The sequence below is a fragment of the Rhinopithecus roxellana genome, chromosome 8, assembly GCF_007565055.1.
Source record: "Rhinopithecus roxellana isolate Shanxi Qingling chromosome 8, ASM756505v1, whole genome shotgun sequence".
NCBI classification, from domain to species: Eukaryota; Metazoa; Chordata; class Mammalia; order Primates; family Cercopithecidae; genus Rhinopithecus; species Rhinopithecus roxellana.
Window position 1 is genome coordinate 17,822,952 of NC_044556.1, and position 60,948 is coordinate 17,883,899.

A 60,948-nucleotide genomic window follows, 5' to 3' on the forward strand; every position below is an offset into this window, starting at 1 on the left:
GCAGTTCCCCCAACAAGTTCAATACAGGGTTACTCTGTGACCCAGTAATTCCATTGCTCAGTATAGAGCCAAGTGAAATGAAAACAGGTGTTCAAACAAAAACGTGTACACCGACTTTTACAGCGGTATTCTTCATCAAGGCGAAACTACAGTACAAATATTGTAAGATTCCATTTCTGTGAAATGTTCAGAATAGGTACATCTATAAAGGCAGAAATTAGGCCAGGTGCAGAGGCTCACGCCTGTAATCCCAGCACTTTGGGAAGCTGAGGTGACAGGATCGCTGGAGGTTAGGAGTTGAAGACCAGCCTGAGCAACATAGTAAGATCCCATCTTTACAAAATTTTTTAAAAATTAGCAAGGCACTGGCCGGGCGCAGTGGCTCACGCCTATAATCCTAGCACTTTGGGAGGCCGAGGCGGGAGGATCACCTGAGGTCAGCAGTTCGAGATCAGCCTGGGCAACACAGTGAAAACCCGTCTCTACTAAAAATTCGAAAATTAGTCGGGCGTGGTGGTGCACGCCTGTAATCCCAGCTACTTGGGAGGCTAAGGCAGGAGAATCGCTTGAACCCGGGAGGTGGAGATTGCAGTGAGTCAAGATCGTGCCATTGCACTCCAACCTGGGCAACAAGAGTAAATCTCCATCTCACCAAAAAAAAAAAAAAAAAAAAAAAAATTAGCAAGGCAGGGTGGCATCACTCTGGGGTGGGAAGATCACTTGAGCCCAGCCATTCGGGACCAACCTGTGCAAAACAGTGAGATCCCATTCTACAAAATAGTAAAAGCAGGCCATGGTGGCACATGCCTATAGTCCCAGCTACTCGGGTGGGTGAGGTGGCAGGAGGATCGCTTGAGCCAAGGAGGTCAAGGCTGCAGTGACCTATGATTGTGCCACTGTACTCCAGCCTGGGCTACACTGCAAGACCCTGTCTAAAAAGAAACAAAGCAAGCGGGACACAGGGGCTCACGCCTGTAATCCCAGCACTTTGGGAGGCTGAGGTGGGCGCATCACCTGAGGTCAGGAGCTCAGAACCAGTCTGGCCAACATGGTGAAATCCCTTCTCTAACAAAAATACAAAAATTAGTCAGGCGTGGTGGCACACGCCTGTAATCCCAGCTACTCAGGAAGCTGAGGCAGGAGAATCACTTTAACCCGGGAGGTGGAAGTTGCAGTGAGCCAAGATTGCACCAGTGCACTCCAGCCTGGGCAACACAGAGAGACTCTGTCTCAAAAGAAAAAAAAAAAAGAGATGGGGTCTTGGGGTCTCACTATGTTGCCCAGGCTGGTCTCCAACTCCTGGCCACAAGCAATCCTCCTGCTTTGGCCTCCCAAAGTGCTGGGATTACATGCCTGAGCCACGGCGTTCAGCCAGGGTGTCCCTTTTCTGAGACGCATTCTTCCCACCTTGGGGGTACTGCAGGAGAACCGTAGGTCCCATGCTGTGCTGGTGAAACTCTCATCTCATGCTGGCCTGTTAGGGTGGCCATATCCTCTCATTTCAGAAGCTCTGAGGGAGATGAAACAGGCTCAGGGGCTGGCTGCTTGGGTCTCTAATCCCAGCCTTGCTGTCTTCTGGCTGTGTGGCCATGACAAGCCCACCTCTCTGGCCTCAGTTTGTCATCTGTGAAATGGACATAATCTCTCCACCACATCAGGCTGCATAAAGATTAGGCCAGGTACCTCATGCCTGTAATCCAGCACTTTGGGAGGCTGAGGCAGGCAGATCACCTGAGGTCAGGAGTTCGAGACCAACCTGGCCAACACGGTAAAACCCTGTCTCTAATAAAAATACAAAAATTAGCTGGGCATGGTGGTATGCACCTGTAATCCCAGCTACCCAGGAGGCTGAGGCAGGAGAATTGCTGGAACCCGGAGGCAGAGGCTGCAGTGAGCCGAGATTGCACCACTGTACTCCAGCCTGGGTGACAGAGCGAGAATCCGTCTCAGAAAAAAAAAAAAAAAAGATATGTCCAAGTCCTAATGCTCAGTATCTGCAACCTTATTTGGAAAAAAAGGTCTTTGCAAATGTAATTTAAACTAAGGATCTTGTACTGAGATAATCCTGAATTAAGAATGAACCCGTGACTGGGCACAGTGGCTCACGCCTGTAATCCCAGCACTTGGGGAGGCTGAGGTGGGCGGATCACCTGAGGTCAGGAGTTGAAGACCAGCCTGGCCAACACAGCGAAACCCTGTCTCTACTAAAAATACAAAAGTAATTAGCCGGGCATTGTGGTGCACACCTGTAATTTCAGCTACTTGGGAGGCTGAGGCAGGAGAATCACTTGAACCTGGGAGGCTGCAGTGAGCCGAGATTACACCACTGCATTCCAGCCTGGGCAACAAGAATAAAACTCTGTCTCGAAAATAAAAAAATAAAAAGAGTGAACCCATAGCTGGGCACAGTGGCTCATGCTTATAATCCCAACTTTGGGAGGCCAAGACGGAAGGATCGTTTGAACTCAGTCGTTTTGAGACCAGCCTGGGCAACATAGTGAGACCCCCGTCTCTAAATACTAACAAAAACAGAAAACAAAAAGAACCTGGACTGGCTGCGGAACCCCCTAGATGGCACAGGCACATCCTGTCCTTCGAGGACAGTCACCAGCATGAGACAGCATTTCTCCCTGTCCTCGGGGCCTGTAGGAAGTTTTTAAATAATCCGCTTTTGTGCCTCTTCCAAATCTCCTGCTATGACTGTGTTTACCTTACATTACAAGAAACCATCAATAAAAGTGGGTTCGTGCTCTTGCGTGCCGTTGTGTTTGACAAAGGTGTCGATAGCTGACATCAGGTATCAGCAGTCAGCCGGGGGAGGTTTTGGGAGACTGTGGCCCTGCCAGGTGGAGGGACTGGCCTGACCTCCAGCCCCTGCGCTCTGTTTACTTCCATCCCGGCTCCACCTCTGGGACCCATGGAAGCTGTCCCAGAGGAACAAAGGATCCGACCTGCTCATCTCTGGCCACCTGCCCACATCTGCCCCATCTCTCCTCTTAGCTTGGCCACGAGGCTGACTATGATGAGGTCATTGGTTAAAAATTTGGGGAAGCAGAGCCAGGCAAGTGGCCGGATGCTGTGACTCATGCCATCACAGGATCCCAGCACTGTGAGAGGCCAAGGAAGGAGGATGCTTGAGCTCAGGAGTTCGAGACCAGCTTGTACAACATAGCAAGACCCCCATCTCTACAAAAAATAAAATTAGCCAGTTGTGGTGGCACGCGCCTCTGGTCCCAGCTACTCGGGAGGCTAAGGTGACAGGACCCCTTGAGCCCAGGAGGTCGAGGCTGCAGTGACTGGGCAACGGAGCCAAACCCAGTCTCTAAAACCAACAAAAACAGAAACAAAAAGTACACTACTTACTGTCCTACTTCTCAACATTCCAGCCTGGAGTCCTTTTTTTTTGAGACAGGGTCTCACTCAGTTGCTCAGGCTGGAGTGCAGAGGCATACTCACAGCTCACTGCAGCCTTGATCTCCAAAAAGACTACCAGCTTGGCTGAGTGTGGGGGCTCATGCTTATAATCCCAGCTCTTTGGGAGGCAGAGGCAACGGGTTTCCTTGAGCCAAGGTGTTCGAGACCAGCCTGGGCAACACAGTGAGACCCTATCTCTAAAAAACTTTTTTTTTGAGATGGCGTTTAGCTCTTGTTGCCCAGGCTGGAGTGCAATGGTGTAATCTCGGCTCACCGCAACCTCTGCCTCCCGGGTTCAAACAATTCTCCTGCCTCAGCCTCCCGAGTAGCTGGGATTACAGGCATGTGCCACCACGCCTGGCTAATTTTGCGTTTTTAGAAGAGACGGGGTTTCTCCATGTTGGTCAGGCTGGACTCGATCTCCCGACCTCAGGTGATCTGCTCACCTTGGCCTCCCAAAGTGCGGGGAATTACACCCGGCCTAAAAATTTTTTTGTAAAAATAGCCAAGTGTGGTGGCACATGCCTATAGTCCCAGCTACTTGGGAGGCTGAGGTGGGAGGATTGCTTGAGTCCGGGAGCTCAAGGCTGCAGTGAGCCAAGATTGCACCACTGCACTCCAGCCTGGGCAACTGAGCGAGACCCTGTCTCAAAAAAAAAAGAAAAAAAAAAAGTACTACCAGGCTGCAATGGTGTCCTTATTCCTTATTTCTTTTTTCTTTTTTTTTTTTTTTTTTTTTTGAGACAGAGTCTCACTCTGTCACCCAGGCTGGAGTGCAGTGGCGCGATTTCGGCTCACTACAAGCTCCGCCTCTCAGGTCCATGCCATTCTCCTGCCTCAGTCTCCCAAGTAGCTGGGATTACAGGCACCCATCACCATGCCCAGCTAATTTTTTTGTATTTTTAGTAGAGGTGGGGTTTCACCGTGTTAGCCAGGATGGTCTCGATCTCCTGACCTCGTCATCCGTCCACCTCGGCCTCCCAAAGTGCTGAGATTCAGGCGTGAGACGCCGCACCCGGCCTGGTGTCCTTATTTCTTGGGAAAGGATACAGAGGGTCAGAGAGGCACCCTCCTGTGTTCTTCTGCAAGAATGCATTCCTGAGACCTGGCCTGGCCGTGGTCACTGGAGTGTTTACTCTGCTTGCAGGGTCTGGGTAGTAGGGGACAGCTGGGTAGAAACGTGCAGGCTATAAAGCCAGACCCAAAGTGTCAGTGCGGTTCAGAAAGCAACTAGCACAGCCATACCCAGGCCAGGACCCGTGACCCAGCGTTGCTCTCAGATGCTGCTGATATTACAGATGTTGTCGGGGGCACCCTGGGGGGGCGCCCTGACTCTGCCCAGTGAGAACCTTCTGGGGTTCCTAGGACCCTTGGACAAGCACTCTGATCTGGATGACTCCAGGTTCCAGGAGTTGCAGAAATGCTACCAGGACCTTCAGAGCACAAGTTAGACAAGGAGAGCCAGGAGGACCCAGACCCCAGCCTTGTCCAAAAGCACAGGGGAGCTCTCAGAGACCTCCACCCCCAGGACAGCCCCTACGTCTCTTTTCTTTCTCTTTGAAGATGTTCTTAGTTTGGGACCGGGCACGGTGGCTAATGCCTGTGATCCCAGCACTTTGGGAGGCCAAGGCAGGTGGATAACGAGGTCAGGAGTTCGAGACCAGATTGGTCAACATGACAGGGTGAAACCCCATCTCTACATCAAATACAAAAATTACCCGGGCATGGTGGCACGCACCTGTAATCCCGGCACTTTGGGACACTGAGGCGGGTGGACCATCTGAGGTCAGCAGTTCAAGATCTGCCTGGCCAACAAGGTGAAACCCCATCTCTACTAAAAATGCAAAAATCAGCCAGGCGTGATGGTGCGCACCTGTAATCCCAGCTACTCGAGAGGCTGAGGCAGGAGAATCAATTGAACCCGGGAGATGGAGGTTGCAGTGAGTCAAGATCATGACACTGCACTCCAGCCTGAGCGACAGAGCTAGAGACTGTCTCGGGGAAAAAAAAAAAAAAAAAAAGGGGGGGCTGGGTGCAGTGGCTCATGCCTATAATCCCCACACTTTGGGAGACAGAGGCTGACAGATGACTTGAGGTCAAGAGTTCGAGACCAGCCAGGCCAACATGGTGAATCGTTGTCTCTACTAAAAATACAAAAATTAGCCAGGTGTGGTGACGCACGACTGTAATCCCAACTACTCGCGAGGCCTATATATTTTTTAAGATGGAGTCAGCCGGACGTGGTGGCTCACACCTGTAATCCCAGCACTTTGGGAGGCCGAGGCGGGTGGATCACAAGGTCAGGAGATTGAGACCATCCTGGCTAACACAGTGAAACCCCATCTCTACTAAAAATACAAAAAAAAAAAAAAAAAAAAGCTGGCCTGGTGGCAAGCACCTGTAGTCCCAGCTACTTAGGAGGCTGAGGCAGGAGAATGGCATGAACCCAGGAGGTGGAGCTTGCAGTGAGCCGAGATCGTGCCACTGCACTCCAGCTTGGGCGACAGAGTGAGACTCCATCTCGAAAATAAATAAATAAATAAATAAATAAAAAGATGGAGTCTTGCTCTATCTCCCAGGCTGGAGTGCAATGGCGAGATTGCAGCTCACTGCAACCTCCGCCTCCTAAGTTCAAACGATTCTCCTGCCTCAGCCTCCCAAACAGCTGGGATTACAGGCATGTGCCACCACGACCGGTTAATTTCTGAATTTTTTTTAGTAGAGACAGGGTTTCATCGTGTTGGTCAGGCTGGTCTCGAACTCCTGACCTCAGGTGATCCATCCACCTTGGCCTCCCAAAGTGCTGGGATTACAGGCGTGAGCCACTGCACCCGGCCTGGGGCTAGAGTTTTAGTTTTTAAGGGTTTTGGAGTGGGCTGAAGTGTGGAGGTCATTGCTTGGTGAGAGAGTGCAGGAGGTGAATTCATAGACAGTAAGAAACTATTCTCATGTGAATTCCATTCCTCTGCGGGGTCTTCACACTGGTGGGTGTCAGCAGTTAAGCTGGCATTCAGGATTTCAAAAACATCTTAAGTAATTATTTTAAAAAGTCTTATGATTCTAAGGTCGGAAATCCCATCTATGGCAAACAGTCAGTATCAGGTGCTGCAAGCAACTTGCAGTCACAAGGAAGGGGGTCAAAGTGCAGCCTGATTAATGCTTAATTATAACTAAATTTCTGTCCGGATTTTTTTTTTTTTTTTTTTGAGACAGAGTTTTGCTCTTGTTGCCCAGGCTGAAGTGCAATGGTGAGAACTCGGCTCACCGCAACTTCTGCCTCCCGGGTTCAAGCGATTCTCTTGCCTCAGCCTCCCGACTAACTAGGATTACAGGCATGTGCCACCAAGCCCGGCTAATTTTGTATATTTAGTAGAGACGGGGTTTCTCCATGTTGGTCAGGCTAGTCTAGAGCTCCTGACCTCAGGTGATTCGCGTGCCTCAGCCACCCAAAGTGCCAGGATTACAGGTGTGAGCCACCATGCCTGGTGCAGAATTCTTTTTTTTAGAGACGAGGTATTGCCGTCTTGCCCAGACTTGCCTCGAACTCCTGGGTTCAAGCAATCCACCCACCTCGGCCTCCCAAAGTGCTGAGATTATTGACATAAGCCACCATGCCTGGCCCCCAGAATTATGAATCCTGTGAGGATGGCTTCAAGGTGAGCGCTAAGCCAGACAAAAGGATAGTGTTTGGGAGCACCCTGCTTAGCTTGGAAAGATAATGTTGGAGAAGACTTCTTGGAAGAGGGGCTTTTTGCACAGAGTTTTGAAGAATGAGTAGGAGTTCTCCAGATGAGAATGAATAACTGCAATAACCAGTTTATCAAGCGCTTCCTATGTGTCTGGCCCTGTGCTTTACCCCTCATTTGACTACCTCTCCAGTGAGAGTCTCAGTCCCTTTCTTCCTGGTGAGGAAACAAGCATGACAGAGAGGAATAACACATCAAGTTTGCCCTTCCTGGCTCCATCTATCCCATTTTCCTCTGCTTCCTTTGTTTTTCACCGTCTTTAGCCTTTGACCCCAACCAAAAAGAGAAGAGAGGAAATCCCATGGGCACAGACAGACACTTCTTAAATTCCTGTCTGGAATTTTTCACATAGTAACAGTGTCTTTTTTCCTTCAGAAAGACTCCCAGGCTGGAATGGTGTCCTCATACTGAGGCCCAGAAACGTGCCCTAGCTTTACTAGGAGCGCCCCCACCTAAAGATCCTCCCCCTAAATACACCCCCAGACCCCGCCCAGCTGTGGTCACTGGAGTGTTTACTCTGCAGGCAGGGGGAAGAGGGCGGGACTGAGCAAGCAGAGACCGACAAAGTCCGGGGACTATAAAGGCCGGTCAGGCAGCATCTGGTCAGTCCCAGCTCAGAGCCGCAACCAGCACAGCCATGCCCGGGCAAGAACTCAAGACACTGAATGGCTCTCAGATGCTCTTGGTGTTGCTTGTGCTCTTATGGCCGCCGCATGGGGGCGCCCTGTCTCTGGCCGAGCCGAGCCGCACAAGTTTCCCGGGACCCTCAGACTTGCACTCCCAAGACTCCAGATTCCGAGAGTTGCGAAAACGCTACGAGGACCTGCTGACCAGGCTGCGGGCCAACCAGAGCTGGGAAGATTCGAACACCGACCTCATCCAGGCCCCTGAGGTCCGGATACTCACACCCGAAGGTAAGTGAAATCTTGGAGATCCCCTTCCACCCCCAAGCAGCCCCCATATCTAACCAGGAATTCCTCTTGTCTTGAAAAGCCCAGACCTACCTTTGAGCCTCAGTTGCCCCGTCTGTGCCCTGGGTAGAAACATCCTGGACCCCCTTGGGTCTGATGGGGTAGCTGATGCCTGATTTGCACCCACAACGTGGGAAGTTATAACCCGTTCCCAAATTGTAAATGGGGAAACTGAGGCACAGGGATGCCAGGGACCCTCCTGAATGTGCACAGCACCTGGGAAACCTGGGGACAGGGTCGGGTGTGGGGTGTGGGCATGGTCCCTGACCTGGGCTGGGGCCAGGATCCAAGAGAAAGGATGGGGGTGTGGTGCATGGATAGAGGTTTGTGATGGGCAGAACCAGTTGGAGCTGGTCTGAATCTGATGCAATCGCTTGTCAAGGCACTGCTAAAGTCACATGCAACAAGTGACTTGTTAGGGGAGGAGAGTATTTTCTCCATCTCTGTGCCCTCCATGGGTAAATGCACTGAGGCTCCAGGGGTGCAGGGCACCGGATGAAGTTTGGGCTGCAGTGGGACCCAGGAGGGGGCAGGCAGAGGGGCACACTCTTAGCCTGCCCTGACCCATCTGTGCTGTGTGACTCCAGGAAAACCTCTCACCCTTGCTGAGCCTGGCAACTAGGCCAAGACACCCTCAAACCCCAGTCTCCCTAACACTTGTACCAGCCTGAGGCGCTGTGATTCCTAGAGGCTCAGTAGTCTGGAATGTGATGGGTTTGGCACTCTTCATTTATTGGGATTACACCTGTAATCCCAGTACTTTGGGAGGTTGAAGTGGGAGCATCACTTGAGGCCAGAACATTGCAGCCTGGGCAATATAGCGAGACCCCATCTCTACCAAAAAAGTGTGTTTTTTTTTTTTTTTTTTTTTTTTTGGAGACAGAGTCTCGCTCTGTCGCCCAGGCTGGAGTTGGAGTGCAGTGGCCAGATCTCAGCTCACTTCAAGCTCTGCCTCCCAGGTTTTACGCCATTCTCCTGCCTCAGCCTCCGGAGTAGCTGGGACTACAGGCATCCGCCACCACGCCCGGCTAATTTTTTGTATTTTTTAGTAGAGACGGGGTTTCACCGGGTTGGCCAGGATGGTCTCGATCTCCTGACCTCGTGATACACCCATCTCGGCCTCCCAAAGTGCTGGGATTACAGGCTTGTGCCACCGCGTCCCGCACCAAAAAAGTTTTTTAAAAAATTAGCCAGACATGATAGTGCGTGCCTGTAGTCTCAGTTATTCAGGAGGCTGAGGCGGGAGGATCACTTGAACCCAGGAGACTGAGGCTGCACTGAGCCATGCACTCCAGCCTGGGTAACAGCAAGACCATAATAAATAAATAAGTGAAGCAAGTAAGTTTTTGACTGCCAGAAGAAAAGCAGAGCCATGGTAGGAATCTTAGTCTGTCTGAATATCAGATATACATTAATTCCTTCAGGTATTTACTAAGCACCTATTGTGTGTCAGGCACAGTGTCAGCCAAGCTGAGATTCTAAGCAGGGAATATGAATGACACACAAGGAAATAAAATAGGGTGCTTCCTATTTTAGGCAGGCTGGAAGGAGCCAGCCATGCTGAGATTCAGGGGAGAAATGCTCCTTTTTTTTTTTTTTTTTTTTTTTTTTAGAGGGAATCTTCCTCTGTTACCCAGGCTGGAGTGCAGTGGTGCGATCTTGGCTCACTGCAACCTCCACCGCTCCGATTCAAGCAATTCTCCTGCCTCAGCCTCCCGAGTAGCTGGAATCACAGGCGCCAGCCACCACGCCCGGCTAATTTTTTGGTATTTTTAGTAGAAGTGGGCGTTTCACCATATTGGCCAGGCTGGTCCTGAACTCCTGACCTCAAGTGATCGGCCCGCATCGGCCTCCCAAAGTGTTGAGATTACAGTCGTGAGCCACAGCGCCCGGCCGGAGAAATGCTCTTGGTAGGGGAATAAACTTGTGCAAAGGCGCCAGCGCCGTGGTGAGATCCAGCTTGGCGTGTTAGGGGAAATGGGCACCCCCGTTCCTGGAAAACGGTAGGCCTGTGGGTGACCAGCTTCCTTATCTGTCTTCCCACAGTGCGGCTGGGATCTGGCGGCCACCTGCACCTGCGTATCTCCCAGGCCGTCCTGCCCGAGGGGCTCCCCGAGGCCTCCCGCATTCACCGGGCTCTGTTCCGGCTGTCCCCGACGGCGTCAAGGTCGCGGGACGTGACACGACCGCTGCGGCGTCAGCTCAGGCTTGCAAGACCCCAGGCGCCGGCGCTACACCTGCGACTGTCGCCGCCGCCGTCGCAGTCGGACCAACTGCTGGTAAAGTCTTCGTCCGCACGGCCCCAGCTGGAGTTGCACTTACGGCCGCGAGCCGCCAGGGGGCGCCGCAGAGCGCGTGCGCGCAACGGGGACCACTGTCCGCTCGGGCCCGGGCGCTGCTGCCGTCTGCACACTGTCCGCGCATCGCTGGAAGACCTGGGCTGGGCCGATTGGGTGCTGTCGCCATGGGAGGTGCAACTGACCATGTGCATCGGCGCGTGTCCGAGCCAGTTCCGGGAGGCCAACATGCACGCGCAGATCAAGACGAGCCTGCACCGCCTGAAGCCCGACACGGTGCCAGCGCCCTGCTGCGTGCCCGCCAGCTATAATCCTATGGTGCTCATTCAAAAGACCGACACCGGGGTGTCACTCCAGACCTATGACGACTTGTTAGCCAAAGACTGCCACTGCGTATGAGCAGCCCTGGTCCTTAGACTGTGCACCTGCGCAGGGGATGCGACCTCAGTTGTCCTGGCCTGTGGAATGGGCTCAAGGGTCCTGAGACACCCGATTCCTGCCCAAACGGCTGTATTTATGTATCTGTTATTTATTATTAATTTATTGGGTTGACCTTTCTGGGAACTGGGGGGCTGGCCTGATGGAACTGTGTATTTATTTAAAACTCTGGTGAATAAAATAAAGCTGTCTGAAGCGCTCCCTGTGGTGTCCAGGATAAGGGAAGGTGACCTTGAGAAGATCCTCCTCTCCGTGGCTTCAGTTTCTCCGGGAGACCTTGGAGGGGGGAGTGGAAAGGCTCAAAGAACGAGTAGCAAGGTGTATTTGGAGACGCGAGGCCACTGGAAGGTGCTTACGACCCCTGTGGGCTCCAAGGGCAGCCTCGGCCATTCCTGACTCTGTCTCCATTTCTCTATTTCCCTGTTTCTGTTTCCCTTTATTTTTACTTTTTCGAGATGGGGTCTCATTCTGTTGCCCAGGCCAGAGTGCAGTGGCACAGTCACAGCTCACTGCAGCCTCAACCACACGGGCTCAATTGATCCTCCCACCTCAGCCACCTGAGTAGCTAGGACTACAGGCGCATGCCACTACACCCAGCTAATTTTTGTATTTTTGTAGAGACTGAGTTTCACCAGGTTGCCCAGGCTGGTGTTTCTGTTTCAGAAACAGCTGAGACCTCATACCCTTTTAAGTCTCAGCTTCCCTCCATCTTGCCTCATTCCTCAGAACTTCTCTCTTTGGGGGCTGAGGCAGAGGTCTCTGTCTCTGTCTCTATCACCATTCTGTTTTCTCTCCCAAGTTGGGAGTCACCTTTCCAAACACAGGCAGCTCAGAGGCAAGTCTATCTGCCACCAAGCGCTTTGTTTTGTGGCACTGTCCTCAACCTGAGTGGTGAATCCCATCACCCCTCCTGTTTGTGGCACTTCCATGTTAGTGACACCTCATTCTTTCATATATAAAGAGCAGGGAGGAACAAATAAGTTGTGAAGAATATTTTCATGCACACCAAATCTCCCAGGTTATATATAATTCCTGTTTAGGATCTTGGAATTCTGAGGTGTGCTGAGTCCAGCCCCCTCCCCACACCAAACTGCCTGCCCACCCTGAATCTCTGAAAGGAATGGCGATGGGTGTCTTCCGGGACACAGTACCCACTTCCAGCAGTGAAGTGTATCTGCTGGGAATGCCACCACCCACAGGCCAACCTGAATGACTGCAGGTTCCCCTTAACGTATTCAGTGAGTGCCCACTTTATGCCAGGCCCGGGACACAGCAGTAAGAAGACACACAAGAATCACCCCACTTTGTGGAGCTCGGTTGAGTGAAGGGGACAAATGAGTAAATCCTAAGAAAGTAGTTGATTGCAGTAAGATTTGTGCTGGGGATTCAATCCATCAGCTCATTAGTGAATGGAGGCAGAGGTGATCTAGATAGTTGGATGGGGAGGCCTCCCTGGGGAGGTCCCATTTGAGCTGAAACCTGGAGGAAGAAAAGCAGTCAGGGAGCGAGTAGTTGAGGGTGGACATTGAAGGTAAATGCAAACAGCAAGTGCAAAGACCCTGCGACGGGAGCAGGCTCACTTCAGTCACAGCAAAGCTGGTGAAAATGGGCGCCTAGGAGGCTTCAAAATTAAACTCGATACCAAAAGAAGCAGATGGCATCACTGAGTCTTTCCCCAAATAACAGCTGTTGGCTTTGCAAGGTACAGTGCTGGGCCTGTGCCTTCTCTGTGCCTCTCCAGGCTCTTGCAGAAGTTGGTCCACCCACCCAGCATGCCCTTTCCTCTCCAATTCTCAAACTCCTATGCATCCTTCAAAACCCACTGCAGATTCCCCTCTTATATGCAGCCTTATTCAAACTCGTTCAATTGTCTCCGTGTGGGGACTGTGCCCCCATTCTTCCCTTTGGCCCAGGCTTGATCTCCTAGGACTGAGGGTACTTGTCTCTAGTTCTATCTCCTCCAGATTGGAGGATTGGGCAGGGACCAGCTGATAGGAAACCCAGCTGAGTCATGAGCCTGAAAAAACTCTTGAAATACAGATGTCTGTGAGTCATTAACTCTGCCTGAGAAGAAACCATGGACAGCTTCTCAGAGGAGGCGGCATTGCATCAGGGTCTTGAAGGATTTTCTCAGAATATTAGAGCTAAAGCAATATATATACATTTTTATTTTGGGGTGGTGTGGGCTGCACTGGGGGCCGAACCTGGAGATGAGGAACCTGGGAAGGGGCCCTGAGAGGGGCAGAAGGGAGGAATGTGGTTGGGCACGGTGGCCACGCCTGTAATCCCAGCACTTCGGGAGGCCGAGGTGAGCAGATCACTTGAGGTCAGGAGTTCGAGACCAGCCTAGCCAACATGGCGAAACCCTGTCTCTATTAAAAATACAAAAATTAGCTGGGCATTGTGGCAGTTGCCTGTAATCCCAGTTACTTGGGAGGCTGAGGCAGGAGAATCACTTGAACCCGGGAGGCGGAGGTTGCAGTGAGCCGAGATCACACCACTGCACTCCAGCCTGGGTGACAGAGTGAGATTCGGTCTCAAAAACAAACTAACAAACAAAACAACAACAAAACAAAACAAAACAGGGATGGGAGGTGGGGAGCAATTTGGGAGTCTCAGATGGAGACTTGGTCTTAGAACTCAGAAATCCCCACCTTGAGGAACCTACTCACCCTGAGCCTCATTAGCCTCAAAGCATTTATTGAGCACTGCCTGTACATCCACAGGAGGGTGACGACAGGATTCACACAGTGACTCTCCTGTCTCCTTGTTGGGGGTCTCTCCTCTTCTCCCTCTAGGAGCCGAGCGGGCTGAGGAGCAGCATAGGAGACAGGGAGGGGGCGGCAGAGCTTCCTGGGGCCTCAAGGATCCTTTCCTGTCCCCATTCTTCAGATGGGGAAACTGAGGCCCGGGAGGAGTTAGGATGCCCTGAGTCACCCAGCAGGGACTGAAGGGGGTCTGGGTGGAGGTTGGGACATCTTAGGCTCAGCGCCCAGGGATCACGTACTCCTCTTCATCCATCGGGGCCTGGCCCAGTGTCTGCAGGTTACAGTAGACAGGCTGGGAGGCCAGGTCGATGCCCTTGTAGTTCATGTAAAAGTCATTGTCCTCTGAAGGGTGAGCCCTGGGGGGACACACAGACCAGGGGTAAGTGAGGGAGTGGGAGGACTCACGGGACAGGCACATGAGCTTTGAGAAAGTTCCAAGTGGGCTAGGTACTCTGGCTCACGCCTGTAATCCAGCACTTTGGGAGGCTGAGGCGGGTAGATCACCAGAGGTCAGGAGTTCAAGACCAGCCTGGGCAACATGATGAAACTTCGTCTCTACTAAAAATACAAAAATCAGCCAGGCATGGTGGCACATGCCTGTAGTCCTAGCTACTTGGGAGGCTGAGGCAGGAGAATCGCTTGAACCCAGGAGGTAAAGGTTGCAGTGAGCTGAGATCGTGCCATTGCATTCCAGCCTGGGAGACACAGCGAGACTCTGTCTCAGAAGATTAAAAAAAAAAAAAAGAAAGCTTCAGCGTGGCTCAATCCACCCCAAATATTTACATATGGGAAAACTGTGGCACAGGGTAGTTCTGATTCCCAGCCAGCCCCACCTCTCTCTGAGGAGTGGGAGGGGAGTGATTTAGGGAAGGTCCTGTGGGTGGAACGCTGTGGTCTGAGGACCCTGAACCCTTTCTCCTTCCTTAAAAATGAGATAGCGGCCAGGCATGGTGACTCACGCCTGTAATCCCAGCACTTTGGGAGGCCAAGGCAGAAGATCTGCCTGAGGTCAGCAGTTTGATCTGCTTGAGGCCAGGGCCACTGGGCCATCCTGGGCAGCATGGTGAGATCCCATCTCTACAAAAAATAAAAAAATTATTCGGGTGTGGTGACATGCGCCTGGAGGCCCAGCTACTCGGGAGGCCGAGGTGGGAGGATCGCTTGAGCCTGGGAGGTCGAGACTGCAGTGAGCTGTGACCAGGCCACTGTACTGCAGCCTGGGTGACAGAGGGAGACCCTGTCTCAAAAAAACAAAAATTGAGGTAGCTGTTCATTATTACATTAAAATCTAAATTTTTGTTTCCTCTTGAAAAATCGGAAGCTCTGGCCACATCAGTCACATGCACACAAGTGGCTGCACCCACACTGTCTCCTCCTTTCGATGGGAAATATTTTCCCCACCGAAGCAACTGACTTTGTGGCCCTCATATATAAAAGCAAGTCTCTGAGCCTCAGTTTCTGCATCTATAGAATTGACCAAGGAGCAGGGAGCTACTTAGGAATATTTGTTAAGGCCAGCAAGACCCCCAGAGAACTTTCCTGCCTCCTGAACATTCTAATTCCAACCCAGCTCCTCCTGTAAAAAGGGCCACTGGGCCAGGTGTGGTGGCTCACGCCTATAATCCAAGCACTTTGGGAGGCCAAGATGGGCAGATCACCTGAGGTCAGGAGTTCGAGACCAGCCTGGCCAACATGGCAAAACCCCGTCTCTACTAAAATTAGAAGGGCACAGTGGCGGGCGGCTGTAATCCCAGCTACTCAGGAGGCTGAGATAGGGTGCAGGAGAATTGCTTGAACCCGGGAGGTGAAGGTTGCAGTGAGCCAAGATCGTGCCATTGCACTCTAGTCTGGGCAACAGAGCGAAAAAGAAAAGAAAAGAAAAAAAAAAGGCAAAAGGGCCACTTTGAGTATATAGCATCTATCAGTCAATTATACTCTAGTATGAATTGCCCGCCAACACCTAAGGGGTTGTGGGGGAACGAACAGGACTGGGACGCAGGGTTTCTGTCCTGCCTTTTTTGACTGGCTATGTGATCTTGGACAAGTCATTTCCCTGCCTCCCAGAGCCTCCATGTCTGTAACTGTAAGATGCAGGGTAGAAATGACACAGTCAATTCTAAACACAGTGTTTCTGGAGGCCAGGTACATAAAGGAGGCTAATCCGGAAGCCTCGGGGATAGGGAGGCCACGGTGAATATCAGAGCACAAGCTGCTTTTGTGAGTCCAGTGTCTTCAACACCCTGCCTCAGATCATTTCTTCTTTTGAGCCATGTTTACATCTGCTTTGCATATTTTCTTCTTTCTCACCGACAGTCTTCCGATAGCCTCCCCACCTCCTGGCACGGACTCTGCTGCCCAAACAGCTGTGGCTGTGGCCCCTTCCTGCCTGGTCCTCCCTGTTCCCCTCAGGCCTCAGCTTTCAAGTCATCCCTTCTCAAAAACCATTCACAGCAAATTCTCTGTTCTTTCCCGCCTCTGGGTCTCTGCCCCTGAGGGTCCCGCCCCTTGAAATTCCCTCCACTCCCTTTTCCAACCTAGAAAAGTTTTTCTTTTCTTCTTCTTTTTTTTTTTTTTTTGAGATGGAGTCTCACTCTGTCACCCAGGCTGGAGTATTATAGTGCAATCTGGGCTCACTGCAACTTCCACCTCCTGGGTTCAAGTGATTCTTACTGCCTCAGCCTCCCAAGTAGCTGGGATTACAGGTACCCATCACCACGCCCGGCTAATTTTTGTATTTTTAGTAGAGACAGGGTTTCACCATATTGGCCAGGCTGGTCTCGAACTCCTGACCTCGTGATCCTCCCGCCTCGGCTTCCCAAAATGCTGGGGTTACAGGCATGAGCCACCGTGCCCAGCCTAATTTTTGTATTTTTTAGTAGAGACAGGGTTTCACCATGTTGGTCAGGCTGGTCTTGAGGTCCTGACCACTGACCACCTGGGCCTCAAAAAGTGCTGGGGTTACAGGCGTGAGCCACCGCGCCCTACCCCAACCTAGAAAAGTTCAACTCATTTGTCTAAGCCCAGCAACATCATCTAGAAGCTGGCAGCAGTGGCTCACACCCATAATCCCAGCACTTTGGGAGGCTGAGACATGAGGATCACTTGAGGCCAAGAGTTTGAGACCAGCCTGAGAAACATAGCAAGACCCCCATCTCTATGAAAAATACACAAATTATTTGGGTGTGATGGCAGGTGACTGTGGTCCCAGCTACTCTGGAGACTGAGGCAGGAGGATCACTTGAGGCCAGGAGTTTGAGGCTGCACTGATCTGTGATCGCACCACTGCATTCCAGTCTGGGCAACAGAATGAGACCATCTCAAAAAAAAAAAAAAAAAGGTCATCTAGTGGTGATGGGACTTTGTAGGGCACCTCCTTAGCATCTCATGTGTGTCGTGGGGAAAAGGAGGGCTGTCCCCATTCTATGGAGACAGAAATGGAGGTTCAGAGACAGCCTTGGGTCACATGGGACCTGGGCCTATGCTGCTGACCGCCACCGCAGAGCCCCAACTCCACTGAAGCAGTTGCCTCCTGTCTCCCCATCCTTGGCCGCCAGAAACTGGGTTTACAGGTCATGAGGGGGAAGCTTGTCCCATATATGGGAACTCACTTAATTCTTACCCCCAACACACTGTGATGGGGACTGTAGTTCTCCCTCGTTTTACTTTATTTTACTGATTTTATTTTTGAGATTGAGTCTCACTCTGTCACCCAGGCTGAAGTGCAATGGCACGAACTCGGCTCACTGCAACCTCTGATTCCCAGGTCCAAGCGATTCTCTTGCCTCAGCCTCCTGAGTAGCTGGGACCACAGGCGCCTGCCACCATACCCGGCTAATTTTTGTATTTTTAGTACAGACGAGGTTTCACCGTGTTGGCCGGGCTGGTCTTGAACTCCTGACTTCAAGTGATCCGCCTGCCTTGGCCTCCCAAAGTGCTAGGGTTACAGGTGTGAGCCACCACGTCCAGTCTTCTACCCATTTTATAGGTGAGGAGACTGAGTCTCAGAGAAGTAAAGCTACTCACCTAAGATCCCACAGCCTGCAAGCAGCAGAGCTGGGATTTGAACACCGGCCATCTGGGTGTGGAGCCTTACTATTCACCACTTTGACAGGTGTCTCTATGGGTTACTTACCCTTGTTCAGTCCACTGGTGCTCGGCTGCTGGCTGGCCCACAAACATGTTCTCATAGTCAGGAGTGGAGGGGCGGGGTGGCGTGGCCACTTGGGGCTTGGGGGTGCTCCGGCTGCCATACCGTGGTTGCAAGCCTAAACTGGGCTTGGGCCTATCCTGAGCAGGCCAGGGCTTGTCCAGGTCCCGGCTCCTGGCTCCTCGGCATCGCCAGAGTCTCCAGGCCAGCACGGGGCCAGCGATGGCAAGTCCGAGAAGTAGGCACCCACTGACTGCCACTGCCCCAATGGTTGCAGGGGCCAGGCCGGGGGCGCAGCTGACCTCCAGGAAGGCAGAGAGGTTGTGCTGGAAGCTGGTTGTGTCCCAGCAGAGCAGAGGCTTCTGGCCAGAGCAGTTGTCTCGCCGGACCTCGTGCCAGGACTCCAGGGCACAGCTGCAGTCAGCCCTCAGGTCAAGGTCACAGCGGGCAGCCAGCGCCCCATCCACACGGGATAGTGGGTTGTGTAGCACGTTCAGGACCTCAAGCTTCTGCAGGTGGGCAAAGAAGGTCACTGGAAGCTCTCGCAGGCCATTCCCAGACAGGTCAAGGAGAAGCACGTTGCTGGCCCGCAGAGACTGGTTGAGGGGCAGGCTCAGGCCACGGCCACTGAAATTCAGGCACGTGGCACTGAACTCCGTGTTCCAGTCCACATCCGTGGAGGGCATGGTGCATGACGGTTCCTGGCTGTCTGACTCCTGCAGCAGCAGCGGCAACAGCAGCGTCCATGCCAGGGTGCCCCCCATTCAAGCAACCTACATAGAGACACCGGAATCCTAGCCCTGACCTCAGCCCTGTGGTCGCCCTTGCCTCCACCTCTAGTGTTTATGATTATACCTTAGACCAATTCAAGCCGCTTCTGAAATGATACAACGCAGCCCCAGTCTGGTTGCCTCCTTTGGCTGCTGGGCTGCCTCAGTCTCCCCTTCTGGGAAATGGGTAGGTAACCCCGGTGCCTAGCGGGCTTCAAAGGCGAGGAAGAGACCCGGCCCAGTTAACCCCTTCTTCTAAGTCCTGAACATTTGGGGCGCCCTCGTTGGCCAGGACGGGACCCTATGCAAATAAGCGGTTGCCTCGGAAATGGCCCCGCCCCTTGATCCCGCTCCTAGTATCTCCCAGAACCGCGGGTCCTGGGAAGTCCTGGGATAGGGTGGAGTGGGGGCTGCTGAGAGGGACCTCCCAGGTCTGATTTGCAGTCCCTGCACAGGTGCAAGTTCTAGAGCCTCAGTCCTACCTTTTGGGTCCTACTGCCACGCTTTTGCCTCGGTGGTGCTGGAAAAGCGACGGCGCCCAGAGGCTGCGTCCTGGCCCACCTGGACACGGGGACCGCAACGGCCAGCACCCTCCGCAGCGCTGCTGGGGTCGCCGGCGTTCCTCTGGCTCTGCACCCAGCGACTCAGGGGGAAGAGGAACTGGTATCTGGGTGGAGTGCAGAGGGGAAGAATGAAGACAGAGATCCGCCCCCTTGCAGGGCCTCAAGGTTCTTATGAGAGGTGGATGGAGGGCAAGGGGGAGGGGTGGCCCAGGGTCCTGCTTCCCTCTTGCTAGAACCCAGTGACTTCATGTCCTCTATTAGCATCCCAACCGACAGCCACCTCATCAATTCGCTTCTCGATCTCAGCTCAGTTGGCTCCCAGCTCATGCAGTCATTTATTCATTCAACAAACATCACCCACGCTGGGCCCCCAAGAGGCCTCAGCCCTGACCAGGTCCTTAAGGAGCTATCTTAAGAGAGGACAGAGTTGGACATAGACACTCACAGTCCCATGCAGTCAAGGAAGGTCCAGAGGGAAAGACTGGGTCCTGGAAGGCTTCCTGGAGGAGGAGGCATTACAGATGGGGCTTCAACACATGAGTAGGAGTTCACCAAGATTCCTCAAACCTATAATTGGCTCTCCAAGCTCCTCCAAGCCCCTCCCACTGTGTTCTTGCACAATGGCACCTCTGTGCTGGAGGGGACAGTGAGGAGGGCTCCCAGCAGCTTGAGAAAATGTAGCTGGCTGCGATAGCATGGTTAGGAGTGGAGAGGATAGAAGAAATTGGTGGCAGGGGAAGAGGTCCATGTGGAGCCAAGGCAGGTGTGTGGGCAGAGGGGCACTGGCTCAAGAAGTCCCTCTGGAGTGAACCTGGTGTCTGGGGTGGGCAACGTGGGGAGGAGGCTGAGGTTCCAGAAGCAGATGGGGGCCTGAGGCAGACTGGAGGGGTAGTAGTGACAAAAGTGATACTGAGGAGGGGTGGCCTGGGAGAAGGTCTCACCTGAACCTGGTGTCAGACGGACCAGGTTCCAACCTATGCCAGCCCCTGACTCACTGTGCCACCTTAACTGTATGTGCCACCATGTCCACAGCTGTCAAATGCACAGAGGCTTCTCCAGGATCTGGGAGGGTGGGAGTCCACTCCCCCACGTTTTCCCCTCTCCTCAGCCTCTGTCCTTCCCATCACCAAACTCCGAGAAATGGTCAAAGGCTTTGAACCAAGACATTGAAGAAAACGCTGGAAACTGCTCTTCAACATGTCCAGAGATGCTCATTCTTGCCAGGTGCAGTGGCTCACGCCTGTAATCCCAACACTTTGGGAGGCTGAAGTGAACAGATCGCTTGAGCCCAGGAGTTCAAGACCAGCCTGGCCATCATGGTGAAACAACATCTCTACTTTAAAATATACAAAAATTAGCCAGGTGTGGTGGTATGTGCCTGTAGACCCACCTACTCGGGAGGCTGAGGCAGGAGAATCGTTTGAACCCAGGAGGCGGAGGCGGAGGCGGAGGCGGAGGCTGCGGTGAGCTGAGATCAGTCCACTCCATTCCAGCCTGGGCAACAGAGTGAGACCTGTCTCAAAAAAAAAAAAAGTTCACGCTTAATAAGAAAACTGCAAATTACAAACTGTTTGTCTTCACCAATCAAACTGGCAAAAATCCAACAGTGCAATGACATTCTGTGCCAGCCAGGCTATGGGGTACATCCATGGTGTAGCATTGGTGGAGGGCAGCCTGACACAGGCCACCAGAATGATAAACTCATGTGTCTGCTGACACAGCAAGTTCACTTCTGGGAATCCCTGCCTGAATATTTGCATGTTTGCAGTGTGAACTGACTAATGAATAAAAAAAAAAACGTGGCTCAGCCCAGGCATGGTGGCTCACGCCTGTAATCCCAGCACTTTGGGAGGCCAAGGTGGGCAGATCACAAGGTCAGGAGTTCGAGACCAGCCTGGTCGACATGACGAAACCCCATCTCCACTAAAAATACAAAAATTAGCTGGGCATGGTTGGTGGCACGTGGTTGTAATCCCAGCTACTCGGGAGGCTAAGGCAGGAGAATCGCTTGAACCCAGGAGGCGGAGGTTGCAATGAGCCGAGATCGTGCCACAGCACTCCAGCTTGGGCATTAGAGCGAGACTCCGTCTCAATAATAATAATAATATTAATAATTAAAAATTAGCTGGGCATGGTGGCTTCAGCCTGTAGTTCCAGCTACTTCAGAGGCTGAGGTGGGAGGATCCCTTGAACCCAGAAGGTTGTGACTGCAGTGAGCCGTGATTGTGCCACTCCACTCCAGTCTATGCAGCAGAGCAAGACCCCATCTCTAAAAAATAATTTAAAATAAATGGCTGGGCCGGGCGCGGTGGCTCATGTCTGTAATCCCAGCACTTTGGGAAGCTGAGGCGGGCAGATTACAAGGTCAGGAGATTGAGACCATCCTGGCCAACATTGTGAAACCCTGTCTTTACCAAAAATACAAAAAATTAGCTGGGCGTGGTGGCATGTACTTGTAATCCCAGCTCCTTGGGAGGCTGAGGCAGGAGAATTACTTGAACCAGGGAGCTGGAGGTTGCAGTGAGCCGAGATCGTGCCATAGCACTCTAGCCTGGTGACAGAGTGAGACTTCGTAAAAAAAAAAAAGAGAGCGAGAGAGAAGGCAAAAAGATGCTCCAAGCTCAAAATGATTCACTGCAGCGTTGTTTGTTACATGAAAAAAAAAAAAAAATGGGCCAGGCACAGTGAGTCATGCCTGTAATCCCAGCACTTTGGGAGGCCAAGGTAGGAGAATTGCTTGAGTCCAGGAGTTCAAGACTAGCCTGGGCAACATGGTGAAACCCCATCTCTACCAAAAAAAAAATATATATATATATACACACACACACACACACACACACACACACAAATTAGCTGGGAGTGGTGGCATGTCCTTGTAGTTCCAGCTACTCGGGAAGCTAAAGCAGGAGGATCACTTGAGTCTGGGAGACAGAGGTTGCAGTGAGCCGAAATCGTGTCACTGCACTCCAGCCTGGGGTGACAGAGTGCAGAGTGATACTCTGCCTCAAAAAGAAGGAAAAAAAAAAAAAAAGGAAATAACTCTTAAAGGATTGGGTACATCAATAACAGTTCATCCATCCTGGTGTGCCACAGAGTTTGAAAATGAAATTATAGATCTCTATGAACCTATAAGGAAAGACTCATTCATTTCCTCTGCAGCCTTTATGAAGTTCCTGTTGTATACCTGGTACTATGAACTACAGACACAGCAGTGAATAAAACAGACAAAAATCCTGCCCCCACCACCATCCCAGGACTCTCACTGTAGTTGGGGAAACAGACGACAGGCAGAATCCATCAAGAAAATATATCAACTACAGGTGGTGGGAATGCTGCAAAGAAAAATAAGGGCCGGAAATGAGATGGGGAAACTTTTTTTTTTTTTTTTTTTTGAGACGGAGTTTTGCTCTTGTTGCCCAGGCTGGAGTGCAGTGGCGCTATCTCGGCTCTCTGCAACCTCCGCCTCCCGGGTTCAAGTGATTCTCCTGCCTCCGCCTCCCGAGTAGCTGGGATTACGGGTGCATGGCACCACGCCCGGCTAACTTTTTGTATTTTTAGTAGAGACGGCATTTCACCATGTTGGCCAGGCTGGTCACACACTCCTGACCTCAGGTGATCCACCCGCCTTGGCCTTCCAAAGTGCTGGGATTACAGGTGTGAGCTACTGGGCCTGGCTGCAGAAGCAACTTTTTAATGGGATGATCAAGGAATCCCTTAGGGAGTGAGAAGGAGGGGATGTGGGGAACAGCATCCAGGAGTGGGAATAGCATGTGCAAAGCCCCCGTGGTGGAAGCAGCCCTGGGTAGAGAGCAGATGTCTCCAAGTGTTTCTTCAGGCTGCTATAACAAATACGCCATAAACTGAGGTAGCTTATGAACAACAGAAATTTATTTCTCACCGTTCCAGAAGCTGGGAAGTCCAAGATCAAGGCACCAACAGATTCACTTCCTAGTTTGCAGATGACCGTCTTCTCACTGTGTCCTCAGTAGGCAGCAGAGGGAGCAGGGGAGCTCTTGGGGCCTCTTTTATGAGGAGCAGAGGGATGGAGGAGCCCAGCCAGCAGTGAGCCTCATGCAGCTGCACGTCCTCCACGCCCAGGGAAGCCACAGGGGGAGTCTAGTTGGGAGGCGTCTTAGAAAAGAAGGAAATGAAGAAATGAGGAAGTGCTAGACCCGAGGCTGCAGGTGGTGGTGGACAGGCAGGTCTGAGGTCTGGGATAGTGAGTTTTGGAGGTGGGTCTGGGGAAGCTGGGGTCCTTGAAGTCCAACAGTTTGAGGACGGGGGGGTTTCTGAGATTTGGGGGCTCTGAGGTCTAGGGATCCAGGGATCTGAGAGTCCTGGAATCTAAGGGTCCTGGAGTCTGGGGGACCTGAAGTCTGGGAATCCAGAGGTTTGGGAGTCCTAGGATCTAGGGGTCTTGGGATATGGGGGTTTGTTGGGGGGGTTCTGGGGTCCAGGGGTCTGGGGATCCAGGGGTCTGGGAATCTTGGGGTTTGGGGGTCCTGGGGCCTGAGGGTCCTGGGGTCTAGGGATCCAGAGGTCTGGGGTTCCTGGGATCTGGGGGTCCTGGGGTCTGGGGATCCTGGGGCCTGGGGATCCAGAGGTCTGGGAATCTTGGGGTTTGGGGGTCCTGGGGCCTGAGGGTCCTGGGGTCTAGGGATCCGGAGGTCTGCGGGTCCTGGGATCTGGGGGTCCTGGGGTCTGTGGGTGCTGGGGTCTGTGGGTGCTGGGGCCTGGGGATCCAGAGGCCTGGGAATCTTGGGGTTTGGGGGTCCTGGGGTCTGAGGGTCCTGGGGTCTAGAGATCCAGAGGTCTGGGGGTCCTGAAATCTGGGGGTCCTGGGGTCTGGGGATCCTGGGGTCTGGGGATTCAGAGGTCTGGGAGTCTTAGGGTCTGGGGCCCCTGGGGTCTGGGCCTTCCTGACATAGCCCCAGCTGGCTACACCCAGGTTTCTGGGAAAGGGGACAGCTCAAGACTCCACTGGCCCTCTCCCTGGCTGAAGGGAGCCTGGAACTTTCGGAGGCCACCTCCCTGTGGTCCCTCTGCTGCCCCCCAATGTACCTGAAGCCGTCCCAGGCTTAAGTCCCAGGCAGGGCCAGCCAGTCTGCACAAACACCTCCAGGCAGCCGCCAGAGACGGCCCCAGACAGACACCAGTCTGCCCCCCGGGATACCCAGAGATGCCAAGAGACCCTCAGACACACTTGGGGACTACCATCGGCATGCAGAGACACCTAGGAACACTCAGAAAGGCCCAGGGATGCCCAGAAAAGCTCAGAGACCCCCAAGAACCTCATAGACATTTAGAGACCTTCAGAGACTCCCAAAGACCCTCAGAGATCCCCAGAGATTTTCAGAGACATTCAGAGACATCTGGGCTGGGCTGGGTGGCTCACGCCTATAATCCTAGCACTTTAGGAGGCTGAGGCGGGTAGATCACCTAAGGTCAGGAGTTTGCAACCAGCCTGGCCAACATGGTGAAATGCTATCTCTACTAAAAATACAAAAATTAGCCAGGCATGATGGCGCACACCTATAATTCCAGCTACTCGGGAGGCTGAGGCAGTAGAATCACTTGAACCCAGGAGGCAGAGGTTGTAGTGAGCTGAGATTGTGCCACTGCACTCCAGCCTGGGTGACAGAGCAAGACTCCATCTCAAAAAAAAAAAAAAAAAAAAAAAAAAAGAAAGATAAATATTCAGAGACATCGAGACCATACAGAGATCTTCACAGACCCTAGAGATGTTCTGGAAAGCCCAGAGGCCCCCGTCCAAGAAACAAACATGGAGAGCCAGGCAAGAAGCTCCCTGGAGCGGCCCCGCCTCAATTCAAACCCATCACCACATTCACCCAACACCCTCAGGTCCTCAGAGCCCACCCTGAGGTGCGTGATGCCAGAGCCCCTCCAGGCCTCAGCTGCCCCAAGATCCCCCAGTCTAGGGAGTGGGGCATCCATGGATGCCTGGCCCTGTGGGGTCAGATCAGGCTGGAGTAGGGTCAAGGGCTGCCCTCCCATTTCCCCAATCACCTGCACAGACCCCAAATCTCCCACCCCAGCCTCCTCCTTCCTGGTTTTCTGCCACCTCCATCCTCTCTGTGACAGCCATGGTGGCAGAGCAGGAGGGTTTAAAAACTCTCCCCCAGGCCAGGTGTGGTGGCTCATGTCTGTAATCCCAGCACTTTGGGAGGCCGAGTTGGGAGGATCGCTTGAGCCCAGGAGTTCGAAACCAGCCTGGGCGACATAGTGACCCTGTCTCTACAAAACAAAACAAAATTCTTTTTGAGACAAGGTCGCTGTCCGACACCCAAGCTGGAGTGCAGTGCCAAACTCATTGCGCACTGCATCCTCGGCCTCCAGGACTCGGGTGATCCTCCCACCTCAGCCTCCGGAGTAGCTGGGTCTGCAGGCACGCGTCACCATGCCCGGCTAATTATTTGTATTATTTTAAGAGATAGGGTTGGCCAGGTGTGGTGGCTCATGCCTGTAATCCCAGCACTTTGGGAGGCCGAGGCGGGCAGATCACGAGGTCAGGAGATGGAGACCATCCTGGCTAACAAACACGGTGAAACCCCATCTCTACTAAAAATACAAAAAATTAGCCGGACGTGGTGGCAGGCGCCTGTAGTCCCAGCTACTCCGGAGGCTGAGGCAGAAGAATGGCGTGAACCCGGGAGGCTGAGCTTGCAGTGAGCCAAGATCGCACCACTGCACTCCAGCCTGGGCAACAGAGCAAGACTCAGTCTTAAAAAAAAGAAAAAGAGAGATGGGGTTTTGCCATGTTGCCCAGGCAGGTCTCAAACTCCTGGGCTCAAATGATCCTCCTTGCCTCGGCCTACCAAAGTGTTGGGATTACAGGCATGAGCGACTGTACCAGGCCAAAAACTTTATTTATTTGTTTATTTATTTATTTAGAGACAGGGTCTGGCTCTGTCACCCAGGCTGGAGTACAGTGGTGCAATCTCGGCTCACTGCAACCTTCCCTTCTCGGGTTCGAGTGACTGTCATGCCTCAGCCTCCCGAGAAGCTGAGATTATAGGTGTGCGCCACCATGCCCAGCTATTATTATTATTATCATTATTCTTATTTGTAGAGATGGGGTTTTGCAGTGTTAGCCAGGCTGGTCTCAAATTCCTGGCCTCAAATGATCTGCCCACCTCGGCCTCCCAAAGTATTGGGATTACGGGCATGAGCCACCGTGCACTGCCTTAAAATTTTTTTTTTAATTAGCCAGGCATGGTGGTGTGTGCCTGTAGTCCCAGCTACTCAGGAGTGAAGGGGGCCAACCCCTCCACACCTGTGAGTATTTGTCGTCAGGTGGATCGAGAGACTGAGAAAAGAAATAAGACACAGAGACAAAGGACAGAGAAAGAATGGTGGGCCCAGGGGACCAGCGCTCAGCATGGAGGACCTGCACCGACACCGGACTCTGAGTTTCCTCAGTATTTATTAATTACTATTTTCACTATCTCAGCAAGAGGAACGCGGCAGGAGAGCAGGGTGATAGTGGGGAGAAGGTCAGCAAGGAAACATGTGAGCAAAGGAATCTGTGTCACAAATAAGTTCAAGGGAAGGTACTACGCCTGGATGTACACATAGGCCAGATTTATGCTTCTCTCTACCCAAACATCTCAGTAGAGTGAAGAGTAACAGAGCAGCATTGCTGCCAACATGTCTCGCCTCCGGCCACAGGGCGGCTTTTCTACTATCTCAGAATTGAACAAATGTACAATTGGGTTTTATACCGAGACATGCAGCTCCCAGGGGCAGTCAGGAGAAAGAGGCCTTCCTCTTATCTCAACTGCAAGAGACCTTCCTCTTTTACTAATCCTCCTCAGCACGGACCCTTCACAGGTGTTGGGCTGGGGGACGGTCAGGTCCTTCCCATTCCAGGAGGCCATATTTCAGACCATCACATGGGGAGAAACTTTGGACGATACCCGGCTTTCCAGGGCAGAGGTCCCTGCGGCTTTCCGCAGTGCATTGTGCCCCTGGTTTATCGAGATTGAGAATGGCGATGACTTTTACCAAGCATACTGCCTGTAAACATTTTGTTAACAAGGCACATCCTGTATAGCCCTAGATCCCTTAAACCTTGATTCCATACAACCCATGTTTCTGTGAGCTCAAGGTTGGGGCAAAGTTACAGATTAACAGCATCTCAAGGCAAAGCACTTTTTCAGAGTACAGGTCAAAATGGAGTTTCTTATGTCTTCCCTTTCTACATAGACACGGTAACAGTCTGATCTCTCTTTCTTTTCCCCATAGGGAGGCTGAGGTGGGAGGATCCATTGGGCCCAGGAAGTCAAGGCTGTAGTGAGCCATGATCATGCCACTGCACTCCAGCCTGGGCCACAGAGAGAGACCCTGTGTCTAAACATATATATATATACACACACACACACACACACACACACACACTCCACCTGCAGGTCCCCTGCTGGTGGAATCCAGTCTCCCCCAGAAGAATGGGGAGGGCTGAGCCAAGCAACAGAGGCCCTCAACAAGGCTTGAGAGTCTGGAGGGGTCTGAGGGGCTCTAGAGCCAGTGGTCAGGAACAGAAGTAGGTGTAATGACCACAAGGTTGGGTCAGGGAGGACTTAAGGGCACAGCTGGAATGTGGACTGACACGGACATCATGGACCTGTATGCATTCATTCATCAAATGATGATTGAGGCCGGCTCAGATGCTTCAAAGCTGTGTGACCTAGGACCTGCACCTCAACCTCTCTGTGCCTTAGCTGCCTTCTCTGTATTTTTATTTTTTTTTATGTTTTTTTTTTTTTGAGACAGAGTCTCGCTCTATCACCTAGGCTGGAGTGTAGTGGCATGAACTTGACTCACAGCAACCTCTGTCTCCCAGATTCAAGCGATTCTCGTGACTCAACTTCCCAAGTAGCTGGGATTGCAGACACACACCACCACGCCCGGCTAATTTTTGTATTTTTAGTAGAGACGGGGTTTCACCATGCTGGCCAGGCTGGTCTCGAACTCCTGACCTCAAGTGATCCTCCCACCTTGGCCTCCCAAAGTACTGGGATTACAGGCGTAAGACACAGCTCCCAGCCCAAAGCATGACTTTTTAATAACATGAGAAGACCTTATTTAAGGTCACATGGCCTTGTTGGTTATAGTAATTTTTGTTTTGTTTGGTTTGGTTTTTTGACACAGCGTCTGGCTCAGTCACCCAGCATGGGGTGCAGTGGTGCAATCACAGCTCACTGCAGCCTGTACCTCCTTGGCTCAAGTGATCCTCCTACCTCAGCCTTCCAAGTAGCTGGGATTACAGGTGCACGCCACCACACCTGGCTAATTTTTCTCTTTTTGTGGTAGAGACAGAATTTCGCCACGTTGCCCAGACTGGTCTCAAACTCCTGGGCTCAAGCAACCCTCCAGCCTTGGCCTGCCAGAGTGCTAGGACTACAGGCATGAGCCACCGTGCCCGCCCCGCTGGTTCTAGTAAAATTTTAAAAGCCACTGAATAGCTTTGGGAGAGTCGTGGAGAAATAAAACGTGGCATGAAGGCAGCCATGATTGGCCAAGCATGTCCCACCTGCAAGGCTTGCATTTCTTGGCTGACAGTTGCTCTGACCACGGAAGGCCACGTCACTGGGCCACATGGCTCTCTGGAGAGCAGTCCTCAACCACAGACGGAAGGAGAGTTGGCTGTAAATACCTCCGCTTCCTCCACCCTCAGGTAGGACAACAGAAGCACCTCTTCTGTGCTGTCTCCCTGAGAAAGGACCCATTCCTGGTTGCTTATGTTGAACCTGCTCGCTGGCGCCCCCTGCAGGGCTCCCCTTCCCTTCCTGCCTCTTTACCCCTCAGGAGGGCTTCTGGGATCACCTCTCAGATAACTATGCCCCTGAATTGAGTCTTAGAGTCTCCTTCACTAAGCCACCAATTTTTGTTTTTGTTTTTGTTTTTTTGTTTTTTGGTGAGATGGCATCCCGCTCTTATCTCCCAGGCTGGTGTGCAGTGCCACCATCACGGCTCACTGCAACCCCCAGGTTCAAGCAATTCTCCTGCCTCAGTCTCCTGAGTAGCTGGGATTACAGGCATGTGCCACCATGCCCAGATAATTTTTGTATTTTTAATAGAGACGGGGTTTCACCATGTTGGCCAGGCTGGTCTCCAACCTGATCTCAGGTGATCTGCCCGCCTTGGCCTCCCAAAGTGCTGGGATTACAGTCGTGAGCCACCGTGCCTGGCCCAAGCCACCAAATTAAGAGAGTTATTTTTGTTTTATTTTTTCTTTCTTTCACTGCACTCAGTCACTCAGGCTGGAGTGCAGTGGCGCGATCTCAGCTCACTGCAACCTCCACCTCCTGGGCTCAAGTGATCCTCCTGGCGCAGTCTCCCATGTAGCGGGGACCACAGGTGTGGGCCACCACACTTGGCTAATTGTGTGATTTTTTTGTAGAGATGAGGGTCTTGCTATGTTTCACAGGCTGGTCTCAAACTCCTGGCCTCAAACGATCCTCCTGTCTTACCCTCCCAAAGTGCTGGAGTTACAGGTGTGAGCCAACATGCCTGGCCTAAGTCAGCAAATTATAAAGGAGATTAGGCAGTAATAGTGCTGCAGTGCTGCTCTGCCTATGGAATGCTCATTCTTTCTTTTCTTTTTTTTTTTTTTTGAGACGGAATCTCGCTGTGTCACCCAGGCTGGAGTGCAGTGCAATGATGCCATCTCGGCTCACTGCAACCTCCGCCTCCCGGGTTCAAGAGATTCTCTCGTCTCAGCCTTCTGAGTAGCTGGGATTACATGTGTGCCACCTCGACTGGCTAATTTTTTGTAATTTTAGTACAGATAGGGTTTCACCATGTTGCCCGTCTGGTCTCGAACTCCTCAGCTCAGGCAATCTGCCTGCCTCGGCCTCCTCAAGTGCTGGGATTACAGGCGTGAGCCATGGCAACCAGCTGTAGCCATTCTTTTATTATTTTACTTTCTTTTTTTTTTTTGAGATGGAGTCTTGTTCTGTCGCCCAGGCTGGAGTGCAGTGGCCGGATCTCAGCTCACTGCAAGCTCCGCCTCCCGGGTTCACGCCATTCTCCGGCCTCAGCCTCCCGAGTAGCTGGGAATACGGGCGCCCGCCACCTCGCGCAGCTAGTTTTTTGTATTTTTTAGTAGAGACGGGGTTTCACCGTGTTAGCCAGTATGGTCTCGATCTCCTGACCTCGTGATCCACCCGTCTCGGCCTCCCAAAGTGCTGGGATTACAGGCTTGAGCCACCGTGCCTGGCAATTTTACTTTCTTAATAAACTTGATTTCATTTTTAAAAAGTGCCATGGCCAAAAATTAGAGTCAAGGGGACTGGGAGAGTAGGGTGGGGTGATTTCAAAGTTTTTTCTTGTTTTGAGACAGAGTCTTGCTCTGTCACCCAGGCTGGGGTGAGTGGCACAATCATGGCTCCACCACACCCAGCTAATTTTTTATTTTTTGTAGAGACAAAAGGTCTCACTATGTTGCCCAGGCTGGCCTTAAGTTGCTGCCCTCACATGATCCTCCCTCCTGGGCCTCCCAATTGCTGAGATTACAGGCATGAGCCACCGTGCCTGGCCTGGTTCAGTTTTTTTTGTTTTTGTTTTTGTTTTTCGTTTTTTGTTTGAGTCTGAGTCTCGCTCTGTCATCCAGGCTGGAGTGCAGTGGCTCAATCTCCGCTCACTGAAATCTCTGTCTCTCAGGTTCAAGCGATTCTCCTGCCTCAGCCGCCTGAGTAGCTGGAAATACAGGTGCATGACACCACACCTGGCTAATTTTTGTATTTTTAGTAGAGACGGGGTTTCACCATGTTGGCCAGGCTGGTGTTGAATTCCTGACCTCAAGTGATCCGCCCACCTCGGCCTCCCAAAGTGCTGGGATTACAGGCGTGAGTCAGCGCGCCCAGCCTGGTTCAGTTTTAAACAGGCTAGTGAAAGAAGGCCTCTCTAGAAAAAAACATGGACAAACAAGAAAAAAAAATGTGCAGGGGGGGGTTCAAAATGGGGACAGGATTTTTGGGGGTGTGATGTGACTGGGTGATGTTTTCTATATTTGCCTCCTCCTTGCCATGAAATAATTCAATACAGAAATACGTAGATATACATCTGTAAGCCGACCTGGGAGCAAGGGCAAGGTCAAGAGAGGCAGACTAGATTCCACCCCGGACACTTGGGGTCCTTAGCTCAGGGAGGCTTCAAGGGGGTGCTGGGGCAGGACCTGCTGGAACTCTCGGGAGTTGCTACATTGAGTCTCTGCTGCCCTCAAGTGGTTATACTCGGAACCGCAGGTGCTGGCTCCCTTGGCAAAGGCAGGCAACTCCCTAGGCCACAGAGAGGAGTTCAGCACAGAGAGGACATTGATAATCTTTAGTCCATTTGCTCAGCAACAAATAGTTGTTGAGCACCTACTGTATGCCAGAAAGTGTTATAAGCACTAGGGGCACAGCCCTGAACAAAACATACAAATTTTGGCCGGGCGCAGTGGCTCACACCTGTAATCCCAGCACTTTGGGAGGCCAAGGCAGGTGGATCACCTGAGGTCAGGAGTTTGAGACCAGCCTGGCCAGCATGGTGAAACCTTGTCTCTACTAAAAAAAAAAAAATACAAAAATTAGCCGGGCGTGGTGGCACACACCTGTAATCCCAGCTACTCGAAGGCTGAGGCAGGAGAATCGCTTGAACCCGGGAGGGGAAGGTTGCAGTGAGTTGAGATTGCGCCACTGCACTCCAGCCTGGGCGACAGAGTGAGACTTCATCTCAAAGAAAAAAAAAAAGTATCCAGGAAGATCCAACAAGGTAATATAATCCAAACGGACGTTTGGGGGCCTCTCTGAGGGTGTGTCACTGGAGCTGAAGCCTGAAGGATGAAGAGAAGCTGGCCATGGTGTACAGTTGTAGAAAGGGTATCCTGGCCAGGAGAAAACCCCGTGCAAAGGCCCTGGGGTGGGATGACCTGGATGCCTTTAACATAATCATGTCAAAACATGCTCAATGTCAGGTACTTAGCAAGTGTGGACTCTGTGGTGTTGTTAAGCCAAAGGGAAGAAAAGACCCGAGAGGGATGGACCTTAGGGTACCACAGGAAATCTTTCTTCCACCAATAAGAAGAGAGGCTGAATCTGGGCACAGTGGCATGCATCTGCAGTCCCAGCTACTTGAGAGGCTGAGGCGAGAGGATCGCTTGAGGCCAGGAGTTCAAGACCAGCCTGGGAAACAAAGTCAGACTGTCAGACTCCCCCACACACACACAAAAAATAAAATTAGCTGGGCTTGGTGGTGCGTGTCTGTTGTCCCAGCTACCCGGGAGGCTGAGCTGTGAGGATCACTTGAGCTCAGAAGTTTGAGGCTGCAGTGAGCTGTGACTGTGCCACTGCACTCCAGCCTGGGTGACAGAGTGAGACCCTGTCTCTAAAAAAGGAGGAGGAGGAGGGCTGGGCACGGTGGCTCACGCCTGTAATCCCAGCACTTTGGAGGGCTGAGGTGGGTGGATCATTAGATCAGGAGGTCAAGACAAGCCTGGCCAAGATGGTGAAACCCTGTCTCTACTAAAAATACAAAAATCAGCAGAGTGTGGTGGCAGGCGCCTATAAGCCCAGCTATTCGGGAGGCTGAGTCAGAGAATTGCTTGAACCTGGGAAGCGGAGGTTTGCAGTGAGTTGAGATCACACCACTGCATTCCAGCCTGGGCAAGAGAATGAGATTCTGCCTCAAAAAAAAAAAAAAAAAAAAAAAGGAGGAGGAGGCAGGCAGAGGCTGGCATTCTAGAGAGATGAGGTGAGGGATGGGCATTGCCAGGGTACCTCGAAGTCAGACCTGGTGCCTCCACTCCCTGCTGTGCGTCCCCAGGCAAGTTGCTTTGCTGCTCTGAACCTTTCTCAGACATAGGTGAGGTGCCACCTATGGGTCTCTCACAGGACACCCTTGATGCCGTGATGAGCCTCAGTTTTCCCCATCTGTAACATGGGGAGAATGCCTGTGGTCCTAGCTACTTGGGAGGCCAAGGTGGGAGGACTGCTTAAGCCCGGGAGGTGGAGGCTGCGAAGGCAACTGGTTGAGGTTCAGCAAAAGCACTGAAGCAGAGCGCTGGGTGCATAGTGGGACTTTCAGTAACTGGCTCTGAGTTGAGGATTCAAGGCCAGGTGGGATCAGGTGGGGTGAGGGGGTACCTGGGAGGTGACCCCAGGAAGCTCCTGGTAGGGAATGGGACGTGAGACAGGAAGGGAAGGAGCTCTACAGGGGACACCAACTGCCAACAGACATGACACATATGGATGAGTGGCGCTCAGACCCACCTGGGACAGCTGGGGGACAGTGTAGACGCTCATCTCAGAGGGGTCCCACTCAGGGGCAAGGAGCGTGGGGTGTTTTGGGTTTGGGTTTTTTTTTTTTTTTTTGACAGAGTTTTGGTCTTTTTGATCTTGTTGTGGAAGTGGGGGAGGGAGGACAGGCCTGAGGGCGGGAGGTTGTAGGTTCAGCAGAGGCTCCTCGGCCAGGAGTGCAGTGGCACAATCTCAGTTCACTGTAACCTCCGCCTCCCGAGTTCAAGTGATTCTCCTGTCTCAGTCTCCTGAGTAGCTGGGATTACAGGCATGACCACCATGCCTGGTTAATTTTTTGTGATTTTAGTAGAGATGGGGTTTCACCATGTTGGCCAGGACGGTCTCAAACTCCTGACCCCAGGTGATCCACCCGCCTTGGCCTCCCAAAGTGCTGGGATTACAGGTGTGATCCACCACACCCGGACTTGTGGGGTGTTTATTTACCCCCAACCTCAGTTTGATTTCCCAGAAAACAGACCCAGGATGGCACACTGAGAATGTGGGGTACATGGGTATCCAGCCATGGGAGCTGGGGAAGGGCCCTGCAGGGGGCGCCCAGGAGCAGGGGAGGTCGTGAGAAACGAAGCTCAGTCCTGTCGGAGACCTTAGGGAGACTGGCATGCCCTTAGAAAGGGCATTCCCAGGGCAGGCGCGGTGGCTCACACCTGTAATCCCAGAACTTTGGGAGGCCGAGGTGGGCGGATCGCCTTAAGTCAGGAGTTCAAGACCAGCCTGGCCAGCATGGTGAAACCTTATCTCTACCAAAAATACAAAAATTAGCCGGGCGTGGTGGCAGGGGCCTGTAATCCCAGCTATTCGGGAAGCTGAGGCAGGAGAATCGCTTGAACCTGGGAGGCGGAACTTGCAGCGAGCAGAGATTGTGCCACTGCATTTCAGCCTGAGGGACAGTGTGAGACTCCGTCTCAAAAAAAAAAAAAAAAAGAAAAGAAAAAGAAAGAAAGGGTATTCCCTTGGCCAGATAAAGCTTCAGGTGAGGAGAAGCAGAGGCTGGAGGTGGGGAGTGCAGCCACGTGGTTAGGCCCAGGGTGGCCTGCAGCCAGCGTGCACCCGGAGCTACCAGCAGCTGCTACAGACCCTCCTCCCAGACCTGGGATTTCCAAGAGACACCTTGAGTCTCCCAGACCAGACAGGGTACTGGAGGCACTCCGATGGGTGGGGTATCACCTATAGGTCGCTCACATGACATCCTTGGTTCCTTTACAAGCCTCAGTTTCCCCATCTGTAACATGGGGAGAAGAAATGATGGCTGAGAGTGGTGGCACACGTGTTTGGTCCCAGCTACTCAGAAGGCTGAGGTGGGAGGATCACTTAAGCCCGGAGGCTGAGGCTGCAGTGAGCTGTGATTGTGCCACTGCACTCCAGCCTGGGTGACAGAGTGAGACCCCCATCTCTAAAAAGAAAACTTAGAGATGCTGCCTCCTTCTTTGGTCTGGCAGGAGGATGTTACCAGATGATTGAAGCTGGATGCACCAGTTCCCAAGAGTTAGTTTGACTCTGGAGTTCGAGTGCAGGGCAGAGGGGTGGGGCTTTGATATGTGGCCAGTGGGAGCCACAGAAGGTGCTAGAAGCACAGCAGTGTACCGGCTTTGGTTAAGCTTTGTGGAGGACGGACATGGGAGTGGGAAGTTGTAGGTTTGGCAGAGGCTCCTCAGTCAGGCCCTCCTGTATCCCTTCTGTCACCCGGAGTCCCTTGCAGCCCTGTGGGATTGGTGGCATGACCCAATGGCTTGGAGGGGTCACTGAAGTTCAGCTGGTCTCCCAGTCAAGGCCACCCAGTGAGCCACAGCACAGCTGGGTTCAAACCCAGGCCCAGAGTCTCTGTGAATTTCCGCCTCCGGGCAACTAGTCTTGGGGTGTAATCCCCATTTCAGAAACTAGCTGGCTGTCCAAGGAGGGAGGCTGTCTGAACACCCCTCTGCCCGTGCTGGCCACCCCTCAGCCTTCCTGGGTTGAAGGCCCAGCTCCTGGCCGGAGCGGTGGCTCACGACTGTAATCCCAGCTCTTTGGGAGGCCGAGGCGGGTGGATCATGAGATCAGGAGATTGAGACGATCCTAGCTAATACGGTGAAACCCCGTCTCTACTAAAAATACAAAAAATTAGTCGGGCGAGGTGGCGGGCGCCTGTGGTCGCAGCTACTCGGGAGGCTGAGGCAGGAGAATGGCGTGAACCCGGGAGGCGGAGCTTGCAGTGAGCTGAGATGGCGCCACAGCACTCCAGCCTGGGCGACAGGGTGAGACTCCGTCTCAGAAAAAAAAAAAAAGAAGGCCCAGCTCCTCCCACCCCCCCCCCCCACCACCCCCGGCCTACCCTCGTGTTCACCAGCTGCTGTGGCTGCTCCCACCCTGGTGTTGTTTGAGTTTTAATTTTTGTGTTGCATTTAGAAAATTACCCATAATTACAGCTTCTGAGAGGAAACGGTCTCCTAACCCGGCTCCCAGCTGTGGCCACCTCCCACGCACGGCTGGGGAGGGGTTGCAGGGGCCGCCAGCCCCGGTCCTGGCCCCTCCCAGGGCCCCCCACTTTAATGAGAAGGAGGGAGGGAGGCCGCTTCCGCCACCTATGGAGAGTAAAAACCACCAGCAGGAAAACCCAACCCGGCCTCCTCTGCGGGAATCGGGAGTGCTCATGGGCCCCCCACTGCTGTGTCCTCAAGGAGACAGGACCCAGAGGAAGGCGGAGGCGGCCAACTGAGGACGGGATGCGTTATTTCATCTGAATACTGCCAAGTCCAACTAGGGACTGTGCGGAAACAGTCTTGTGGGGGCAGTGCCCAGGGAAGGCTTGGAGGAGGAGGAGGGAGAGGAAGAGGAGGAGGGAGAGGAGGAGGAAGAGGAGGAGTTGGCCTCCTCCACCAGGAGGACCAAGGAGGAACTCTTGGCCAAAGGAGGAGCCTCAGTAGGCCAGGCCAGAAGCCAGAGAAACAGCGTTCCAGGCGGCAGGAACCGCTAGCGCAAAGGCTTGTGGGTGGGACTGTGCAGGGTGGATCCAGGGTGAGGGCAAAGTCGGCCCCTTCTTCCGGCAACCCCCTTGTCCTAAAAGCAGATTCTCCTTAGGGGCTCCTCCAGGCACAGGCCCTGATCCGTATTTAGGGGACATCTGTGGTGGGTGACTCACCACTGTCCACCCCAAGCAGCACAGACCCAGCCAAGGACCTGCCCTGGACCCCTGTCTACCTGAGCCCCTTACTGGGGCAACCTCCCTGCCCACTCTGTGCCACCTTGATCTCACTGGCAACCCCACGGAGCTTCTTAGATTTTTTTAATTTTTAGTAAGGGTCTTCCTCTGTCGCCCAGGCTGAAGTGCAGTGACACGATCACAGCTCACTGCAGCCTTCACCTGCTGGGTTCAAGCCATCCTCCCATCTGGGCCTCCTTAGTGCTGGGACTACAGGCACATGCTGCCACCACATGCGACCTCCCATGGAGCTTCTTAAAATCCCATCCACACCCTTCCATGGCTCCCTATTGCTCTTAGAAAAAAATCTCACCCCCTCCCCGCTGGGCGTGGTCTAGAAAAAAATCTCACCCCCTCCCCGCTGGGCGTGGTCTCGCTCTCTGCCTTCCCTGCCATCATCCCCCTCTTCTTCCCACTGCTCCCGCAACGGCTGCCTCCTGGCCCTGCCTCCAGCGCCTTCACCATGTGCCCACCTCAGGGCCTAAGCACTTGCTGTGACTACAGTCTGAATATTCCACTTCCAGGTCTTTAAAATCCACCCCCGCTCCCCGTTATTTTTCCTCCCCGCCCTGCCCGGCCTTCCCTTGGGTGAGGGGGCCCTTTCTGCAGGTTCTGCCCCCGCAAGGCGTGAACCCTGGTTGGGAGTGCGCGCGGCTCAGCCTCCCCGACGCCGCGTGGGACCCAGGGCCCGCTACCCTCGCACTTTCCCGCCGGCGCCCAGGCTGTGTTTGGAGATCCTTCCCAGTTGCCATGAGAACCGCGCTCCTCGCTCCCGCCCTCCGCGCCTCCCCCATCGCAACTCTCTGGGCCGCCGGCGCCTCCGCCTCCCTCTCTCCTTCCCTCCCTCCCTCCGCCTCCGCCCTCCCCCGGGAGCCCGGCCGACCCTGCCGTCGCCCGTCCTGTCACCAGGGGTCCCCACCCTCTTATGCACGTGGCACTCCCTGAAATTGCCCCAACTGACTCGCCAGCTTTTGACTGTCCACCTCCCCCATCAGATTCTGGGCTCTAAAAGGCAGCAACGTGTACCTGCTGGGTCTCCGGAGCCCAGCACACAGAAGGCGCTCAGTGCATGTTTAATGGGGTGAAGACTCACATTGGCCCAAGGAACCGTGGCTCACGGGGCGAGGGACCCCACCAGGGCACACGGGGCCCTGGTGAGCCACGGAGCTTTGGGAGATTAAATTGGGGGTGCCAGGAGAGGCATCTGCCGGGCCTGGGAGCCCCGATTGTCACCAAGGCTCTGTGTGACTTTGGGTGAGCCGCACCCTCTCTGTGCTTCATTAGGAGTAGGCGCTGGGTGGGCAGTGGTGGGGGCTGTCATTAGGATGAGAGTGACCTGGACGCCGAAGCCCATGCTTCCCGTGGCCCCCCAGGCTCCGGGCCGTCGCCAGCCCGAGGCCCTGCGGAATTGTGCGAGCCCCTCCTTCCCGCAGCCGGGGCCCGGAGGCCCGCGGGAGAGGAAGCTGGGGGAGGGGGCGGCCGGCTGGACAGGAAGTGAGAAGGGCTGGCGTCCCCCCTCCCGCGCCGAGGCCCCTCGGGGAGGAGGCGGGGCTGGGGCCGGCCCTGCCCTTCCCTTCCTCTCCGCGGGTCTGGAGCCGCCGCGGCTCCCGACTTCCCGCCGGCCAGAAGGCTTGGGGTGGGGACGGAAGGGTTCTCACGTACTGGGGGGCCGGCCTCTATCGGGGAGGCATCTGGGGGTCAGCTGGCAGCGAGAGACGTCCGCACATTCACACACACACACACACACGAAACGTGAGCGCACAGCCACATACAGGTCCCAGGGAGCTGACGGCCCACCCACGCGCGGAGGCACACGCGTGCACATTCGGCACACATTTGTGCACACAACCTCACTGGGCGACTTGGCCCGACTCGGACCCATAACTGCCACCGCGCAGCCAGGGACAGTCGCCGAGACAGCGATCACTTATTGGGTGTTTGCCAGCTCCCCACGCACAAGGATGCACACGTGCACTCACACAGGAGCCGCGTGTTTGCACACACATAGAAAAAAAAAGGAATAGCCGTGGCAAACACAGGAACATCTAGACCTAGAGTCAACCGCACCGCCTTCCCGTACCCTGCCTGTCCACACACGACCCATTGGTACCCGGACACCCGTGCCCTGCGGGGGTCCCTGCCTCAGTATCCGCCCCCACTCTCTCTGAACACCCTTGGTGGGGGGATGAAGGGTCCTAGATGGGGAAAAGGGCACCCACTGCCTGCACCCTGACTCCCGCAGACAAAGGTGGGATGCGTCCCATTTACAGCTCACAGCACTGAGGCTGAGAAGCCCAAACCCAGCACCTAGTATTGTAACCGGGTGTTATTTGAGGATGGTGCCGGGTGGCTCCCACAACCTGGGTATTATAGGAACTTTGTGTCTGTGTGTCTGGATTGTGTCTGTGTTGTGTGACTTCGGGCGGGAGGCTGAGTGTCCGCAGGCCCTGTGACTGTGGAGCTGGGTAGGGTGTGGTTCTCAGGAGGCCGCAATAGTGCGCCCCAAGGTGACTGTGAGTTAACGGCGTGGGCTCTGTCCACGGCTGTTGGAAGCTGTGGCATGGCCTTGCATAAGCGTGCCTCTGCGTGAGGCTGGGTGCCTGCGTGCGGTGGCCTGTGTTTAGTTGTTCCAGGACGGCCACTGTGTGTGAGCTGGGTGTGTGGCAGTGTATGTGTGTCGCTGGGCAGGCTGTGTGTGCGGTGGTTCCCACCCGTGCTGAGTGTGGGTAGCTCTGCAGGGTGAGACACCCAGTGTCACTGCCTGAGGCTTTATGCGGCTATCCGCAGCCGTTCCAGCAGCGGGGTATACTTTTGTTGTGTAAAGCGCTATGTTGAGTGTCGCTGCAAATGTGTGTGGCTGGGTGTGCAATTTGGGTGGCTGGCTCCATTTGAGGTGAGTGAACGTGTGCGCGCGCGCGTGTGCAGCCGCGATCAGCTGTGCGTCCCTGGGTGGCCGTCCCCGATCCTGACCCGCGAGTGTGTAGCCGCGCCCCCACCCCCTGCAACGGGCACTGCGCGTGCGCGCTTGGCCCGCGGTCCCGACGGCGGGACCCACCCGCGCGCCCGCCATCGCCCCTTTAAGAGCGGCGCCCGCGGGCGGCGGGGAGGCAGCGGGCGGGGGCGCGCGCGGCGGGAGGAGGGGAGCGCGCGTTTCCCGGAACAGCCCGCGCGGAGGAAAGGGAGGAAAAAAAAGCCACCCTGCGGCCGGGGCCGGAGCTGGAGCCGCCGCTGCCGCCGCCGCTGCGGCCGTCTGGAGCTCCCCCGCGCGGACGATGCCCGCGGTGCCCGCCCGGGGCTTGGGGCCGTGAGGCCCGGGGCGCGGGGTAGCTATGGCGACGGCGAGCGCGGCCCGCGGCGCCGCCTGACAGGTGTGGGCCCCGGCGGCGGCGGCGCGGAGCAGCATGTACGCCAAGGGGGGCAAGGGTTCGGCCGTGCCCTCCGACAGCCAGGCCCGCGAGAAGTGAGTGCGGGGCCGGGGCCGGGGGCGGGGCTCGGCGTCCGCGCTCTTCCGTGGGCTCTGGCGCGGGCGGGTACCGCGCGGGGCACGTGGGCGCGGGCGGCGGGGAGCGCGGAACCTGAGCGCGCTCGAGGGGTCCCGAGATTGGCGGGGCCGCGCGACCCCCGAGGGGCAAGAGATTGGCGGGGGGCGCGCAAGACCCCGAGGGGTCACCGGAGTTGAGGGGTGGCGGGCGACCCGAGGGGCGCTAGACGGGAGTGAACGGGTGAGACCCTAGCGGCTCCAGGGGTCGCGAGATTGGCGGGGGCGCGCGAAACCCGAGGGCGCGAGATTTGAGGGGGCGCGCGAGATCCCCGAGCGGGACTCGGGGGTCGCGAGGCCTCCCCTAGACGTGGGTGCCCGAGGCTGCGGACGCACGGTGATCGAGGTCGGCGAAGTTTTCCGGGACGAGCGAGAGTGTAGGCTCGGGGATCCCGGGCGCCTGGGGAAGACCTGGAGGGCGGCTGGAGGGGCGCGCGGCCACCTGTCTGCCCTGGCTCCAGCAGCTGTGTGGGGCCCCTGGGGAAGCCGCACGGTTCACAGTCCGGGGGCGGGTGGGGACGACGGAGCCCCTCTCTTGATACCACCGAAGAATGCATACTGAGGGCCCCTCTTTTCTGGGCGTGGCTCCAGGCGGTGGGTACCAGGCGCTCTCAAGCTGGTAGGGGCAGGTTCCACCGTGCGGATGGAGGAAGGGTCGTAGTGGGGCTGAGGTGTCTCGGGGTCGGGAGGCAGCCGAGTGTGCTCTCCAGGTTGAGAGCATTTGAAAGGTGCCTGAAGCTGTGACCGTCCCGCAGGAAGGGCACGGGGCAGTTTGCAGTGTTAGTGAAATTGCCCAGAGGCCGGGCGTGGTGGCCCACACCTGCAATCCCAGCACTTTGGGAGGCTGAGGTGGTCGAGAGATCGAGACCATCCTGGCCAACATGGTGAAACCCTGTCTCTACTAAAAATAGAAAAATTAGCTGGGCGTGGGCGCCTGTAGTCCCAGCTACTGGGGAGGCTGGGGCAGAAGAATCTCTTGAACCCAGGACGCAGAGGTTGCGGTGAGCCGAGATCCCACCACTGCACTCCAGCCTGGCGACAGTCTGACTCTGTCTCAAAAAAAAAGAAAATTAAAAAAGTGCCCAGGAGGAGGGGAGTCTTGTCATAGCTGATGGGGGACTTGCAGGATCCTTGAAGTTGAGCCGCCTGGAGTGACCTGGGGTGTGGAACTGGCCACCCAAGCAGAGAGGAGGCTGGGTCAGCAGGGAGGGGTCCCATGAGGACCCGCCTTGAGGGCCAGGCCAGGAGTGAGGACTTGAATGTCTGGGTGCTGGAGAGGAGCCCCGGACGTTGGCTGAGTGTCCCCGTCCTACCTCTTCTGCCTAGGCTGACTTGGGATACCCCACCCCTCCACAAAGATGACTGTTCCCTCTGCTTAGCCTCTGGGTCATTTTGGAGAAGAGGCTGTTCTGGCCAGAAGGTGGTAGGCAAATGGCTGCACCATCAGGCCTCCCTTGTCTGTGTGCAGTTAAGAAGATGAGCTCCGTTTCCAAGCACCCTTAAACCCAAAGACTTTTCGAAACTGGCCTCTGGCTCCTGCTCAGGTTGGAAGCAGGAGGTGTCTGCTATGGTCACCCCTGGACCCCTGGTCTGTCTCCTGTGTGTCTCCAGCCAGCTGCTGGCTCTGGAGGCGACCACCCACCCAGTGGGAATCAGGATCGTTCACTAGTTCAGCATATCTGCCCTGGGTGTCCCAGGGTGTGGCAATCGGGAAGGCAGGGTCTGGTCGGGATGGCAGGGTCAGTGACCCTGAAGAAGCCCCCACCCCAGCAGGAAGGCAGGTATCCAGTTACCTGGAGAAAGCAAAGTGGGTGATATATAGTGAAGGGTGAGGGGATGTCAGGTGGAGGGCACAGCAAGTGCAAAGGCCCTGAGGTGGGACCAGGAAAAGGAGCTGAGGCTGGGCCCAGGTGTAGGAAGAGGCAGCCTGCAAGAGTGCCAGATGGGCCACAGTTGGTTGTGTGTGCAGAAGTGTGCTCTGGCTCCCAGGTGGAGTGGGGCTTAGAGGGGTCAGGAACAGAGGCTGGGAGTCCCTGGGGATGTGGACACAGTTGTCTCAAAGACAGCTGGGGAGGCCGGGCATGGTGGCTCATGCCTATAATCATCCCAGCACTTTGGGAGGCTAAGGTGGGTGGATCACTTGACGTCAGGAGTTCAAGACCAGCCTGGCCAACATGATGAAACCCAGTCTCTACTAAAAATACAAAAATTAGCTGGGCGTGGTGGCGGGTGCCTGTAATCTCAGCTACTCTGGAGGCTGAGGTGAAAGGATCACTTGAAGCTGGGATGTAGAGGTTGCAGTGAGTTGAGATCGTGCCACTGCCCTCCAGCCTAGGTAACAGGGCAAGACTCCATCTCAAACAGAAAAAAAAAAAACAAAAACGGTGAAAGAGAGCTGATGGCAGCCTGGACCCAAGTAAGAAGGAAGAAATTTCATAGGTTTGAGCTGGGAGTGGTAGGGTGAGGGGGTTAGCTGCATTCCTGGTCCCCTTTCCTTACTGTCCTCCCACGTCCCAACCTGCCCAGCAGAGGTGCTCTGGGGACACTGGTCTGGGGACTCAAGGCTCTCGGAAGTCCCTCAGCTGCCATTGGGGAGGCTGCGGGGCCCATCTTTGGCCAGAGCCAGCCTGCGTGCTTCCATTTCACGGAGAGGGTCTCGTGTAAGTGTTGGTTTGGAGGTGAGGTTCCGCTATGAAAGAAAGCCTGGAAAACACCAGATGGCTGCATCCCCCCATTTCACCGAAAGGGACACCAGGGCCCTGGAGAGGAAGCCACCTGATGAGGACTCAGCTTCTCTGGCACAGGTGAGCTCTAAGAGGCAGCCCTAGGCCTCAGTTTCCTCATCTGAAATGTGGACGACCCGTCTTTCAGGATCTTTGCAAGGACTGGGTAGGAGTCCGTAGGTGGAGCACCTACTGGTGCAGCCACTCGGCTCTCAGGAAGTATCCACCACAGGCGAGCCACTTCCTGCTTCTGGGTCTCGGTTTCCTCCTCTGTGAAATGGGGTGAAGGGGTCACACTGCTCCAAACCTTGATTCTGCAGCACTGCACTTTTCTTCCTGCACTGAGCCTCATGCCTCCTTCCTTCTCTCTCTGGCCCCAATCCTGAGCCCCTTCTGGCTGCCCTTGGAGCCTACAGGCCTCCCCGGCTCACGCTAGGTCTCGGCCAGCTGGCTCCAGGAAGGGACTGAGCACCTGGTGGGTGTTTGCCCTCGGGGGCTTGCAGCAGATGGTGGTGACTGCGGAGTGTGGGGGCAGCAGAGTGGGCCAAGGGAGGCTGGGGTCTGAATAGGCCACCCGCAAGAAGAGGGGGGTGTGTATATCCTTCAACACTCAAGCGCTGCCAGGCAGGTTGAGAAGAGGTCCATGAATCACAGCCATGGTTGGTGTCGCCTGGCAGCCCATGGGTTTCTCCCAGGCTTGATTTTGACCCGGCACATGGATGCCGGTGGCTTGTTCATCAGCCTGGCAGGAAAGCCAGGGATGGGATTCACAATTGGACGTGGTCATTTTGGCCCCTGGCTGGAAATGGCTATGAGGGGCAGGTGTGGAGGGTAGTAAGGAGAGGCTGCCACTTTGCCAAGAAGCTGCCAAAGGCCCGGCCTTTAGGGTTGGCACAGGAGGGAGGATGGCAAGGGTTGGAGGGTCCCTTTGGGGACAGCAGTGAGACCTGGTGACGGATGGCACGGTGACAGAAAGCCGTAAGTGGCAGGTGTCTCCTGTCCCAGCAGCGTCTGTGTTCAGGAGGGCGCTGAGCAGAGAGTACCCATTGTACCCATTCTCGGTAATTATGGTAACTCGCGTCATTATGGAGGTAGCTGTGGTATATTTCAGGCCACTAGGCGCTAGCTAGCACCCCATCCTGCCTCTGCTTCCCTGTGTAGCTTCATGCTCGCTCCAGGTCCAGGCGCCCCATGTCCTCCGGGTCTTGTGTTCTTTCTGCAGGGAGGGCTGCCTGCTGCTCTTCCGGGTGCCTCCCCATGGTCCTTTCTGGCCACCTGCCCGTGTGGCACAGGGAGCCCTCATAGGCGTCAGGCCCTGAGAGGTTGTGCCGACCCAGGGCAAGTGGCCCGTAGGGGGCACAGGTGATTTGCATCCAGAGCCTTTCCCTATAACTGAGCTCAGGGCCCCAACCGGTGGCGCCCCCAGACCTGGCCCCCAAAGCCGTCCTCTGGGAGGGGAGGGCTTTGTAGGTCCCAAAATTCCCTGGCCGAACAGCCAGGCTTCAAAACTTTTCACGCAAAACAATAACAACCCACAGTTCTTCCCTGGAGACTGAATCCTGTTTAAAATAAAAGGACTAATGTGGAAGGGAAATCAGCAAAGTCAAAAACTTCCTCTGGCCTCCCATCACTCCCAGGAGAAATTCCCAAATCCTCAATGTGGACAGAAAAGCTGCTGACCTTCATCAGTGCTTACCCCATGGCTCGCCTGATCCTCCCAGCATCCCAGGAGGGGGTCCCCGGGCCGGTTTGTTCATTCACTGGGGTGACTGGGGGCCCAGGATGCCCAGCTCCATTCTAAGGGCGTCACAGTGAGCAGACTCAGAGTCCCCACCCCTCCTGAAGCCACATTCCATCAGGGGCGAAGACAGAAACTCTCAGAGGGGGAGACGGAGCAGGGTGTGGGCTTCCATGTGACAGGGAAGCCCCTGATAGGTGACCCTGGAGTCTCTGGGCGGAAGTGCCCCAGGAAGGGAAACAGTGCGCAGAGGCCCTGGGGTGGCAGGGCAGCCAGCGTGTGGGTTGGGGGGGGGGAGGGCGGTGCACAGGAGGGTTTGAACAAGGAACGTGGGGGTTGGGGAAGCAGTGCCTGGAGAGGAGTCTGTCGTAATCCAGGTGGGAGACGGTGGGTGGCCTGGCTCTGGTGTGCAGTGGAGGTGGGGAGAGGGCCCTGAGTCAGAGAGGTTTCCTTGAGTGTTTTTTTAAATGCAGTGATGTTTGGGGACAGCTGGGTGGATCTCATGCAGATGCACGCCTGTGTACACACCACCAGAGGCTCCTTGGATGGGATGTGTGTGTAAAGGCCAAGCTAAGGGGTGGGGGCTCAGGGTGTCGAGGCTGGGCCTCTAGATGTCAAGTGGACAGTGGATCCCAAGTTTGGGGAAGGTCAGGCCATAGCATCCTCTGGACAGCCCCTACTTGAAGGCATCATCAAAACAGGACGGGCGGCCGCATAGGGAGAGCAGAGCAGAGGACAGAGCTGGTAACCAGCGGGGCTAGAGGCAGGAGGACAGCAGGAGAGGGCAGGGTGGCCTCTGGGGGGGCCACCTCCAGGGTTAGGTGCTCATGGGGACAGTCAGGGAATGGGAGACAAGGCAGCCAGAACCCTTGGCAGCCCTCTCTTCAGGACTCCCCCTGGGCCTCTTGGACAGCCGTGCCCCAGAATGCAGCCTCGGCAGGATCTCCCGCTGCCCCCGCCCTCCTGGGGCAGCTCACCAGCGTTCCCGCAACTCTGTCTTACCCCACTCTGGCCTTTCATGCCCCCTGCTCTGACCCCCAAGTGGCTGGGGTGGGAACTCTCTTCCGCACCTGGTGGGTGGGTTGGCATTGGGCTCCCCAGGCTGGTCGGTCTGCCCCTTGAACCTGCCCAGTCTGGCCTTGTGTGCTCCACTTCCGCTGATGGACGCAGGCCTGTCAGCCGCTAGCCACAGGGAAAGGCTCAGAAGCCTCTAAATGGGCCAAGGTGCCACAGAAGTGAGCTAGATAGGCCGGTGTGCAGGCCGTAGGGCCAGGAAAGTGGAGGAAGAGCTGGTGTGGGAGATTGGAGGGGTGTGAGGTCAGGATCTAGCAGGATCTGGCCTGGGGGCACTCTCTCGAAGAGTGGTGTGATGATGCAGGGCTGACCACTGGGCGCTGTGTGTCCTGCCCCATCCCTGCCCCTGGGGTGGCCTTCACAGCTCACATGGTACAGTGTGAGCCTGGTGCACCCCGCCCTGGGCCGCCTCCCCTCCCTGATGCCGCCCCACTTGCCTTTCCGTAGCCTCAGCGCCTTCCAGGCTGCCACAGAGCTCACCTCTCTTGACAGGTATTGCCTGTCTCTGTCTCAACCCTCAAGAACGTGGCCTCCAGGACAGGGGCTGGGGGTGTGCATTGCTCAAAAGGCACTTCATGGATGCTAGAGGAACTAATGAAGAAGTGAATGAATGAAGGAGGGGAGGCAGGATAAGATCTGGGGCAAGGGCAGTGCCCTTGCAGACCAGTTGGGGGCAGGAAGTCCCCATGTTCTCTAGGGGCCGGGGCAGGAACCAGAGGGTTGGAAGTCTGAAAGGGACCTGGGGGATATGATAGGTGGTGGGTGCTGGGATTGGAGCAGCCTGACTGAGAGGGAGCAGAGTGTGAGTCAAAGGAAGGTTATTTTAGGATGGGGCCGGCAGCCAGAGAGGGCGGCGCAGCTGAGCCGGAGGCGGCTGGAAGGGCCCCCAGGCCTGCCTGCTTCTCGCCTCTAGGGCTCAGCCTCAGGCTGGCCCTCTGGTACCCTGTCTTGAATCCAAGAGTCCCCCAACCCCCAGCAGACCCTCCTGGGTCCCTAGCTGGGTAGTACAAGAGCTCTGAGAGGGGGCGGCTCATTCCAGGGAGGTCCAGAAGGGCTGGTGCCACAGGACTAGGCACCCCTTTGGATGAGGGCTTTGTCCTCTGCTGTCTGGTGTGGCAGCTGGACTGGAGCGGGGTGGACAGTCCAACCTCTCCATGACCTGCAGAGGGCCGTGCTGGAGCCACCTGACTGGGTGAGGGTGGCCCAGGTCCAAGCTCTTGGGGTACGCAGTGGTTGAGAGGGTGAGTCCAGGGGTCCCTGGCAGGCTGGGGACTTGGGCAGAGCCCTGTGGGCGTTTGGGTAGGGCGGCACCCCTGCAGACGTGGCACTGCGGGTCCTACCTCCCCTGGCCCCCCACCTCTATTCCCCAGACACTGCTCCAGGGTCACCACTGCCCTGACTGGGGATAATCTGCAGGAAGGGTTGAGGCCACCACAGTGGATGGGCAGTGACCCCAAGGAAGAGATGGGGTCCAGGGAATGGGGGGGATGTCGGGGGGAGGGCCCCTTCCCTCCTTCTGTCCTGGGCCGGGAAGGCTGGGGATGAGTTTGGGTGTGGGCCCTGAGCACATTACATGGCCCAGGGTGCCCACTGGTCGTATCCACCCCGCACATACTCAGGAATGACACTCCTCTATGGAGAAGACCTCCCCAGCACTGAGCCCTCTCTGAAGTCACAGTGTTGGCAGGACAGGGCGAGGACTTGGTCTTCGAGGGAGTGTGGAACACAGCCGAATTCGGCCCAGAATTGGGGGTCAGGGATGCCTGGGAGGGGCCTGCAGGACGTCAATGGATAACTAGGAGCTGTCCCTGCTGAGCAGCTGGTGGGGAGGCCACCTTTCCACCTGCCCTCCTGAGAGGTGGAAGGGCTTTGGGACGGGCCTTTGCCTTGGAGAGCCTGAGCCCCCTGGGCCACCTTGCCCCCACAGGTTAGCGCTATACGTCTATGAGTACCTGCTGCACATCGGTGCCCAGAAGTCAGCCCAGACCTTCCTGTCTGAGGTAAGCCGCTGCCTCCAGCCTGGCCCTCCCTCCCCACCCACACCCCAGGGTCCTCCTCCATTTCCACTGGGGATCCAGGGAGTGGGCCCGCGTTGCCACTCTGATGGCCCTGGGAACTGAGGATTTGGCGGGGTCCGGGCCCGGGCTGGCATCCAGGCATCTGGCCCACATGCCCAGCCGGGACCTGCCACACATCCTGGGGCCCTCTGCCCACCCAGTTACCCTTCCCTCCCCACTCCCTCCCTGCCCAGATGTTCTCTGGGCACCCTGCTGCGTGGTGGCGCAAGGTCAGGTAGGGCCACCCCCTCACCACCTTCCTTTCCCTGCAGATCCGATGGGAGAAGAACATCACGCTGGGGGAGCCCCCCGGGTTCCTGCACTCCTGGTGGTGGTGCGTGCTGGGCTGCTGTGGGTGGGCTGTGGAAGGGGGTTGAGGGGGGCACGTGGAGCAACTGTCTACCCCTGCCGCCCACAGCGTGTTCTGGGATCTGTACTGTGCAGCGCCTGACCGGAGAGAGGCCTGTGAGCACTCCGGCGAGGCCAAGGCCTTCCAGGACTATGTGAGTCCCAGCCCCAGGGACTCGGGGGCTCCAGGGTGGGAGGTCTGCTGGGCCTGTGGCTGGGGAGGTGGGGTGGGGGTTGCACAGCTAGAGGAGGGCTGGGAATGGTGGTAGTTTGGGGTTGACAGGAAGAGCTGCAGCTGCCACTCAGGCTCTTGGCCACTTCTGGGGGTCCCTCCACCCTCCCCTTGGTCCAGGGTCATTCACAGAGTAAGGGAAAGCTCTTTTCACTGCACCACGCTTCTGAGGGTCCCCACAGCCCTCCCACCCTCCTTGGGGCACTGGGTGGGTGCCATTTCCCCACCCCTCCTGTGAGCCTGCGTAGAGATGGGGAAAGCTCACTGCCTTCCTCCTCCTTTGCCATGTGTGCGTTGGGGGTCACTGCTGCTCCTCTGAGCGGGGAGCCCCGGTGGGGGTGCCTGATGGGCCAGGCACTAGGACACTTTCTGACCTTGCCGGGTACTTGGAGCTGCCCACTCCCTCTCTGCTGTCATTTTCCTTCTGGGTTAGAAAAGGTCAGAGGCCTGCCTGGAGTGGAGGCCCTGCCTGGCTAACACCAGGGGATGGCGGCCTCCTGTTGTCATGGGACAGCAGATGGCAGCCCTTCCCTTCATCCTGTGCGCTGGGCCACCTGGCCCCCTCTGTTGGGTCTGAGGGGGAGGTGCTGGCTCTGCCGGTGGGCGGCTGGGGGGCGCCAGTCCTGCCCACTCCCTGCCCCCTGTGTGCCAGAGGGCAGGCCTCAGCAAGGCAGAGGCGGCCTGAGGGGTAGGGCGCCCCTGTCTCTGAAGATGCCTCCAGCACACTGCATGGGAGCTGGGCACGCTGAAGCCCTCCTGGCATCACTGCTGTTCACCCCCGTGGTCCCCTTGTCCTAGTCCCGCTAGGTCTGGGGCCCCGGGGGTGTCTGGAGCTGTGGACTTGGGCGACTCTGCCCCCATCCCTGCCGTCTGGGTCTAGCATCCTCTCTGGGCGCCCCCGCCGGGCCAGGAGGGCGGAGCTGGCAAGTCCGCGAGAACGCGCTTCCCAGGCGCGCAGCGGTTACCATGGCAGCGCCTGCACGGAGTGTAGACCGCAGGGCCCAGGGCGGAGGCCGCCCAAGCCCTGGGGTGACCGAATCCCCGTGGGGACTCGTCATGCCATGCCGTCGCCTCCGTTGCTCTCGCTCTCACTGGGGGCGTCCTGCCCGCCGAACCCGCACAGAGGTGGCCCCTTCCTCTCGCGCCTTTCTCCCGCCCTCTGAGCCGGGTGCTCTGTCCGCCCCTCCCCGGCTCCAGGCCGACCTTGGCGTCTCCAGGAAACGCCGGAGCGCCCAGCCCATCGCCATGGCAACACGTGCCGGGTCGGCTGCTCTTCAGGGATGATTGACGTAGGGGGTCCGGCCCGGGCCAACCGCCGGGGAGGGCGCGCCGCCCGGGATTAACTCCTCGGAGCCTAGAGTTGGGAAGCTGCGGGGCGTAGGGGGCCAGGGGGAGGCTGCGGTGGAGCCTCTGCGACCAGGAAATGCTCAGGCACCCTCTGTGGCCCGAGAGGGGGTTGCCCTCCCTGTGGGGTGGACAGACACGGCTCAGAGGTGCCCTCTCCCCACCCTCCGGGAGTGGACCGGAGGGGCCGCCTGGGAGCGCAGCTGCTCCAGGCCATTGTGTTTGCGGGAGGGGGTGGGGTGGGGGCCCAGAGGGGACTTGGCAGTTTGTAATTGAGAAAGTGGCACAGGAATGGGGCCCTAGGGCACGAGGGCTTTCGAAGGATTTGTTCTGGGGCTTGGGAGTGCTCTCCATCATGGTGAGCTTAGGGGGCTCCCTCCACCCCCTCCCCCAGCTTAGGACCCTGGCGGGAGGCTTGAGGCTAACCTCAGAGAAGGGGCCAGCCTGCAGCCCTACATGGGGAGGGAGGATTTCTCCTGGGGCCCTGCTCTAGGCAGGGGACCCCTCTCAGCAGTCCCTGAGGACAGGAAACGCTGTGTGACTGCAGGCAGAGTGCTCAACTTCTCTGAGCCCAAGTGGTATCAGTTAATGCCACAAACACCTGCGCGTCCCTATGTGCTGGCTTGGGTCAACCCCAGAGAGAGCCCCTCCCCTTCTTTTTGGGGGTTGGGGTTTGGCCTGGACCATACAGACAGAGGCCAGGAGAGAAGTTCTCCCCTCCCTGTCCCCAGAGGTGTCCCTTTGCCCTCATAGACCGGGCCTCCCTCCCCACCTCACATCCCCCTTCCCACCTTCCCCCTGCCAGACCCTGTAGGCCCCATAGCAGACAGGTCTAGAACTTGGTCCCCAGCCAGGTGTGGGCTGCCACCAGAATTTCTGGCAGATACAGGAAGCCCCCTCTCTAGCACCCTGTCTTCTCCCCTTCTCCATCTGAGAGAGGCTGGGGGAAGGAAACCCCACCCCAGAATCCTGCTTTTCCTCCTCCCTCCTGGACGAAGGGCAGGGTGGGGTGGGACAGGGGTCCACAGCTCCTCTAAGGTAGAGCCTTCAGGGATGCTCTTGAAATTGCCGGCATATTTGTGTGTGTGTTTATTTGGGGTGTCCTGGATAGAGCTGGGGACCCAGCTGAGCTGTCCTGCCAGCCAGGATGATGCAGGGCCCATTGGGATGGGTCTGGAGTGGGGGGCAGGTCTGTGCGACATGAGGGCGGCACTGGATCCTGGGTCCTACAGGGTCTTCAGACCCACAGATTCTCAGGCGACAACCCCAGTGTGCTCACTGACCAATGCCAGCTGGCTGTCCCATGGGGCCAGCCACCTGCAGAGAGGAGGGGGCACACCCCAGGTAGGAAGTGTCCAAGTGCCCTGACTTGGCCCTCTCGGTTTCCCGCACCCCTACAGAGCGCTGCAGCTGCCCCCAGCCCTGTGATGGGGAGTATGGCCCCAGGTGATGCAATGGCCGCAGGCCCCATGGCAGCTGGCTTCTTCCAGGTATGGCCCAGGCTGGAGTCCCCTGGCCCCCAACTCTGGGTGAACATGCGTCTGAGGATGAGGGTCCCACGTGGGCAGAGGTCATGAGGCCGGCAAGCTGGAGTTGAGTGGGAGGGTCCTCTGTGTCGCAGGTGTGCCCAGGTGGGCCTTTCAGGGGCCAGCGAGGGAGGGCCCAAGTGCAGTGGAGGGTGGGTGTCTGCACGCTTGGCCTGTACATGTGTGTGCACAGGGTGCTTGGGGATGCAGTGGCCACAGTGGTCCTGGTGACCACTGGTGCCTAAGTCCTGCCCTCAAGCCTTCCCACAGGGTCCCTGTCCCATAGGCTGGCCCACCCCTCTGCCTCCATGGAGCCCCTCCCCTCCTCAGCCAAACCCAGTAAGGCCTCATTCCCCCCAACCCACCTGGTTCTGTCCTCCTAGGGCCCCTCGGGCTCCCAGCCATCCCCCCACAACCCCAACGCCCCCATGATGGGGCCTCCCAGTCAGGTAAGGAGCTGTGGTGCCTGCCCCTAACACACACACATCCCCTCCCCCAGTGCCGCCCCCTCCTGCCCCCAAGCCATGAGGTCCTGGCCGCCTGGCACCACCAGGCTTTGCTGACTGGTTCTGAAGGAGGGGGCTCCCCAGGTCGGGGGTCCCCCAGCATAGCAGGAATGGGGTAGCTTTGGGAGCCAGAGGGTGGGGGGAGGTGCTGATCCCCGCCCACCTCTTCCAGCCCTTCATGTCGCCGCGCTTCCCAGGGGGCCCACGGCCCACCCTGCGGATGCCAACTCAGGTGAGAAAGGGATGATGGGAGGGGAGCAGGAGCTGGGCCGGGGAGAGAGCACTCCACACTCAGTGCCGCACCCCCTCTGCAGCCTCCCGCAGGCCTCCCCGGCTCCCAGCCCCTCCTCCCTGGCACCATGGAGCCCTCCCCAAGAGCCCAGGGTGAGTAGGGAAGCTCCAGCCCCTATCCCCCCATCAATCACAATTCCAGCTCTCAGAGCCCTGACCTTGCTGCCTCCCTGCTGTCCACACTGGGGAATGGTCCAGGTCCGAGTCCCCTTCCTTCTGCCCCACCCCAGGGCATCCGAGCATGGGCGGCCCAATGCAGAGGGTGACGCCTCCTCGGGGCATGGCCAGCGTGGGGCCCCAGGTAAGAGTGGAGCCCTGGTGGGTGGGGCTTTCGGGCTGTCCCCGGTCTGCCCCTCACAGCCCCTTTGCCTCCGCAGAGCTATGGAGGTGGCATGCGGCCCCCACCCAACTCCCTTACTGGCCCAGGCCTGCCTGCCATGAACATGTAAGACCCTCGGGGACCCCCAGAGTGTGCAGTTCACAGGCTACCACCAGCTTCATGGCTGGGTCAGCTGGGGCAGGCCCTGAATCCTCAGGACAGTCTTGGATATTGTTTATTTCATGGCCACTGAGGGGAGACAGGCCTGAAGTAACAGTTAGTCCCCCGGGTCCAGTGATGGGTTGAGATTGGAACCTGGCTGCTCGCGGTGGCCACTTTTCCAGCAACATCTGCTCTGTGGCCTGTCTGGGGACACAGTGGAGCAGGGTGTGGGGGATGCGTGGTGGGGGCTGTGATCCACATGGACTAGCCCTGGAGTCTGTCACCCACCGTCTCTTCCAGGGGCCCAGGAGTTCGTGGCCCGTGGGCCAGCCCCAGTGGAAACTCGGTGAGCCTAAGGCTGGGTGGGCAGGCCTGGGGTGGGGTGGGAGGGGCACTGGGCGAGCGGCCTGGCTGACTGCTCACAGCTGCCCCTGTCTCCAGATCCCCTACTCCTCCTCATCCCCCGGCAGCTACACGGTAAGTCTGAGCAAGGCTGGGCCACCCCTGGGCAGGGGCTGCGGGATGGCAGATGAGGGGCCATTTCTCACAGGTCCTATCTCCTTCTGTGTGCAGGGACCCCCAGGAGGAGGTGGGCCCCCCGGAACACCCATCATGCCTAGCCCTGGAGGTATGGCCTAGGCAGAGGCGGGGTGTGCTAGGGTGGGTATGGTTGGGGGAAACCCCGTCACACCTGGCACCCTTCCTGTCCCCTGGTCTCCCCCAGATTCCACTAACTCCAGCGAAAACATGTACACTATCATGAACCCCATCGGGCCGGGCGCCGGCAGGGCTAATGTGAGTGGGGGCTTGCGGGGGTGCTTCTCGAGGCGGTGACCCCACTGGGGGAATGGGTGGCCCGACACCCACGCTGTCCTCATGCCTGCAGTTCCCGCTTGGCCCTGGCCCAGAGGGCCCCATGGCCGCCATGAGCGCGATGGAGCCTCACCATGTGAACGGATCCCTGGGTGAGTGGGCGTCCCTGCTCCTGCCCACGCTGCCTGCCTGCCTTCCGGGCCCGTGCGCTCCCTGGCTGCCTCCCTTCCCCAGTCAGCCCGCCTGTCAGGTGGAGGCGTCTAGTGGCGCCCTGAGCCCCCCGGGGACCACTCAGTGACAGGGGCTGCCCCGACCTGGAGCGGGATCCAGCGCCCAAACCAGGGGATGCACTGACCGCCCCTCCCCCCCAGGCCCAACCCTCCACCTGGCCTCAGTCCCGGGGTTCCTGGCGGGCTGTGCGGGGTGGGGGCGCGGCGGCGGAGGAAGCTCGCGAGGGTCTTCGGCTCCTGGAGGCCGGGGGGCCTGGCGTCAGCACGTCTGAGCCGGTGCCCGTGTCTGTCGGTCCGCAGGCTCGGGCGACATGGACGGGTTGCCGAAGGTAAGGAGGCCACGCTCCTGCGGAGGCGGGGGGACCCGGGAGGGGATGGGAGCGGGGGGCGGGGCAGGGAGTTCTGCGCTGATCGAGGCCGCCCCCAGAGCTCTCCCGGCGCCGTGGCCGGCCTGAGCAACGCCCCGGGCACCCCGCGGGACGACGGCGAGATGGCGGCCGCCGGGACCTTCCTGCACCCGTTCCCGAGCGAAAGCGTAAGCGACTGCGTCGACTCCCCCCCCGCGGCGGCGTCGGGCCGGAGGGGCCTGGCGGGCAGGCCCCGGCGGGGCGGCCGGGGGGCCAGAGCAAGACCGTGACCGCGGCGGGCCAGGTGGGGGGGCGGCCGCGGCATACTTCCCCTCTCCCCAACCTCTCCCCACGCCCCACCACCTCCCACGCCTGTTTCACCGTCCCGATGCCATCCGCCCCCACCCCGGGACCCGCGCCCCAGGGCGGCCTCCCCACGCATCGCCCCTCCCCCGTTCCCTGCTATCCCCAACCCGGCTGCCCAGGACCCAGCCCTGCCCTGTCCCCCATTGTCCCTGGGGGCGGGTCTCAGCCTCTTCCGAAGCTAAACTCGGCCCCTGCGCGCTGCCCCCTCCTCTCTCCGCAGTACTCGCCAGGGATGACCATGAGCGTGTGATGGGGCGGCAGCCCCGGGCCTCTGCGGGCCTAGGCTTCTGCCCAGCACCCCTGCTCAGGGCGAGGGGCTGAGGTCACACCTCGGGCACCTGGACTCCTGGCCAATCAAGGCTTGCCCGGCTGGGAGGCCCCACACGAAAGACTTATCATTTTATTAAAAACACAAGGACCTCAGAGACGTTCTTTTCTGTATGGACCCTTCCTGCCATTTGTATTTTGTCCCAGAGGGCTCTTTGGGGGGGCCCCTCTCCCCAGGACGTCAGGGGGTGGGGCCCATCAATAAATGGAAGCTGGTTTTGGTTTTTGGTAGCTTGTGTCAGATTCCCTTTTTGGCCTTTGGCCACCACATCCTCCACCCTGTGGTCTGATGTTCCCCCACGCCCCCATCTAGCCCCACCTTTGAGAACTGGGGGCAGAGCGAGGCTCCAGGTTCTGGGCTCTCCCTGGGAGTTGGGGTGATGACCATGGGCAGAGGGAGTGGGACTGAAGCTGGGAGCTCAGAGTCGAAGTAGAGGGAGGCAGAGTCAGGACACAGGCCCCAAGAACCCCAGGTGGAAGGAGGTCTAAGAGTGGCAGCGCCTTTATTGTCTTTGTGGGGGCTTGGCAAGGTGGGGTCTTGGGGGGCAGTGGGGAGGAAGAGCTGGGAAGCTGTGTGACCAGGGCCTCAGGTGGTGGGCATCTGAGGTTCCTCCACTTGCGGATGCCCATTGGCATCACCAGTGCAGCCGTTGGTGGCAGCGGATACCGGTCCTTTCTTGTTCAACACAGGGCAGGCGGCAGCCACGGGTCCGACTCGCTTGAGGCCGGGCCCTGGGCGCTCCATCTTATGCTCCAGTAGCATGTGGTTCTGTGGTGGGAGCCCCACGCAGGCCCTGTAGAGGCCGTACAGCTTAGCAGAACCAGACACCACCTATAGCCCCCCAAGCCCTGTGCATAGCTTAGTCAGGGGGTATCTGGGCCCTGAATGGGGAACCTGGAGGCTAGGGCGCACCTGAGGATGTTCTCGATGCAGCTGCGCTGGCGGAAAAGCGCATTGACCACCGGGCTGCCCGGTGGCACCAGTGGCGCCTTGAAGAGGAAGCTGAGCAGGGACAGCACGGGGTGGAAGGTCTGCGGCTCGGGGTCGGCGTCAGTGCAGAAACTCACACGCTGGCACAGCTCGGTCAGCAGCGCGAGGTCCAGCATGATGGGTGCGGCCAGCAGCGAGTCCTGCGGGACGGGTGGGTCAGGAGGTGGGGGCGGTGGCCAAGCCCCGCCTCCCACAGCAGTCCCTGAAGCCGCACTGCACCTCGCACGTGTTGTGCAGTACCAGTGTGTTGGTTCCGCCCAGCATCAGCTCCGAGGTATACTCATCCATCGCGCGCTTGCTGTCGCCCACGTACGGCACGTACTTGATGACCACCTGGAGTGCAGCAGGAGTTTGCCCGGGTTCCCACCACCCCTCGCCGGGCAACCCAGCGCCCGCGCCCGCGCCCCACGCACGCAGTGGTCAGGCTCCTCGCCGGCCGCATAGAGCACTGGATTGCTCTGCACCATGTCGTCCACCACATTGCTTTTGGACACCTCCTTAGAGCGGAACTGCAATGGCGCCGACAGGTTCTCCCCATCGTTGTTGCCCAGGTGGTTGTAACTCACGATGGACATGGTCTGTGGGTACAAGGGACGCCCCAGCAGCTGCAGGCCCTGCCGCACCACAAGCCAGGTGTTCGCGGCCCAGGTCCCTTTCCTGCACTCGGTAGCCCCCTAGGCCCACGCACCTTGAGGCCGGAGCCAATGAGGAAGTCCACGAGCACGGATTTGACTTTGGTCTGGCCTGACTTGAAGTCATCTCCGCCCACAAAAACCCGGCGCTGCCACGCAAGCTCAAGGGCTCCGGGCACCAGGGTGTTCTGCGGGGACCCATTGAGGAAGGCACAGCCCTCCAGGATGCTGGCCACGGCGAAGAGCGTGGAGGGCGACACCTCCAGACCAAGCTGTGGGCAAGGTGGGCAGTCAGCACAGAGCTGTGTTTGGGACTGGCCCTGCCTGACCCACTCCACCGGGGCGTGCACCCACCTCAATGGTGCGTAGTAGGTTCTCGGCTGTGTCGTTGAGGCCTGGAATCACCTCACAGAAGCGCTCCGTGTTCGCCGTCCACAGCACGATGATTTTGTCCAGCCCCGCGCTAGACCGGAAGTCTCGGATGTCCCTGCGGATCTGCTCCAGCTGTGGGGAGGATGAAGCGGGTGTATATGCTCTCGGACTCAGAGGCCTGGGTCACTCAGTTCCCCGGGTGTCAAATGGGGCCTGGACTCGCGGGGTGGGGCAAAAAGGGGGAACCAAGTGGACAGGTGGCAGGGAGCAAGGGATGCGGGATGGGACAGCACCTGCTGCGCGCGCGAGCCCGGGATGAGGTTGTCCGCGCGCGCGCTCTGGTTGGCCGCGATGAACTCGGGGATGTAAACAGAAGGCCGGGGCCGCAGGGCCTCCATGTGCGGCCACAGTTGCTCCTGCAGCCCCCAATCCAGCACCTTCGCGCGCCGCATTGCCTCGGCCAGGTTCAGCGACGAGATGTCCCAGCCTGGGGGGATCCTCACACTCGGCCCTGCCCGGATCCTGGGCCCTTCCAGACCCAATCTCCCATCCCGCCCCACCCCGGCCCAGGGCTCCGCCCACCATCGAACACGAGGTCGTTGGGCGCCACCATGGGCAGCAGCGCGCTGAAGGGCACGAACACCTCCTGGCCCTCGGCGTCCAGGCCCAGGCTCACGGTGCCCGCCTGAGTCAGCGAGCCGTAGTAGTTGGCCTCCTGGGGGGGCAGCAGACACGGTGAGGTGACGGGGGGGCGTGGCGAAGGGGCCGCGACCCGGCCTGGGCCCCGCCTAGACTCTCAAGCCCCGCCCCACTTTCGGGCGTTTTTCAGTTCCGGGCTCCCAGCCAGGACGGAAGCCGCTGCCCCCAGGCCCCTCCCCGAGACCTCCGGCACCTTAAGCTCCGCCCCTGTAAGACTCCCGAGGAGCCCCAGCTACCTCGCGAAACCCCTCCCCGGGGTCCGCCTGCAGCCAGGCCCCGCCCCCTGCAAGCCCTCCCGCCCCTCAGAGCCTCGCCCCCTGCAGGTCCCTAGCCCACTACAGGCCTCCAGCCCCGGGAAGGTCTCTCGACCCTGCAGCCCCCGCCCCGCAGAACCCCGCCCCCTAAAGCCCCCCGGTCCCGCAGAGCCCCGCCCCCTGCAGGCTCCCGCCCCCACCCGCAAGGACTCCCACCAAGCCTCCCAGCCCACCACGCCCCTCCCGCCCCCACCTTGCGGCCGCTGCGCGTGGGCCAGGACAGACGCAGCCGGTTGGCCAGCACCGCGGCAGTGAGTGTGGAGCCGTTGTTCCCGCCCCAGCCGACAAGCATAACCCCGAGCCGGGGCACCTGCCGGGCGGTCCGGAAGGTGAAGCGCGTGGACGTGGGGTGCACCTGAAGACAAGCCGCGCAGTGAACCCCGGGTCCCATGCCCGTCTCCCCGCGCCGCCCCGCTCTCCCCAGCACGCGGTGGACCCCCCTTCCCCAGTCCCCTGGTCCACCTTGAGGACGCCGCCCTCGCGGCTGACGCGCGTCGTCCGGTACTCGTATTGCGCCTCGATGGCCTCGGGGCCGTAGACCACGTCCGGGCTCTCGACGAAGAACTGGGCGGCGGCCTCCATCGCGGCGGGCTGGAGTCCAAGGGTGAGCAGGGGGGTCAGCGGGGACTCTAAGCGGCCGGGCCAAGCCAGCCTGGGTCCCCAGGGAGGCCATCCCCGCCCCGAACCGCACTCACCGGCGCACAGTCGACTCAGGCAGCGGTGGCTAACAGCGCGGGCTCTCGGGCGCGCGACCTCCGGAGAAAAGCACTGCGGCCCCGCCCCCGCCCCGCCCCCTTCCCCGCCTCTCCCGCGCTGGGGGGGAGGGGCCCAATGTCTGGAGACCCGGTTCGAGGCCCGACAACCCAGAGCCATCGTGGCCATCGGGTCCCCGTCTGGCGGAAGTGGCCAGGCGTCCACGAGCGCGGCGCGTCTAGGTTCACCTCGCTCGCTCCGCAGCCCCCAGGGGCGCATGGCTGCCTATTCCCCCTTTACAAGAGGACAATGAGGCATGCGCCCAGCCATAAGCCAGGGAGTGGAGCTGGGCAGGGAAGCTGGACCTCTGGGGGGGTAGGAGTTCTGGGTCAGAGACACTGCAGGGGAAACAGGCAGAGGACCAGAACTCGAAAGCCAGCATCTCCTCGGAGCCACGCTGCCACCTACTCCCCCTTCGTGGGCAGCAGCACGTACCAGGCAGTCCCATCCCCTGGCTCCCCATGTCCGCTCCCATCCATCTCAGGGGGGACAAAGTTACTCTGTCCCCACGGGGCTCACAAGGATGGGGCCTGTTTGGCCTGTTTCCCCACCTGCAGCAGGGCTTGGCAGGGGTGGACCGGAGGGGGAGGTTGTTGGTCGGGAAGGGGAGGGGATGCACAGGCGGGCAGGGCCCAGGCAGGGGAGGAATGAGGCCTGCACAGCAGGGCGCCCCCCTCATGCGCGCTGATAAGGGAGCGTGGGAACCCAGCGGGCAGGCCGGGGCAGCTCCCCCAGGAACTTTCCAAAACAAGCGCCTGGAGGCCGGAAAGTTTCCACCACTGGAACTGGCCCAAAAGGTGGATAGTTGGGAACGTTTGCAAGAGACAGGGCCTGACCTTGGAGGATGAGGGCTTAAGACTCTGGGTCCAGGCCTCACCCTGAAGGGGCCCCAGTCTGAGAGAGTTGGAAGTGGACTGGGACACCCCTGTCCCCAGTGGGTGAGAACTCACAGGCAGGGCCCCTGCAAGACAGGCTCCCCAGATGAGGGGGCTGCTGGCAAGGGTTTTGAGACGTGAAGAGGAGTTCACTGAAAGAAAACTACAGGCTAAGCCACCTGAGCCACCCAAGCAGGGCAGATGAAAAATTGGCTACGTGGGAGGCAGTTTGGGGTCTTGGGCAGACCCGGAGGGCTGGGATAGGGAGTGTGAAAGAGTATTTGGTTGTTCCTGGTTCTTGGTTGGACATTGAGCTCAATCACCAGTGGCCAACGATTTAATCAATCACGTATATGCAAATGAGATGGGGCTCAGAAAACAGAACCCCCCCGCCCCCACCCCCCTCAAGGCCTTGGCCCTGAGCAGGGCATGGAAAGCTCAGAATCGAGTCTTTCCGACCTTCTCCTGCCCTCCTACCTCTAGCCCCTTTCTCCCCTGGAAACCATAGAAACCAGAATTCCTCTTCCCCAAGGCAGGTCAGAGAAACTGGAGCCCTTCTCCCCTAAAATAATAATAATAATAAAGCCACAAAGGCGGCAAAGGTCACTCTCTGCCTGCTCCCTTGAAGACCCTCATTCCAAGAGGGTCCTGCCCATACCCTGGAGGAAGGAATGCTACCCAGAGCCCAGGAAGTCTGGGCAGGCTGGCCCCTCTCCCCCACCCAGTCTGCTCCCTTTAAGATCTACAAAGTGTTTCATCACACTGATACACATTCTTCATAGAACCTAAGCCGAAAAATAGGCAGTCGGCCAGGCATGGTGGCTCATGCCTGTAATCCTAGCACTTTGGGAGGCCAAAGAGGGCGGATCACTTGAGCCCAGGAGTTTGAGACCAGCCTGCGCAACACGGGGAAACACCATCTCAATACAAACAACAAAAAAAAGTAGCCTGGCTTGGCGCATGCCTGTAGTCCCAGCTGTGTGGGAGGCTGAGGTGGGAGGATCACCTGAGCTCAGGAGGTGTGGGCTGCAGTGAGCCGTGGTTGTACCACTGCACTCCAGCCTGGTCAACAGAGTAAGATCTTGTCTGAAAATAATAATAATAATAATAATAATGGGGTTTAGGGGAAAATATGGAGGCGCTGGGAGGGTGGTACGCCTGGAAAAGGCATGGAAGCTTCATGGCCCGCCCCATACCTTGCCCTGTGCGCCTCCTCCATTTGACTGTGAGCATTTTCCGGAGTTCTGTGAGCTGTTCTAGCAAATTATCAAACCTGAAGTGGGGGTGGTGGGAACTCCCAATTTATTAGCCTGCTTGCCAGAAGTATGGGTGGCATCTGACATGGGTGCAGCCCTGTGGGACTGACCCCCATAACTTGTGGAGTCCGATACCATTTCTGGGAATGGAACTGTTGGACATCCTGTAGGTATCGGAAGATCAGAGAATCGGGGAATCTTGTGCCTCAAGGCGACAGGTGATTCAGGAACCTGTGTAGTTGAGAGACATGAGGAAGGAAGGTCCCAAGACCCAGCCCTGAGGAGCCCCTGTGTTCACAGGGCCACCTGTCGGGGGTGCCGGAGGATGGGAGCTGGCACGGGGCAGCTGGAGGGATTCGGCGTAGAGGCTGGGCTGCTTCCACTCCCAGCAGTTGACAAGGCTGAGGGAGGGGGTTTGGCCCCTCCAGTCAGGCCTGGGTGTGCTGAAGTGGGTGGTGAGATGCACTGCCATCCCACAGCAAACTGGGGGCTCCCTGAAGGCAGGGAT

At 57.1% G+C, this 60,948-nt stretch overlaps 4 protein-coding genes across 16 annotated transcripts; 2 read left to right on the plus strand and 2 right to left on the minus strand.

Moving 5' to 3' along the window:
* The first annotated feature begins 7,539 nt into the window (after nucleotides 1–7,539).
* Nucleotides 7,540–11,065, plus strand: GDF15 (growth differentiation factor 15). Its single transcript, XM_010386646.2, has 2 exons — nucleotides 7,540–8,074; nucleotides 10,178–11,065. Exons 1-2 carry the CDS (start codon nucleotides 7,798–7,800, stop codon nucleotides 10,825–10,827), a joined length of 927 nt encoding a protein of 308 aa, XP_010384948.1. The 5' UTR covers nucleotides 7,540–7,797; the 3' UTR covers nucleotides 10,828–11,065.
* A 1,946-nt stretch (nucleotides 11,066–13,011) lies between these two features.
* LRRC25 (leucine rich repeat containing 25) lies at nucleotides 13,012–20,063 on the minus strand. 2 transcript variants are annotated; one of them, XM_030935719.1, is made up of 4 exons: nucleotides 19,560–20,063; nucleotides 19,034–19,218; nucleotides 17,767–18,554; nucleotides 13,012–13,990 (listed from the first exon to the last, which is right to left on the minus strand). In XM_030935719.1, exons 3-4 carry the CDS (start codon nucleotides 18,543–18,545, stop codon nucleotides 13,852–13,854), a joined length of 918 nt encoding a protein of 305 aa, XP_030791579.1. In that variant the 5' UTR covers nucleotides 18,546–18,554; nucleotides 19,034–19,218; nucleotides 19,560–20,063; the 3' UTR covers nucleotides 13,012–13,851. The 2 variants fall into 2 exon arrangements, with proteins under 2 accessions (XP_030791579.1, XP_010384949.1); XM_010386647.2 differs by lacking the exon at nucleotides 19,560–20,063 and having other exon boundaries at nucleotides 19,034–19,225.
* Nucleotides 20,064–39,213: 19,150 nt separating this feature from the next.
* Nucleotides 39,214–54,779, plus strand: SSBP4 (single stranded DNA binding protein 4). 11 transcript variants are annotated; one of them, XM_030935952.1, is made up of 19 exons: nucleotides 39,735–40,067; nucleotides 42,675–42,949; nucleotides 47,608–47,680; nucleotides 48,010–48,071; nucleotides 48,156–48,240; nucleotides 51,062–51,151; nucleotides 51,571–51,636; nucleotides 51,866–51,925; nucleotides 52,008–52,077; nucleotides 52,215–52,285; nucleotides 52,362–52,429; nucleotides 52,766–52,811; nucleotides 52,907–52,942; nucleotides 53,039–53,093; nucleotides 53,190–53,260; nucleotides 53,352–53,430; nucleotides 53,809–53,837; nucleotides 53,936–54,159; nucleotides 54,442–54,779. In XM_030935952.1, the coding sequence occupies exons 2-18, from the start codon at nucleotides 42,837–42,839 to the stop codon at nucleotides 54,143–54,145; spliced, it is 1,284 nt and encodes a 427-aa protein (XP_030791812.1). In that variant the 5' UTR covers nucleotides 39,735–40,067; nucleotides 42,675–42,836; the 3' UTR covers nucleotides 54,146–54,159; nucleotides 54,442–54,779. The 11 variants fall into 11 exon arrangements, with proteins under 11 accessions (XP_030791818.1, XP_030791814.1, XP_030791815.1 ...); XM_030935957.1 differs by having other exon boundaries at nucleotides 39,736–40,067; nucleotides 53,936–54,043; XM_030935951.1 differs by having other exon boundaries at nucleotides 53,936–54,779.
* On the minus strand, nucleotides 54,613–59,539 carry ISYNA1 (inositol-3-phosphate synthase 1). Of its 2 annotated transcripts, XM_030935950.1 has the most exons (11): nucleotides 58,252–58,383; nucleotides 58,019–58,147; nucleotides 57,750–57,911; nucleotides 57,126–57,258; nucleotides 56,837–57,030; nucleotides 56,526–56,675; nucleotides 56,228–56,443; nucleotides 55,953–56,117; nucleotides 55,759–55,872; nucleotides 55,462–55,679; nucleotides 55,023–55,342 (listed from the first exon to the last, which is right to left on the minus strand). In XM_030935950.1, the coding sequence occupies exons 2-11, from the start codon at nucleotides 58,136–58,138 to the stop codon at nucleotides 55,135–55,137; spliced, it is 1,680 nt and encodes a 559-aa protein (XP_030791810.1). In that variant the 5' UTR covers nucleotides 58,139–58,147; nucleotides 58,252–58,383; the 3' UTR covers nucleotides 55,023–55,134. The 2 variants fall into 2 exon arrangements, with proteins under 2 accessions (XP_030791809.1, XP_030791810.1); XM_030935949.1 differs by having other exon boundaries at nucleotides 54,613–55,342; nucleotides 57,750–58,147; nucleotides 58,252–59,539.
* Nucleotides 59,540–60,948: the final 1,409 nt, after the last annotated feature.

Coding starts and splice junctions, on each gene's coding strand:
- GDF15 (XM_010386646.2), top strand. CDS start 7,798: ATGCCCGGGCAAGAACTCAAGACACTGAATGGCTCTCAGATGCTCTTG. Junction 8,075..10,177: donor CCGGATACTCACACCCGAAG/GTAAGTGAAATC, acceptor GTCTTCCCACAG/TGCGGCTGGGATCTGGCGGC.
- SSBP4 (XM_030935951.1), top strand. CDS start 42,837: ATGAAAGAAAGCCTGGAAAACACCAGATGGCTGCATCCCCCCATTTCA. Junction 47,681..48,009: donor CCCAGACCTTCCTGTCTGAG/GTAAGCCGCTGC, acceptor CTTTCCCTGCAG/ATCCGATGGGAGAAGAACAT. Junction 52,430..52,765: donor GGCCTGCCTGCCATGAACAT/GTAAGACCCTCG, acceptor CGTCTCTTCCAG/GGGCCCAGGAGTTCGTGGCC.
- LRRC25 (XM_030935719.1), bottom strand. CDS start 18,545: ATGGGGGGCACCCTGGCATGGACGCTGCTGTTGCCGCTGCTGCTGCAG. Junction 13,991..17,766: donor CACCAGTGGACTGAACAAGG/GTAAGTAACCCA, acceptor GTGTCCCCCCAG/GGCTCACCCTTCAGAGGACA.
- ISYNA1 (XM_030935949.1), bottom strand. CDS start 58,528: ATGCGCCCCTGGGGGCTGCGGAGCGAGCGAGGTGAACCTAGACGCGCC. Junction 56,444..56,525: donor ACCTACTACGCACCATTGAG/GTGGGTGCACGC, acceptor CCTTGCCCACAG/CTTGGTCTGGAGGTGTCGCC. Junction 55,680..55,758: donor TACTGCACAACACGTGCGAG/GTGCAGTGCGGC, acceptor CCCGTCCCGCAG/GACTCGCTGCTGGCCGCACC.